Source organism: Aphelocoma coerulescens, chromosome 9 (assembly GCF_041296385.1).
Source record: "Aphelocoma coerulescens isolate FSJ_1873_10779 chromosome 9, UR_Acoe_1.0, whole genome shotgun sequence".
NCBI classification, from domain to species: Eukaryota; Metazoa; Chordata; class Aves; order Passeriformes; family Corvidae; genus Aphelocoma; species Aphelocoma coerulescens.
In genome coordinates, this window is record NC_091023.1 from 18,477,541 (window position 1) to 18,538,488 (window position 60,948).

At 40.9% G+C, this 60,948-nt stretch overlaps 3 protein-coding genes across 3 annotated transcripts; all 3 read left to right on the top strand.

Moving 5' to 3' along the window:
- Positions 1-23,133: 23,133 nt before the first annotated feature.
- Positions 23,134-29,795, top strand: AHSG (alpha 2-HS glycoprotein). The gene is made up of 7 exons (XM_069023895.1): positions 23,134-23,416; positions 24,726-24,836; positions 25,960-26,044; positions 26,873-27,036; positions 27,321-27,434; positions 28,213-28,293; positions 29,164-29,795. Exons 1-7 carry the CDS (start codon positions 23,213-23,215, stop codon positions 29,437-29,439), a joined length of 1,035 nt encoding a protein of 344 aa, XP_068879996.1. The 5' UTR covers positions 23,134-23,212; the 3' UTR covers positions 29,440-29,795.
- Positions 29,796-33,448: 3,653 nt separating this feature from the next.
- Positions 33,449-42,856, top strand: FETUB (fetuin B). Its single transcript, XM_069023894.1, has 7 exons — positions 33,449-33,775; positions 38,152-38,262; positions 39,642-39,729; positions 40,262-40,428; positions 40,759-40,872; positions 41,789-41,872; positions 42,341-42,856. Exons 1-7 carry the CDS (start codon positions 33,554-33,556, stop codon positions 42,743-42,745), a joined length of 1,191 nt encoding a protein of 396 aa, XP_068879995.1. The 5' UTR covers positions 33,449-33,553; the 3' UTR covers positions 42,746-42,856.
- A 7,604-nt stretch (positions 42,857-50,460) lies between these two features.
- Positions 50,461-59,904, top strand: HRG (histidine rich glycoprotein). The gene is made up of 7 exons (XM_069024282.1): positions 50,461-50,754; positions 52,508-52,615; positions 53,584-53,671; positions 54,180-54,346; positions 56,030-56,146; positions 57,644-57,730; positions 58,364-59,904. Exons 1-7 carry the CDS (start codon positions 50,557-50,559, stop codon positions 59,438-59,440), a joined length of 1,842 nt encoding a protein of 613 aa, XP_068880383.1. The 5' UTR covers positions 50,461-50,556; the 3' UTR covers positions 59,441-59,904.
- The last annotated feature ends 1,044 nt before the right edge of the window (positions 59,905-60,948 follow it).

Sequence of the window (60,948 nt, forward strand, 5' to 3'; positions counted from 1 at the left end):
TTGTGTGATTGCCTCTTTAACGTCTAAAAGTGTTTAACAAAAATGAGTTTCACTTTAGTCACAACTCTACCTACATCCAAAGCCTTAATGTAAAAGGGCTTACATACATTCTTTTATTCTTTGCTGAACCAGGGCTGATTTCAGCTCGTGAGATATAGTCTCCACTGAAATCAGTTCATTTCTTGCATTCTGCAACAGAGAAAATAATGAGGACAAAGAGAGGCTCTTCTACACATTTTTATGGAAATAATTTTATGAATTTATTTGTTTTCTTAAAAGTGAGTTCAATATATTAAAAAATCCAATATATTCTTTCTTTGAAGTTCCACTTCCTTTGGTAGAAAGGTCTGACTGAAAGATGCTCCTCAAGATTGAAATAAACAGCTCCACCAGACTCCCAAATCCTATGGGATGCGGAGTGTAAATCTCTGAGTGCTCAGTTGTGCTTCTTGCTGAGTTTACACCCTCTGTCAAGGCTCTCAGCTCGAGCCAGCAGTGCTGTGTTCCACCTATAAATGGCTTTAGAGCCAAAGCTCACATCTTGAACAGCACCTGGCAAGGAGCTGGGAGATAGTGCAGTCTACAGAGCCTCAGCACAATATCCCTGTGCAGGCAGCCCAGAAAACCAAGTGAACACCTCATTCTGCTTATGCTGACATTTCCACAGGCAGCATTACATACTTTCTTGAGATGACAGTTCCCAATGAGCATAACAACGTCCACATCCAAAAAGCACGGGTTAAGTGTGTCCAGGAGCACTGCAAGCTGCGCGTCTTCATCAGAACAGCAGAAATTACCTTGTTCTTTTCCTCATTTTGCAGCGATTTTCTGCATTAACAGAAAACTTTTTCTTTCTATTGATTTCCTTAGACTGTTCTTAAGGTTCCTTTAGACTTCAAAATTACTCGGGAAATTTGGTGTTGCTAGCATTACTCTGTAAGTTAGGAATCTGAGGGAGTTTATTCTTTGTGCTGGCAAGCCTTCAAACTATCTTGATTTTATCAGCTATAATTCATGTTTTGTTCACAGGACAAGCTTTTTCTTTTGTATTATTTTGAGTCATCTCTGGAAAAAATCACCTCGCACTAAGACGTAATAAAATATGAGAAGAGATTATGACTTATTAAATTAAGCCAAAGCATACACTGTACTTTGGTATAGCACCATCCCTGGAGGGAAAGCGCATACATTTTCAAATGAGTTCTGCTTCCAATTAGGCAGGAAAACAAGTACCTAAATTTTCAAAGGAAACCAACACACAAGGTGTGCAGTGAGCACAGGATACCAAAAATCCCAGCCCATAAGCAGCACAACAGAAACTGCTGGGTGCCGACAGTCTCAGCCAAGACTGGGGGCTGCACAAAGTTATTTGTAATTTTTTGCTCCAGTCCTTCCCCTAGAAACTCTGCTTGCTCTGCATGTATTTTGCTCCATGGGTGAATGTGGAAGAAATGGTAAAGCATTTTTCATAGGCATCTTAATTCACACCTATAAACAGCTAAAGAAGAAAATGACCTTCTGCCTGTTGGATGTGTGCTTCCCATCACTATGGGTCACTTAGTTCAATTATTTAAGTTTGCAACATTAAATCCTCTACCATTGGAACAAACAAGGACTTCAGTCATTGAATTTAACAGTAGGAGGATGAGGCAGGTATTTACTTTCTGGCTCACAGGAAAATGAAATAAGATAAAAACCCCTCTCCATTAAGCATGCGGTGCCCCAGAATTCATAACCTTTAAAAATTATGTCAAATACACGAGATGGGAGATGACTCAGCAGCTCCTAGATTTTCAGAGCAGATGGAACATTGATGTCCCCATATGAGAGATTTCTAAACACCTGCTTCTTGCTGAAGACACTGGTTCCAGTCATGGAAGCAAAGATTTTTACTGCAAAGCTGGCTTTGCTAATAATAAGTACGAAATAAGGATATTTTTCAAGGGGATTTTCTAAATTTAAAACGTATTCTACTTCTTAACACCTCCTATCCTATGGAGTGCTTTAGCCCACCACAGTCTAAATGCAGTAATTAAGTGTAAGTGTAATTGTTACAACTGTCTATGGCAGGACAAAAGTAATTGTCAGGGAGCTGTCACATCTCCAGACTGTCCTGCTTCCAGTCTATAAGTCACAGTTGTGGGACCAAATTATTCCTCCCAAATCCCCTCCAGTTCCACTCCAGTGTATTTAACTTGACTAGTGGTACCATGACAAATGTTTGTTACACTCCATCTGACTCCCAGTTCAAAAAATATGGCAGGAATATGCCATATTTCTCATTATACAACCACAACCATATCTCAACCAGCCCCAGTGATACTTAACTTCCTTGATCCTTTTAGTCGTCATATTGGTTGAGAGGAGGCACAGAGCAATGTCCTGAATGTGAAGTTGAATGTCTGGTTTCCTTACGGATTTTGCATCCTCTGTCCACTCATATCCAAAGCAATGGCCACTTCTACCCTAAGAATGAAACCCATAATTCAGATTCTTTGACACTACTTATGCTGATATGTTTTGGCTCTGTAACTTTATTTTCTGAATTTTTATATGGAGACAGCGACTATAGCATATAGCCAGGAATGGTTTTCAAGGAGTACCTAGTAGGGCTGGGAATAAATCACAGGACATTTGAGAAGTGCCACTAAGCTCTTCTCCTCTGCCATGAACACTGGCTCTGCAAGGCTGTTCTCTCACCACACTGCTGGTACTAGGGACCAGAGACAGGGTCAGAGTTTCTTTCCTGACCTGGCCAAAGTCGGCCCAGTGGCTGTTCCCTGTTCCCTGCCATGCCACAGGAGCTGGAAGAAGGACATAGCTTTTCCCGTTTGGCAAAAACACCTGTATGAAAGGGAGGAAGCAGGCTGGCCCATCTTGGTGCTCTCACAAGACTTTCTCTCCCCATGGGCACCTGGGGAAGCAGGGCTACAGGTAATACTGGCATTTTTGCCCTTCACCTTGTTTCAGGAATCTTGAAATGATCCTGCCTAATAAACCTCAGTGGTAAATCCAATCATCCGGCCTTATTTCATTAGTTTTGCTGCTCTGAGAATGGCAGGCTAGTTTTTCCTGTAACCCTTCTGAATTTCACACATTCCTTTTACTCTCAGAATTTATTTTCCCTCTGGAGTCTGAAGTAATATGAGAGAGCAACAAGCCGCTCCACCATTATAAGCCCCCGTTTCTCTATCAGTGTAGTCCAAATATGCTTCTTACTGTGCTTGCTTCTGTAATAGAGGTTTGTACAAGCTGCCAGGCAGAGACTGATGTGAGACAAGATAGGTATTTTCTGCCCAGAAAACAAGAAACATTATTAGGCAGTGCACAGTTAAGAGGAAAACTTGCTAGGATTTAACTAAACTTGGGCAGTTTCCCCATTTAAGGTGATCAGCAAAGACAAGAGATGCCATTGCTGCAGCACTTCACCATCACTGCAGAGGCAACCCAGGGTGAGATGAGATGAGATGAGATGAGATGAGATAGCATGCTAGTGTGGACAAAAAAATACTGGTCAAGGTTGATTTGGTACAAGTTCTTCCCTTATAAATGCACAGAAATGTCTAATGTTCACACAGATTAAATGGACATCGCTTTAAGTCACATTTGGAAACTCCCTGCCTACCAAATTGCCTGTCACTTGGGCATTAAAAGCAAAGTTCAAACACATTTTCTGTAAGTCCAGTGAAATATTATTTCAGAGCTTTGGTGCTTTACTCAACAAAAACAATTTTCTCATTTTTAAAGGCCATGCCAAGTATTCTAACAACTGTAGCTACAGATCATGTAACTGAAAACCTTCCTAATGTGAACTTGAGAATTTTTACTAGCTCTGAAAACAGCTGGTCAGGAACATACTAGTCAGAAAAGAATACAAAACAAAACTAGTAAAGAGAGTGTTGATTGCTAGCTCTCTCATGGGTATTTTTAACCATTTCTTAAATATGTTTTGCCTGTCTAGAAGTGAGAATATTCACATTATTTATTTCACATCTATCTGGGAAAAAAAATCCCCTAAATTCCTAATGAAGTGCATTTGTTTTTGACCAATACTTCAAAAGTGAAATCTGGTGTATGTACTTACACAAAAAGTTTATTAATTTTGACTGTTCTAGGATGAAGAAAAACTCCTTGAAGATGAGTCCTAACCTCAAAAATGTTTTTGAACAGGTTTCAGGGATCTGTCTTCTGCAGCTCTGTGCATGCACAGATGTGCTGTGGGTGTAAAGGTGAGGCTGTGTACGAGAGAAGAAAGACCCTGACTCTGTTCATCCACTAAACTTGATAAGCATCCTTGCACTGGTATCAGTGGTATTTGGTCAGACTATACCGACCTGTTCGCTCACACAACCTACAGAAACCCAGCTTTCACTGAATTGCTGAGTTCTGGATTGGTGGTTAGCTTTGATTTTAATAGCTAAAATTCTTAGTAACTGGTACCTGAATATAAGTATTGATTAGGAACTAACACTTAACAAGGGCGATACAAAAATATGATGAAAATGTCAGTTACCAGGCATTGGCAAACAGACTTTTATTATATCTTTGCCAATTATTGTGCACATAAGTCATGCACCTTTACCCTGTGCCAAGATGTGTAAGACTACAGTGGTAAACAGGTAAACAAAATACTCTTTCTGTTGCTATCACTACCACAATAAAGAGAGGTAGATTTTTAATTTCCCAGACATTTCAATGAATAGTGGAAGGTTACTACAAAATTCATAAATATGATAAAAGAATGAATCTCATATAAAGCCATTCCTGAAAGGCAGGGACAGTCTTAGTCAAACCATCCCTGGTCGAAACTAAACCTGCTCTTTAAGATCTTCATCTCTCTCTATTTATGCTGTACATGAGCTGCACAAGCTGGCAGCAATACTGCCTTCAAACCAAAACGTAGCTCACCTTATCACTAAAGAAGAAGAGTCCAGTGGTTCATAATGGTTCACAAGTATTTGATTGACCTTTCCGTGGTTGCTGAAAGGAATTGCCATATTGCAAATCTGATTGTCTCCCTGTAATCAGTCCTCATGGCAATTTCAGGGGGTATGTCTAAGAGGAGTCCCTGAATGCTTGAAATCCAATAAGGATATTGATTAGCACTAGTGACCTCTGCCAGAAAAGGTCAAAGGGAAAATTCTCTTTCAATTTCTCATCAGCTTTTAGCAAATGAGTGCCAGATCCCATGCTTCCAGCTTAGCGGCACCATGGAAACCGGTCCAGGTGAACTGCTTCCCATTACAAAAATCTGTGTTAATCACATGCATAAGAATGATAGAAACGCTCCCTGGGCTCCCCAGTGCAATGAAACAATGTGACTTAATGACATTTGCAGGATCCTATATAGAAAGGGAGGAAAGAATAGGATTTCCTTCAAAGATAATTAAGATAAGGAACAGAGATATCAGTAGGGTAAAAAAGAGGTTAAAAAAAGGAGTAAAAAATCTATGCTGCTGTATCTTAAGTTTTGAACCTTGGCCTTTCATATCTTTGCAATAATTTTCAGAGTGCCTCCTCAGTATAGGCCAGAGAGAATTTTTTATGAACTCCTGAAAATAGATTTAAAATTCACAAAGTCTTGTAACAACTGCTATGCTTCCTGCCACTCTCCTCTATGGTCGTTTTTCAGCTGAGCTCTCAGCAAAGCTCAACAGACTGACATACGGCCGTGACTGGGCTGCTAAACACCCTCTGATGTTGAGGAGCTGATATTCCCCAGCCTTTGGCTGGTGTGATTTTTAGCGGATTCGGATCTAAGCCCCTTTCGGCCTCGCCAATCCCTCGAGACGCTGCTGTTACGGAGATGCATTAGCACCCCCTGCCGTTCGCAGCCGCGCACTGCACCCTCCGCCACCGCCGCCTCCCCGCTTCTTGGGCTTCTGCTTATTCATCCTTCGAGATCCTTTATTTGTCTTGTAAGGCAAGATGAATAAAAACAGAGGCCACTTAGGCAGGGGTTGTGACATCAACACTCAGGAACTCACAGGTGGATACACATTGCTGCAGCCAAAACACAGTCTGGCGTTAGAGAGCAGGGGAGATGGAATAAATACATCCCCACGGCTTGGGAACAATTTTCTCACCTCCCCAGCAAGCACTCACACAATAGATATATTTCCAGCTCATGAAATGGGGAAAGATTTCTCTTTTATCAGTATGAAAAATCCAACTGGTTCTTTTACATAAGGAAATCGAGTGGCGAAGTCAGAACATTTTCTGGTAAAAATCAACATAGCTCCAGGGACCTCCACGTGGGTGGATCAGAGCCAATTAACTCTGCCTTGTGTACAGAGGTCTGATAAGTAAGCCTGTGCTGGGGATTAAGTCACCCAAAAGAGCACAGACAAGGCCAACTTTTATCTGCTGCTGTTTGTGAGCAAAGGTGAAAAGACAGTTGGTCAAGTGAACCGAACTGGGCTGGAAGCCAACTGGCAAAACCTCAGTGACTCCCCCAGAGTCACTCCAGGTCCAGGTCGGCATAATGGGCACTGCAACCCAGCTTCCCCCTCCAACCCCATGCCACTTGACTTAAATATGTGTCCTAACCGGCACTCCTAAGTAACACTGCCTTGCCAGAGAGTCTGCATCCACATTCACATGACTTCACATCCATTTGTTTTATGCACCTGTGATAGCAGAACTCAAACAAGCCTTTGCAGTAGATCTCAAGATTTAGCTATTTTATCAGCATCCTCCAAGTCTCGTTTTTAATGGCTATACTTAGACAAATGTCTAATACTTCTGCAGTCTGTGCACACCGACCTCCCACACAGGGGAGATGGAATCATCTCCACGTTACTGTTCCTCACCTCTGCAAATTCTCCTTTTTTTTTGAGATGGACCTGATTAGGCTGTCTTTGCTCTAAGGAGGGCCATTGCTGGGTCTGCAGGGACTGGCACGTGCCTGGGGCTTCCAGATCACTGCACAATGCAGTAAGTGGAAGTACAATTGCAAGTGGAAGCTTGGGTGAACCGCTCTGTTTCAGACAGACTGTTTAATCTGTCCAGGGTTTAGGGACTGATAATGACTGACTGTGCTGTTGAAAACAAAAAAGGCCTTCTTTGCTCTTACTTCCCCTTAGTCTTGAATTTCCAAGAATAAAAGACCCACTCTTCCCTAGTCTGCTCCTGTGTAAGGGACCCTGCTCACCTTAGAAACCTTTTCCTACACCCATCTCCACAGAAGCTTGTTCCTGAGCAGGGTGCCAGACAGGGGTATGGCACTGCAGATGTTCTACCAGTTCCCTGGGCAAAGGCATTCACACCTCCCTGTCCTGCTGCTCCTCACCATGAGACACTGAATTTCTTTTCCAGATGCTTCATTCTAACAGTCTGATCATCCAGAAATCAGGCTAAATGCCCACATTTTCCTGTCCTCTCTTTTATACTATTGGTGAGTTTACAGCACAATGCTCCCGGCTACATGGCTCTGCTTTTCTCTTCTTTCCTTTGTTACGTTTCATTCCACTTCTGTTAGTCCACTTCTCGAGGTCACCTGGCTCTTTGTGTAGCATATCCTGATCCTCCTTTACTAACGGTGTTCTCTAAATGCTACCAGCAATTTGCATAACAGTGTCCCTACCTGTGTGCTGAGGACATGAACCAATATATTAAAGCAGGATCCGTTTTAAGACTAACCTAAGATATCTGGGAAACATCACTATCAGTTTTCCTCCAAGCTGATACTTTTCCTATTTATAGTACATATTTTCGTGTCTCCTCTTTAGCCAGCAGAATTGTAACATGTAAGTAACATCCTTAGTAATTCCCCATATCAGATACTAAAGCCTAGGAGATCCACCACATTTTTCCTGACTATGAAAATTGATTATCATAAAAATAGTAGTGTGACACGACCCAACATTAGTAAAAGCTTGCTACATTTTATTCCAATTACCTCTCTCTGTCCCTCCTATCCTCCCTCTCATAATATTCTTCCCTTCAAAGTCTATTCATAAGTCTTACATGCTACTGTTACAAGTCAAGTAACCCCGTTGTTACTGCCTGGAAATACAGGGCATTTTTTATTTGCTCTTCTCCAATCACAAGCCTGAGGTTCTGCTTGCTCATTTCTTGTGCCCAGACTGAAAGGGTTCTAGGACAAAAAGTTCCTTGTCTCCCGTGACCACTTCCCTCCATAAAAGCGTACAGTTTTTGCTGTGCAAATACAGATTTTGCTGTGACATTTTCTCTCTTCCATCTCTGCCAAAGGCTTTTATATTTTTTAGGGAAGTGGTAAGCAGGCAGTTTGTTGCTAATTCCTGTTATGTTTGGAACAAGGCTACAGATCATCATAAAATTAAAAGATGCAAAAGGTTTATGTACCATTGACATCAGGCTTAAATGGACTGGGATTTTCTTTTGGATGAACCACAATCTCCTCATGCATGTCTGCAAAGATGTAGTTCTTTCCAAGACTCACTCCTCTATTTTACTCATACCCAGCCTTGGGTCTGCTCAGCTGCTGAAGCATCCTCACACCAGCCAGCAGTCTCCAGTACTGAACCCAAATAGTGTGGGCTTGTTTTGGGGAGATCCTGATTCCCAGAAGGGAAATCAAGCTCTGTTTTTTACCCAGTACTGGACTTGCAGGCAAGACCCCTGCCATGGGCTGAGGTCACAAACTTTTGGTATTTCTTACTCCTTCCACCCCTTTCTCTTGTCTTGCCAACCAGGCAGTAGGTTTTTTTTTAAAGAATCCCACAAGTACCTATTGCCAGGCACTTCCTTCCTTTAGGGACGATTCTAAGGCTTTCTCCACTCATTCTAATTTATTTATAATATTTTTATATAATTCTCCTTCGGACTTCTCCGGTGAGATCAGCCTCACCTTAAGGTATACATTTGCATTATTTATCCCTGCTTGCAGTTAACTCTTTCAAGGCCCGTGTAGAATTTCTGCATGAGGTCCTAAAAATATAATAAAGAGTGAGTTAAAAGAGACTGACCATGAACTTCTCCTTATTGCATCACAGTGTGATGGTCTGGGTATTTACTAGAGAAAGAAAGTGGTTTGGTGTTGACTTAAATGTTGTTCATTAACTTATTTTCCATTTCCCATGTTTCAAACTATGCTGAAACACAGTATTTGTTCCTTTGGAGAACATATTATGTAAACTTCTGATGAAAAGTAAATATTTTCTTTGAAGGACTGTTTATACCTGATCCAGTCTGAAAGATGGAAGCTACTATATAGGAGCAAAGACGGTCTCTCTATTCTGACATCATTCATTTTAGGTAAACAAATATGACAGCCAGTATCACATCAGGAATAGCTTCCAGACAGTTACTGGTTTTAAATCTACTGGGAAACAGATGAATATTTATTATATTTAGGGCTGTATCATCCCCACCTCAATGGCATACGCACCAATATGGTTGTATTTTTTTCTATAAGCTGTGCTAAGAAATCATAATATTTGAACAAATTCAGCGTTCTTGTGCCTAAACCATGAATCCATATCACAAGCCTTATACAAAGGCCAGGAAAAACAGAATTCTTATCTTGACTCCCAGCAGCTTTGAGTAGTCATGTACGTCCTTGAAGCTAAGGCAGCGCTTGTCACCTGTGGATCTCCAGATGCTTCACCAAACAGGTATTCAGCTTCCCCAGTGTGGTGTTATCCCTGTTTCACATGCAGAGAAACTGAAGCTCAAACAGCTGGTGCCTCTAACTACCGCTGTTATGCCAGTGGTCGTCTTGATTTGTGTCGGCAGTTTGCCCAAATGATCTCCAGAGATCCCTTCCAAACAAATTTTTATGATTCAGAGACTTGACTGGGTAGATTATCCAGGTTCCCTGCTGGCAGCTGTTGTTTCCCATGTGGCTGCACAGCCACTTGCAGGATCTGTGTTAATCCAACTCCTGGAGTTAATCTGCCAAAGAGCCAACCTCACCGTGATGAATGACTCTTCTTCTGATGGCAGAAGTCCCTCCATCATCTCACTGCATGGTTGGGTGAATGAAAGAGCAATGCCAGAGGAGGATGAGAGCCTGTGGCCAGGAGCAGGGAATGGGACCTCCCCTTTCCGGGGCAGTTAGCAGCTACATCAGCCGACCCGTAATGTCAACCCGTGCCTTCGGGACAGACATGGGAATTGAGCCTGCTCCATTCTCCACGCCTGCCCTGTTTCCTCAACCTGTCACAGTGCCACAGGTGTGGTTGAGTACCTCTGATGGACATCTGCCAGATTGCCCTGAGTTTGCTGCAGTTGGGAAGCATTAGGCATGGATCCTGGCATTTGGACTCCAGGCACGGAGCCGTGGCTGAAAACAGTTGGCAGGGGCAGTCCCTGAGCCCTGTGATTAAAACCTATTAGTAGCACCATCTCCTTAATTTTCTGCCAGCATGTTCACCATCTTGCTGAAGGTACAAACCCCTGCATCCAGAATATGCCTCTCTGGGACATGCCACTTGTGCACGTTCTCCACAGTTTTCTGAACACCAAAAATTTTAAGCATTAAGAGAGTTTGGCTGCAGGTAAAATGTTCTTAAGTCCGTGCACAGCACCTCCTCTAGTTCTGAGCTACTCTGAAGCATTTTTTGTTTGTAGGCTCGGGCTCTTCTGCCCTAATAGCTTATCTTCAAAAACATGCTCTTATTTCGGATTCAGTTTCTTTAACCTTTGTTACCCAGCAAACTTGAACTTCTGCTCTAAGAAAGCCTGCTCATCTTTGCCTCTCTTCTCCCATAAGCTTCCCGTAGACTCTGCAAGCCTGTTTAACACCATCTTGCTATCTCTTTTGCTCTTGGTTTATTTTTCATTCTGTAGTCCCTTCAAAGTTGGCTAAACTGGTTTCCCAGCTCAAGCTTTCCATTTGAATACCAATCACGAAAAAGCCTGAGCACAAACTTCAGTATTAAGTATCCCACATTGTCCCTAGTCTGAAGGGACAGGCTAATAATGGTTTTTAAAATATCTACAAAACTTTCCATGCTGGCTCTTCTAACCTGATTAGTTTCAGTGGAATTTAGTGGGCTTTCCTATTTTTCCCTCCCACAATTCTTTTCACAGGCTTTAGTTGCTGAGAGGTTTCAACTTGTGGCATCCAAGGTCATAAATATCCAAAGATCTCCACTCCACCTCCCTGCTCTAACCAAGATACCAAGCAGTCTGGCTCATTGCTCCAGTGCTTTTTCCATGGGCACTGTTGCACCTTCTCCAGTGTCTCTGGTAAATATAAACTGGATGGGGACAGAGTGGGAACTGGAGGTGGAAACAGCTATTTCAGAAATTACTCCTATCCCCAAAAAAGATGTTTTGTGTTCAGCTCCAACTGCAGAAAGGGCCTTTGTGCTGGAATAGGGGAATTTACTCCTGAATACAGCGCTAATCTGTTGGAGCCATGTGTTTCTTCTCACAGAGACATACCTCTTATGGAATTATTACTTTTTCTGGATTTATTAGGGGGCATCTTTGGGGTGAGTTGGTTTCAGAATGCAGAAGAAGCAAAGAGCACATATTCCTTACAGAGCAAACTGTCTTTTACTGACAAACACATATTGATCCTAGCAGTGGGACCCAATTGTGACCGAGATCTGTAATCCTTATTAGTTTATTACTTAGAGATGCAAGGAAAAAAGGTTTTCCTCCCTCATTACCGTCATAATACAGCAGAGAAATTGTTCATTTCTTCCTGAGTTAAATTTTCTTTTCCACAAAACTGAATAGAAATTATTTAATCATTCATCCTCTATTTACTTTTCATATCAAAGCAAAGTTAACATAGGCAGCTTCATGATGCATGTAAAACAAATCCCAACAGAGACCATTCCAGGATTTTAGGGGAAATTATTTGTATCATTATTATTCTACCGGGCTGCCTGCAATTTTCATCTCAAACCCAATACATTTTCCCCCCAGTATCTGCAATGACTTCCAAAATTACGCAGATGATTATTTTATTAGCATGTACCCAGATGGTAGACTGCCAGGCGCAGTTACTGTCATTGCATCTAGCTCTCTGTAATGCAAGAATTACTAAGAAAACAGTGCATTTGGCCACTGGTTATATAAATTAAGACCAAAGCAATAGTTACAAGCTCAATTCAAACAAAATCAATAAAAGGTATGTGAATCATCAGACTAGTAACATTAGACATAATGTTAGTGCTAATCTTTTCATGTCAGTCTAGCACAACACTGAGACGTGGGAAATGTCTGACTGGCTTCTGCCCCATAATGTCATTTCTCATGGACTTTATTTAAAGCCAGTTCTATTTAAAGCAGTTCATCATTACTCTTGTAATTTCCTCTATGGATATACCTTAGAGCACACCTGAAAGACAAGGACCTAAGAGCAGAGCAGACTACAGTAAACAGGGAAAAAACACACATTCACTTTGAAACATCATTTTTGTACCATGGCAATCAGATCCCTCTGTGACATTTGCCATACTAGAATGGCAGTGATGTTTATTCCAATACTGTATTTTGTATAAATGCAATGTTTGTCTCTTCCTACCTCCAAGGGATACAGTTTGTAAGATCATTTTGGATATGAAAACCACTGTGGGGATAAAGTATCCAGTGTACTGTAAGATGACCTAGTGAAAACAAAGCCCCAGATCTGTGTGCTCTGCTGTGGTGGTGGGTCAACTGCCTGGAATCAACAGTGGCTGATGAGCTGCCATGTGCAGCAGGAGCCAACACACCCCCGGGTATTTCAGCACCCATCCTCACCCTGAGGGCTTTCCAATTGCTGAATACACCCCTCCTCTTCTCCTTCCTTTGATTTCTTTCTCTGGTGTCCATCTCATCCCTGTGGTTCCTCTCAGTAGCTATGGACTCCTCTTTTCTGCACTGACACAGCAGTGACCAAGTAGCCCCAGATGTGTTTGCCCTTACTTAGCCCCCAGAATAAGAAGTATTTTATCTTTGCTGGGCACAAGGACCAAATTTGGACTGGAGATTCCTTCCCCCACTGAATTCTAGACCTCCCTCTCTTCTCTGCAGCACATTGTGCAGTGCATTCTTTCTTCCTCCACAGACAGATCACTGGGGGGATATGTGATGTCTGCAGAAGCCACCCGGCTTCCTCGATTGGACAGTGACAGGTAGGTAGAGAACTGTGGCAGTGTTTCCTGCTTGGAAAGCTTCTCCCCATCTTCTTCAGGAAGAGGCAGAAGGCTAGCAGCTTAAGCACGTGGGTTAAGGCATGCCCCAAAAGTGTGAAAGCATAATCCACAAGAGCAGGAGTTAGCATATCAAGGAGACAGCAATCTGAATACACCTTACACTGTTTCAGAAATCTGTTCTCTATCTGTTCAGGCACGGGTGGGAGGATTGTACTATTGGATCTGCATGAGCTAAAAGCCAAGTGTTATATTAAAATCTGTGTGCCACAGGAGGCCTGTGAACACAGGTCTTTTGTTGAAATATACTATATATACTATATCTGTAGATTGGGTTTAGCTTTACACCTTGATTCTTCTGGCACAGCTGTTCACATTAGGAAAGTCAAACATGATGACAGATCTGATAGCTGGCACTGTCTGATGCAAACATGGGAAGCAGGAAGCAAGAGAAATCAAAGAAGAAAAATGTGTCTCTCCTTTAATGCACAACAGCAAACGCTCCAGCCGTATTCTCGCTGAAAGGAATTTGATGTCTCGGTCAGTGCTTTGCCTAATGAGCTACCAACATCAATCTGTCATCATCTGTATTATTTGAAATGGCCTCTGCTGACACAAGGTATATTCATGTACTGGCCCTCCTGGGCACTTGAGAGTTCAAGTCCTGGGCAGTTTATACCACACTGAATGATAATGAAGGGTAACAGAATAATCATTGGCTTCCTCCTCTCAAGGGGAGGCAAGAATGTTGTTGCAGGGATCTCCCCCAGCCAAGAATGGCTTTTGATTACAGAGCTGGGAATATGAGTTATTTGTTTCTCTGTGCACAAACAGTCTCAGCAATCCTTTGCAACAGTGCTTTAGCTCTCCAAAGCACATGTAGCACATCTGTCCATCTGTCCTGGCATTTCCATGAGCCTGCCCCAAGTATCTGACTCTCAAAAACTTGCAGGGCTATATCAAAAGCCAAGAAAGAGATGAACACCAACAACAAGTGGGAATTTCAAGCAAAGAAATGCCCTTTTAGTGCTGTGTCTTTACCTGCTTCTATAATATACATATAACATTACACAATCATCTTTAACATCTTCAGCTGTACTCAGAAAAATTACTTTTTCTGGAAATATCTTCTGAGTGAGATTTTAGATTGCAAGGTTTCTAACCAACACCCAGCAGTTGTTTCAACCTGAATTTTTAACTCGTGTCATTAGATGTAAGCTTCACACAAATTAAGCAAATAAATTGTCAAGAAACTTAATACAAATGACAACTACTATATTTTTATTGGTCCAAAGATTGCAAAAGATCTTGTTTCCTTTCAGAAAGTATTGGGGAGTTGCAACACCATAATCCTAGCCAAACCTTACGCTCCTGTGTTAACACACACTTACAAGTGCAGGTGAGCTCCAGGTGCATTATATAACAAGACAAATAACAATTTTCGACACCAGTATTACCAACCTTTCTCTTAGGAACTCAAAGGTTTCAAAATGTATGAACTAGACCTCACTTCCTCTTCTATAGCAAGTAAATATTATATGTTCCCTTTTGTCAGTGAAAGGCTTTCATCCAGCTACCCCAAGGACAGTCTCATTTGTGAGACTTGGGTGTGAACTACAGGATGGTTTCTTTGCTCCTCACATATCCCAAAATGAAGGCAAGAGTTAGGAAGGGGCCAGATAAGTCTGTTTTCAAAGGAACGTTTCATACCAAACTGCTTTTGGTAAGCAAAGAAGATGAGACTGTCCCTAGAGTGGCATTGCCATGTGTGCTCTTAAAGGCAGATTAAGAAAATACCAGTCAAAACAGAAATGCAGCAGTTAAATTCACAATTTCTCGTGGTTTTCAAACATTTTGCCTAGTGAAGTCCTAAAAATTTTCCAGTGTAAGTGCAGCCACCCATATAACAAACACAGGTTTAAAAGTCATGTAACACTTTACTGCAGATAATGTGACAAGGGGCAGCTCTTCAGGCCCTGTGAGAACTCAGAGAGGTGATGGCCTCAAGGACAAGCTCAGAAGTGGGATTCTTTCTGAAGAGAGTGAAAGAGACATATCTGTCAGTGACAAGACTGAATGGCTCAAAGAGATGATGATGGCAGAAGGGACAAGGTGAGATCCAGGTGAAAGTTGAGCAAGAAAGTCTGGCCTTGCAGATGTAAGCAGAAAATTGAGCTTGATGTTCTTGTGAATGGGGAAGCACTTGGAGAAATGATGAAATAAAGCCCTGCTTAGGGAGTAGGACCAGTGGTAGAGGAGCTCATCATATGGAGATCATCATAATATGAACATACTGAGTTACAGTGACAGATAAAACAGGAATTTGAGATATATTTGAGAGGAAGAAAATTACGATGTAGACCCAGACTAGGTGTGTTAGACAAGAGGACTCAAAAACACCCAAGATCTCACTCAAGAGACAGAAGAATGGAAATAACTAATGGAAAACTAGAAACTCACTGAGACTAATGATGCTCAGCAGAACAGCAGAGGAGATATGCCAGGGGCAAAGGCTGAGATGCCCAATACAGAACCTTGTAGCCTTACCAAAGCAGTTCTGTGAGTTCTTTTTGCCTGTTTTATTCATAAATCATTGATTACAAAAGCAGTGTTCTGCGCTAGCCACTTACATGTAGAATTTCTAACTGGCAGCATTTAACATCAGAGTTTGGTTCAGAATTTCTGGGCTGAATGTAAACAAAGCTACAGCTCTCCTCTGGCATAATGAAACAAATTCACAAACATATCGGGGAAAAGTGTTGACATGCACCTCTTTATAGAAATGTGACACTGGATGTTGTTTTTAATCAGCCCATGATGCTCCCATTCACATCTCCTTTTCTCTGAGACGCTAAGGAGGAGGTCACCTGGGCACTGGTGTGTCTGTTCAGAGAGACTCCTGTTTATTGCTCTTGACAGCCTGGGGTCCCTGTCTGCTGTGAATCCGAGGCTGTGTAAATTAAGCAAGGAAAGCTGTAAGTGTAGCTACTTTGTTGTCATAAAAGTCATCTGTACTTTATGTCTAACATGCAAAATTTCAACTCCTTAAGCAGGAATGTCTATATAAATTCTTTCAAACTGCACTAACTTGGAAATACCCACTTTCCCTGTTGCAAATGTGTTATTAATATATCGCCTCCACACTATTAAATTAAAATGTCCCCCTCATGTTTCCGATCTTACTTCCAGATTTTTAGCCATGTGGCTGGAAGGCAGCAGAGAGTTGAATTAAATGGGTGATTTAGGGACATGTAGCAGTAAAAAATAAACCAAAAGACTTGATCATCTGCCTCACTAAAAATAAATAGCTTTAATTTTTTTAAAACTCTCTTGCTTGTCAGAATTATGTAAATCTCACTGGGATATTGACTGAGTTTGTCATGACCCTGGAGGAGTGCTCCAAGGTAAGAAAGGATATCAGTTTGCCATCCTCCCACCTGCCATTCCCTAGCCCTGCCTGGAATTGTGTGGACCCTCCTGTCACTCAAGCCAATGAGCCTCCACATGGAAACACATGCACTGTTTTCAAAAGCCCAGCATAAGTAGGGAATAATTTCATATTCTCAGACTGCCACAGCATAAGAATGAATGTGCAGTTTTTTCTACAAAACTCAGTGGAAAAAGCACTTACCTACAGTGCCAAGAGTGAACTTCGTTTCTCACATCAAAAATATGTCATTGCAGCTGAGCATGTGGGAATCCAGAGAGCACAGCAGGCTTCCCCTAACACTTGCTACTAAATTTCAGCATTTAACTCAGCAAGGGAAGATAACATGTGGAGTTATCATGTGGAGTTCCCCATCAAAGAGACTTAACAGCGTCACAGAACATGACAGCACCCAGACAAATTGTGCATTTACATCTTTAAATGTTCCTGTAAGTAGAAGGAATTAATGTGGCAGGTTTCAATTTGCATTTTTAAACTGGAGCCATGTGTCTGTGGGTACCCTGGTAATGCCAGGACAGTCACTGGCCCTCCCAGTGAGTGGAGCTGAAATTCTCTCGCTGTTCGTGGAGATGAGGAGAGGTCAGTGTGACTGCAGGGCGTCTGTTTACTCAGTGAGAAATATCCTGTTTCTGCTTCTGATCCACTGTTTGCTCCTGGGGTTCAGCCCTGCAGTCTCTTCCCAGGTATCCTGCTCTGGTTGTTCTAGGTTCTGGTATGAAGCAATGATCAGGGGAACACCCATATAAGCTGGAAGAACAAACTATAGCATAAGAACATAAAGCCAAAACTCCATAAAATCCTTCCATAGCTGCTAATCTCTGATTTCACAGTTGCCACCTTTCCATCTCCAACACAGCTTTCCCACACCCATCAAATTGCACAGGAATGATACTGAGAGAACCATGACATCCCTGCAGGGCTGAAGCAAAAATATCCCACTGTTTAGAGTTGCATGGCAACATAAATAACTTTGACCTCGATAAAAGGGTAAAAAAGTATAACAAATTTAGGAAGGGGGGGTCTCCCATACCAGGTCAGCATAACACAGGGTAAATCAATCAGGGGCTTGAAAACCCTCAACTCATAAAACTGCTCTTGTTACTGATTGCAACATCAAAACACAGAGCAGGGAAAATGCGGAAATGGGGAGGAAAATTTAAATCAATCAAAAACTTCACTAAGACAAAACATCTTATATAATCTTCCCACTGGGAAGAGAAGGAGAATAGATTTTCATGTAACAAATGCTAGTTTTGTCAGTTGATGTACTTCTGGAAGGCACTCAAGTATTTCAGTGGCATAGACAATAGAAGAGCAAAATAGAACGAGAGAGAACAGAACAGAAATAGACTTGGTTGACTTTGTCTGGGAGAGCTGGTCAAAAATTAAAATTTCCATTTCAGTAAAAATTTCAAAATTCTTGACAACTTTTTATGCTCTTTCAAAGGAAAAGAAAAATAACAGCAGTACAGTTCTTTAAAGAAACTCTAACCAGTGAAAAATATCTCTTAAATAATAAATACTAAATCTGGAAGACCAAATTTCAACCCTCTCAATCTTGCTACATTTCTGAGAAGTCCAGGAAATAATTTTATCTAAGGTTTTACTAACAGGCATCTGGTTTTCCTGACTCTTGGATTCCCCTAATGTTTTGAATACATCTTTCTACCCAGTGATACCAAATATTTTTACAAAATTCAGTGAGTTATTTCAGATCACAAAATTAAAAATGAAAATAGTTATTTTCATCCTACAGCTAAAAGAAAATAGAGATTAACAGATTGAGATCAGCAAAACTGACTGAAAAGGAATCTCTAGCTGGATATCCAGGACTAGAAGCTCCCAAATTAGATGCCATGTCCGCACACTTTATTTCTCACAGTAAGAAATTTCTCAACTGCAAATAGCACAGCAAACTAGGGCACATGGTCAGCCTTCCTTCTCCTAAAGATTCTCATATTTAATAAAAAGAAATTAATTTACATGTAATATTCTACTATTACAATCTGGTAAAACTGTTCAGACTTCACAGTTTTACTGCAGCCTGAAATTCCTGGTATAGGGACACTGGGGGACTTGGACTGAAGTGATTCTGAGCCAATTTACGTCTGCTGAAGATTTGCCCGTGTAGAGGAAAGGGGCCAATAAGACTATGCAAATCAATTAGTCTAATTTGTCTTGAGGTTTTTCTCAGACCTCTATGGGTTTTCACACACTTTAGTTTTAAATGCTGATTATACTGTCATTTAAGGGAGCAATATGCTGCCTTGACAAGACTGGTGACTTTAACTTTCTGACATTTTCCCTGCAGACAATTTCTTGGCTTTGCGTGCAGGTTTCTGAGTAGGTGATGGCTATATAGAAGACAGCCCCGATGTTCCAATATCTTGTGAACTCGATGATCCAAAAGTAATGTACTTAATCAAGTGTAAAGCAAAAGGTGATTAAGTTTTGCAGTACTGTACAATGCCTGACTGCTCAGAAATGCATCTTTTGATGTGGTGCAGAGAATTGGACCAGTTCTGTCTGCTTTACCAAAAAATGACATTTTAGTAATCTGAAAAGGGAGCCTCAGAAATCCCCACAAGTGTTTAACTTTGATCCGAAGCTTTAAAAAGATGATATTTATCTGTTTGCTTGGTTAATTTGCTTGAATTTTAAGCTCAGTAAGGTCTCAATTTGACATCTAGGGAAGTGGTTCTTTGCTTTTTTTCCAGATGAGGTTGAGCAGGGGCAGCAAGTTTCCAATCATCACTAGTTGTTCCAAGCATCCAACCAAAAAAAAAAAGAGAGAAAGCAAAAAAGAAAACCATCAACTCACCTTTCCATTGTGGTTTATATGAATTATTAAGGACTGAGATTCAGTGGAGCCTCAATTTTTGAGCATAGAATCAATACTATATTTTATATAACAAGGGCAGTAAACCCAGCTTGTTCTGCTTCCATCACAGTGAAGCCTTGTCAAGTCTCTCAGGCAACCTAACTCACCAGGGCCAAAGTCTCACACCACTGATGTGAAAGGTGGATTGAGGTGGATTGAAAACTGGTTGAACAGCTGAGCCTGGAGGCACTGATCAGTGGCACAAAGTCAAGATGGAGGCCAGTCAGTAGTGGTGCACCACAGGGGGCAATACTGGGGTCTAGTCCTGTTTAACATCATCAAGGATCTGGATGATGAGCAAAACTGGGAGAAATGACTGATATGCCAGAGGGTCATGCTGTCACTGAAAGGGACCATGACAGGCTGCAGAACTGGCCTGACAGGAACCCCAAGAAGTTCAGCAAGAAGTCTGAAATCCTGCCCCTGGAGGAGGACATGTAGGAAAATATACTGGGGTCCACATAGCTGGAAAGCAGCTTGGCAGAAAAGGACCTGCACTGGGCATAGTATTGCCAGTAGCTTTAGGGAGGTGATCCTTCCCCTGTATTCAGCACTGGTGAGGCCACACCTGGTTTTTGTGCTGAGTTCTGGGCTCAATACAGGAGAAACAGGGACATACTGGAGACAGGGCAGCAAAAGGCCACAAAGGTCACTAAAGTACTGGAGCATCTCCTGTGAGGAAAGGCTGAGGAGCTGGGACTACCTAGCACACAGAAGGCTTGGAAGGGCTTAATGGATATAAATACCAGAAGGGAGGGTGCAAAGGGGATGGAGCAAGTCTCATTTGAGTGGTGTTCTGTGACAGGGCCAGTGGCAATGAGCACAAACTGAAATAGAAGGTTCTGTCCGAACATCAGGAAACACACCTTACTGTGAGGGTGACTAAGCATGGGCACAGGCTGCCCAGAGAGGTTGTAGAGCCTCCTTTCTTGGAGATAATCAAAAGCCACCTGGACATGGTTCTGGACAACTGTTTCAAGGTGGCCCTCCCTACTTGTGCAGTGGGATTGGACAAGGTGACCCCCAGATGTCCTTTCCAAAGTCAGCCATTTCTGATACTGTGATTCTGTGAAAGTCTTGTTCACCTCAGTGGGGTTGAGATGTCACCTTCTGTGCAGGACCCCATGGAATTCAGCTCACTTTCTTGTTCTTTATAAGAACTATTTGCAGCCACTACTGAAAAATGTGTTACTATGTCTCAGGCATGAAAGAGAGAGAATAGATCTGCATGGAGTTCAGTGAGAAGTTATCTCTGCAACTGTTGCCTCATGAGTGAGGGTGCTGTAAAAGGGAGAGTCCTGATGGGCCACAGGCCTGCAGGGAACTGACATCAGCAATCCCACTTTCAGAGGGAATAATTAGGTAGATGCATGTCAGTCTGTACCCAAAAGGTGAAAGGCTCCTTTGTCATATTACCTGTAGCCAAACTACTTGATTGTGTTTTTAAACTCCTTTCCCAAACATAAAAACCAAATACAAATTTCCTCATACATATCACAAATCACCCAAAACCTGCTAACTGCAAACATTCTGCATTGCACTGAGCATTAATAATCATGTGGGCACATTCTTGATCCTCTGTATGCCCACAAAGGAAGTTCACACAGTCACCAAGAGGGAAGGGCTTGAGTAAGCCTATAGAGAAACTAAGGAGAGGTACAGCAGGCTTCAAAGTATTTCCTTTTTGTCCTGCTTGGTAAATGGAATATGGAATGTGAGTGACAATGAAGAGGGAAGAAAGAAGATAATAAATCCTGTTTGCTATTTGAGGTTTTAAGTTGTTCTTTGAAACTGGAACCTGAAATTGACTGAACTGGGTTATATATTATATTTAGGAATATGTAGAGCTTGACTGCAGGAATGTTATACATTCTACAGTATTTGCAATTCTGAAGTAGAAGGATGTAACCTAAGAAACTGAGTAATGACCACACAAAATTTATAAATAATATTCTGAATCATTCACTGGGATAATTATATGTCGCTCGGGTGAAAAACAATTTCAATCTGCACGTGGTAGAAGTTCACCTCAATGTCTTCTTACCAAAAAAAGGAAAAAGGGAATGAAAAGATATATAGGTTAGAAATTGAACTGTGCATTAACAGTAAAGAGTAAAATACTATCTTCCTAAATAAATTTGCTGTGATTCAAAAGATGCCCACAAGGAACACTTAGAGTGTGTTTTTGGGACACCAAACCTCCATTCTTTAATTGTTCCAGGCCAAAGTCAGGAAAACAAATGATCATCCACACAACAGAACAAATGCCAAATAACACCTGCTTTAAGTCATGGAGAAGAAACAGATCATGCCCAGACCAATTTTTTAATGTGAGAGAGAGAAAAAGCCTTTCTTTTCCCCACAAATATCTTCAATTTGCAAATCCTAGCATCCGAAACACACCTCATGCCACACAACTGAAGCAAATCACCCGATCTTTTTAGTCTCTTCCCTCTCTCCTTCTTCATCATGTAATCTGTCCAAGTGAACCATTTCTATTTACAGTGCTTTCTGTATTCACAGATTCTGGAAGAGAGAGGCATGACTCAAGACTTCTTCTACTCCCAAAACTTTTAGCCTCTCTCACAATATCGTGCAAGCTGACGAGAAATACTTACTATCTAAAGTAAAAAACCCCCACCTTCTAACTATGCCGAAGTCCTTCGATTCATCTCAAACCTGCAGCTAGATCCTCAGCTCTAAAAATGACAACAGAGATTCAGATATGTTAAAGCCAAAAGGGACCTTTACTGTTCTGCAGCCTGATCACTGCCATAACTTGGATGGTAGAAACATACTCTGAAACCCCTGCAGGAAAAACATTTCTATGGGTTGGGCCAGTCTGTCTAGCTAGAATCCTAGCCAAAGTCATCTCACCTTAAATTAAAGATTGTAAATGCTGGACACATCATAGATGCTATATTCTGCTGCATAGAATATTTGTTTAAATATATCTTTTAGTTACTCTTTTGTAAATATGTACACTGTGAATGTAAATATAAGATTGGATCCAGCATTCCTAAGCATTTAAGCAGCTAATTTTCCTCTACATTCTCCTTAAAACACTTTGTGCTCTTTAGGATCTTCTGCCAAATCCTCAAATCTGTACAACATATTCCAGAAACATTCCTACAAGATGCCTGCTTTGCAAAATAAAGCGCCAAGAACTATTGGACATATTCAGATTATTTAGAGAAAGAAAGAGCTGATGCAAAAGATTTAGGAACTATGCCTCATTTCCTATTCCAAATAAATTCAGTAGCAAAAGTTGCTATTCAATTACATTTACTGTTGAATGTGATCCTTAGAACTACTTAAAATTCCATTTTCTAAATTATCATGTTACTGATCTCACAATTTAAACTGGTGTCTGGTGAGATTTGGGCCCCAACAGAATGTGTCCTGTTTACAAGAAAGCTTAATTAGCACTAGCATCTCTACACATTTAACAGAAAGGATCATATTCCTCTTACATGGACAGTATTTGGTTGGTAGAAGTGTCTAAAAATTGTTACATTTTTGCTGATGCTTTTTTCTTAAGCCGCTTCAGCAGACTTCGCAATATCCTACCTGATAAAATTTACTTTGGCCAATATTAATCAGTCAGCTTGATGTCCTAACATTTACTTTTCTCTTTTGTTGTTTGCAATGGTTCTTGGAACTGGGACAAATATCAGGCGTGTGCTCATGTAAATCTGAGGTATGTACTATATAAATGAGGCCCCAGTTCTTGCTACCTAGCTACCATCTGAACTGTATTCTTAGATCTTTATTTCTGAAAGGGATCAGTTTTCCTCAGGTGCCATGAAGGCACTAGTAGCTTTAATATTGCTTGTTCAGCTTCCAATTCACAAAGCTGTACCAGCAGCTCCCCCTGCTCCCTTGGGCTGTGATGACCCAGAATCTGTAGCAGCGGCTGAAGCTGCTGTGAATTATATTAATGGCCACAGTCATCATGGATACAAGTTTGCCTTAAACAGAGTCAAGGAGATCCACGTGGTACCCCAGGTAAGTGAGGAGCTTGCAGGCAGAACACTGTGTTCACCTGGGGATGCTTGGAAATCACCAGTGCAAGGGCCTCCAAGGGCTGTATCCTCACATGGGGAAATCAGCATGGCTCTGTTGATTTAAATGGGGCAAGGACACCTGGCAGCAGTGGAGAATCCAGGTCACTGGAATTATCTCTCAAAGAGCAGAACAGAGGGGAGAGAGAAATGTTCAGACGTTTTTGTACAATGCAAGAAAGGGCTCAGTTTATAAACGCAGCACGTTTGCTAGGGCAGATCATTCCACGTGCTGATTCGTGAGCCCAGTAGCTAATCTGGAGAAAAACTGAGGATAATCTTTGAGAGGCAGGTAATTATTTATTGGCTAAATACATACCTATCATAACTCCATGCTATTAGTGAATTGTAGTAGGCATTAATTTTACCTAATGTCCCATTGAGCTGCCAAGGGTTCTAAATGGAAAAAACAGTGGCTTATTTTCCCTAAGATCTATTGCCATCATTGTAGGCATCTAGAAAGGCCATAAAAATGGTCATGAATACAATGTATGTGCCAATTCTGAACCTTTGATTCTCTTACAACATGGAAAATAGTCCCAAACAATGACATGAGTGAAACTCCATGGCTGTTTTCTAGTTGTTATGAAAGAGAAGATACCAAAGTCATTTAGAAAAGACTAAACAGACATAAATGAGATTAGAAGTGTGTCCAGAGTTACCTACACAAAAACACTGGTGACATTGCTTTGCTCATATTAATGCTTTTATACTAAAATGACTTAATGGGTTTAAATGGAATCACTCATGACTCAAACATCAGAATCAATCTTGGACCTGGGGAACTTAAGGAACTGGGTCTTATGTTACAGATGCAAAGGAACTGGTGCAGTTCAGTGTAATTCCAAAGGACTAAATGAGACATGTCACTGTTCACTAGTGTTTGTTTGGTATCTGCTTATGGAAACAATAAGTTTTTTCAGCAAAAACAAGCTGTTGATTTTTAAAACTACCCAACAAAATAAAATTAAGAGAACTGACTCACTACATACAAGCTGGACTTTCCAAAATTTATGAGCCTGTTCCTTATTAGCTGGAATAAAATCAATGTGATTATCTTGACTTACTCCAGATCTGCAGTCCTGGTTTTTACGAAGTTAAATAGTAAGGACCTTTTCAGTTACTCTGCTGTATACCTAGAGCTACCCATGACTGTCAGCAACAGAGACCCCAGCGCAGCCCCAGGGAAGAAATCTGGTGATGTTTTGTGAAGAAATTATGACAATTCCACTGGTTCCTTTTTTTTCTTTCAGGGGCCAAATAATGATATCATATTTCTTGAACTTGACTTACTGGAGACCGAGTGCCATATTCTCAGCCCTACACCTCTTGCAAATTGCACAGTGAGGAGCTTTGCAGAACATGTGAGTACCTGAACACTACCAGCTGGGTCCAAAGTTACATGTTCAATATGTTGGTGCCAGAGGCCAGGCAGACTCCCAAGCAAACATTATATCACTGTGACAGCCTATAACCACCCAATCACTTGTAACCTCCTTGCTGACTTCACTGCCTTCATGCCATGAAAGATTGCACTCCTGGATTTCTTTCATGTCCTGTTATCTGAACAGATCTCTGCCAACATAACATCCCATATACAGTCCATGAATGCCATGAGGCCTTCTTTCGGGGCTCCAGATGTCACTGCCTCATTGCAAACCACAGACAGGGCAGGTTGTGAATCTGTGCAAAAATACCCTTCCCTTGGCTACATGTGGGTTGTTACCTGGTGCAATTCCATGGAGCCATCTCTTCCTAGTTGAGTACAGATGAGCTATTCCCTTTAGATAGGGCTCTGCCTTTGAAGTGATGCTCAGCTGGAATTTACTGGCCTCAGATATTTTGTTCTTATGCAAGTGTGATCCAGCTGTGAGACGCTTTCCCTGACCAAAGCAGTGGAACTGTTGTCTGAGCCTGCTGTTTCTAGAATGGAGCCCAATTCACAGAGCTCACTAAATATGAATCATGATCTACCCCTGTATTCATCAGGGCTCAGATTCTATTTTCCATCTGGGGGGAGGTAACTCTAACTGTTCCCTCTTCCCAGTGACTCCAGCTTTGCCTTTGACATCTCCTCCCTGCTGGATCATGTTGCTCACACAAGGCAGCACACTCTGCTGTTACCATGGCCACTGACCAGCTGAGATTAGTGAGAATGTTATCAAACAGCTCTGTGGAAGGTCTTAATACATAAGTATTCATATTCTTTGCTCTATATGAGAGATGAACCTGTACTAAATGTCCATAATCTTGCTACCCTGGTACTTTTGATACTTTTGAGATCCAGATTTGGATCCAGATTTTGTAGCTCTGATCTGCCTTTTACAAAATAACAGACACCAGGACACGCTTAGCAGTGCCTTTGCCATCAGACCAACATTGCCAGGAATGGTCATCCAGGATCTGTTCTTTTGAATTTAGTGGCCCTTTATCAGAAAATTCAATTTATCTGAACAATGTAACCCTTTGATTTTTGTCTCTCTCTAGGCAGTTGAGGGTGACTGTGATGTCAAACTGCAGAAGGTGGATGGAACATTATCTGTACTCGCTAGCAAATGCCACTCACATGCAGGTAAAGGCTTTGTTCTGTAGGTTTGAATCTAAAGGCTGGAGTATTATTATAGCAGTGGTTACAATTCAGTAGCTTTTCTGATTCTAAACTGCTGGGTATAAATATGGCATAAAGGACAACAGATAATGGGTTTTCTAAACCCAGCCCCCCTTTCTGGTTTCATTGCTTTACAAACCCACTCTTTCTCTTTGCTCCTCTTTACTGTGACAAGATACTGTAAGACTAATGGGGGAGCAAGTCCCAGATTTGAGTCTTTTCATTCAGCAGCTCAACCTTAAGAATTTGATTCCCTGTTGGTCTGAGTTTACTTGCACTTGTTGGTCACCAGAGTCAGATGCAGCTTCTTTACTAAATCCAGCATTTTCAATACTGCCATGGGAAAGCAGATGTCTATTCTGTGTGCTCAGTGTGAGATCTCTTTGCTCTGTACAAGATGTCTTCAGTACTACTGTCAAAACTGATTACTTAAATAAAACACACAAACACAACTCCAGTAAGTTAAAATATCTTCATTTTTCTCCCATTCCTTGTGCGAGCTGAAGCACCTTTACGCTGGTGTCATAGAGAGGTTTCCAGAAATAAAATATACTAAAAACGGAGTAAGAACATACAAAATCTGCTATTGAAGTCCACAGCACTTTTCCTTGCAGAAAGATTTAAATGGCCAAGTTGTGTGACACACTGCCATCTATAGCCTGCACTGGAAAAATTCCTGCCACTGTAATTTGGGACAGCCTGTTAAACAGTGTTTTGTGTTACTGAATAAGTCTATAATGTCTTTCTAAAAAATTTACAATCTGATCAAAACATGATCTGTTCCTCCTGCAGACTCCAGTGAAGACATTCTCAAAGTCTGCCCTGACTGTCCACTGCTGGCAACTCTGAACAACACAGAGGTGTTAGGAACGGTGTCAGCTGCACTCAATGACTACAACAGCAAAACCACAGATTCTTACCTCAGACTCCTTGAGATCGGAAGAGCCAAAATACAGGTAATTTCTAGAACTGTGTCTAGCCTTTCATGTAAACAGAATATTTCATCTACAGTAATTGTGCATTGATACCTAGTTATGTTTGCAAACAGATGCAATTTGCTTGCTCCAATTCGCCCTCCTGATTTGCTCTTAATTTCCCAACAATTATGTGTCATTTTAGCCACAGGATTCCCTTTCACTCCAGTGGGAGATGAAGCCACAACATTTGCCTTTTATCTTTTCTTAGCAGCTCTGCAGTTGCCGAGTGCAAAGTCAGTTAAACAATTTTCCTGTTTTATCAGTATCACCCAGTGCACACTGTTGTTGCTGAGTTTGCTGTGGGTGCCACAAACTGCTCTGCAGGAGAAGCTAAAGCCAATGCAGGGGCTTGTCAGCTGCTGCCCGAGGACCAGTCTGTGAGTATGGCAGCACATCATCCCCAATCTCCCCAGCTCTGAGCTAGAAAAGCAGATGTGCTTGCACTGGAGCAGGAATAGACCCCTGTGGGGATCAAAGTGCAAGAGATGTGTACCACCATGATATGCTTTTCAATATATCATTCCTAAAGCTGTATCACACCTTTCTCTTCTCTCTGAGGTATCTGGACTGAATTCTAATGGATTTGAATATATTTGAAAAAGGCTTGAGGACCAGAGACAGAATATTTTTAATCAACAGAATATATATTACTGTTAACTCTTCTTAAAATGACTACCTGAGACAATCAGGCTCTTTGTACTGGGCAGTACACAGTCACATAAAAAAAAAAGCAGACTGTTTCCTCCTCCTACAATTCCAGTGCTCTCAGCGTGCTTTGTTCTGATATATAGGCTCTTGAGAATTATACTGTATACTTTACCATGTTAAAATTCTTCTGCTTCTGATGAAACTGAGTCCTAAGCAGTTTTAGGGGGTGGGAGCTTTTTACCTAGATTCTTCTATATTCTTTCCCTCCCTCATATCCAGACATACAAAGGATCTTACTCTAGAAGAATACAGGAGTTTCATTTATTTGCTGCTTATGCATTTAAAGAGCTTGGCTTTTGAGCCCAGAAGGCTAAAAAGCAAGCACTTTACTGCTCAGATAAAACATGAGAACAAGTAGCCATTTCTAAATGTGCTGAAATTAAAAATTGTAATGCAGTCCCCCTCTATTTTCTAACTATTTCTCTTGACTGTGTTCTGCTTTACCAGAATTTTGGTTTCTGCACAGCAGTGATGGTAAAACATCCCTCACAAGACCTTCAGGTGGACTGCCAGTTGTATGGACATCAGGTACCAGCTCCACATAGTCCCTTGCTTTCCTAGCAAGGGGTATCCTAGCCTCCTGGTATTGTTACAAGTCATCATCTTGAGTTTACTTCTTTCACTGTAGGCTGCATTAGCTATCTGTGATAACTTGAGTTTAACTTTGCATCCTAAAAGCCAAGGTAGGGTAGCTCCTGATTATCCTATGGATTTCTTTGCTGGGAATTATGTCACGTCTGCCATCCATGCTTGACTCAATTTGTCCTCCTGACTATCTGGGAGATTCACATGCGTAGCAGGGCAAAGGGAACAAAACTCTGCTCAGCTAGAGGGGTGGGGCAGATAAATGGAAAACAGAAATCAGCATTGTGAGGCTGGAGGCTTTTAGTCCTTCGACATGACTGAATTCAGGGACCTTGTCCTGCACCGCTGTAGCAAGGGGAGGGAAACATATGCACTTGACCTGAGTACTCCCCAGGTATTTTAGCCTACATTTGGTCTCTGAAGGACTAGGTGGTGGCTGAATACTTCCTATGGACAACAGCTCTTGGTAACTCAATTAGTTATTGAGTAATCAGTAATTAGCTGTCTTACAGGTATATGAAAGAGAAAATGAGACAGCTGGTCTTGAATATTTTGCCAGCTGTGCAGGTGGCCCTGAAAGTTCATATAGCACAGAATTTGGTCCTAATGATTCACTGGCTATAAAAAATGTGTTCCTGGTTCCTGTGCATGTGTTCAAATGCAAATCAGGCTTCTGTGATGGTCAGGAACATTTGAACTTGGGTTGAAGGCCGATAGCTAGTTAGGAACAGGGTACCTAGTAAGGTATCAATGACCTGTATGTCACAAGCCCCAAATCACTGAAAACCGACACAAACTGTTTTTCTTTTCCAGCCTGGAGTTACCTATGCTCATCCAGGTCAAGATACATCAGCAGGACTGGTGCCCAGTGCTGTAGGCTTCACAAACCATAATCTTAGGCTTTCCCACAATAACCCTGTTGCATCTGAATCCAGCTCTTCAGAAATTTTACGTTCCATGCTCTCAGCAAAATCAGTAACAAAGAGAGCAGTTGCAGACGCTGCTCAGCATGACAAAGTACCTCGCCCAGTTGGCTTTGTGCCTCCTCCTCCTCCCTGCCCTGGGAAGATTCACCATTTCGATATCTAGGCTGTGTTTCAGACATGCAATGCAGCCAAACTGAAGGATCAGTGCAGCAGCAGCAACTCACAGACCATAACATCGAGTACAAATAGGTGAGAACACTTGACTCTGAGCCCGAATGAGTTTTACCCTCCAGAAAGCAGAGCCGTGGTCAGGGTCTTGCAAAGGCCTGCTCCAAAATATTGATGATTACAACATATAGCAGTGGTTTACTTTACATACAAGGATTCTCTAGTTAAAATACAAGAAAATATTGTTTCAATGAAACTGTTGTAAGAGCTATACAACAGTTGTAGCTTTGTGATAGAAACACCACCCGAAAGGTTAGTTCACAATAAAATGTTCAGTGCTTTGCTACCTTCTATCTGTATCTATTTTCATTTAGTTGTCAAGTATCTCCTTCACAGCATTATGAGTCATATTCTAGGCTTGATTTCAAAACCACTAAGCTCCTGCACTTCTCATCAGCTTCACTGGGATGTGTGGGTGCTGAGCACTGCAGAAAATCAGGTCAGTCCTCTCTTTTGATCACACATCAATAACACTAAAGAAGTGGCAGGAAAAAATGTATTTTTCCCTTCCACCTGTAATGTTTTCTAGCATGTACCTACTTTTGATATCCACCAGAAATACCTCAAAACTTTTGGACATGGCATGAGAGCATCCATGTCTATGAAAAGAACAGAGAATCAGGACACACTCATTGCTGGCCAGCTGAAAGCATCAATCCCTGCAGCCAAATACGTGTGTATTGTCTGTCTTCCAGCAGACACACAGGTGCAGTACAATCATGGAGTCCTGCGTGGTCTGTGTGCATATGAGGAAATGCCAATTCAAGGGAATAAAAAATATATGACAGACATGTATCTCATAAAACAGGGCCCAGACAGTGATGGCAATTTACCATTGTCCTAGCAGTCAAATCTTCCCTGAATTTCTGGCACATGTTAGAGGCAGAATCTATTCTAGGTAGAGAATTAATAAGAGGCTGGGGCCAGAAGGATCTTTACTGCCAGCCAGACTGGAATTCTGCAGGCCCTGGGGAGCAGTCTCTAAGACAGTCATGAATCTTTAACCAGGAACAGCACTTGCTACAAGATAATTATCATGCAGGCAGCAAAAAATTGCAGAACACATGTAATTTCTGAACTGTTTCAAATAACCTGTCCTGTTCTCCTAGTTAAAACCCTCCAGTACTCAGTAAGCAACACAACTAACATTTGCTCTTGGTGATAGAGGAACAGCTCACAATGCGAAAAGGTTCTGCTCTGCTGTGTTGATGGGGAAGGGAAAAGCCATTGGCACTTGCACCAGTGCTTCAGCTGGGTGTGTAAAGTAAAGGCAAATCAGCCTAGACTCTATAAACCATGGTCTAATGTGATGGCAGCACACTGAGGGCAAGCTCTGCCCATGAAGGTATCTGCTCTCACATTTCCAGCAAGTGCTGAGTTTTGCAGGAAGCGTGTTGTGGGCAATTGCACCAGCCACAGACAGTCAGTGGCTCAGGGAGTTTTTGCTTCTCTGTAAAGCAAAGACTCCAGTATATCCTGCATGCAGCCATTCCTTCAAAAAGTTCTAGTACTAAGCTGTAGAAACCTGTTAATGCAGTAAGATACGTGATCTTCTCATCTCGCTGCACGAGACACAATACAGGATTTAATGAAATGGCAACTATTATGTTTTGCATCAGTGTAACACCAGATACGTGAGACTTTTCAAAACAAGGAATCACCATAACTAAGCCATAGAAATTGTCTTGTATATACTGAAATAGGAACTACATTATAGAAGAGAGGGTGTTTTCCAGGCTTAGAAAATTTCCTGATGGCAGAAACAGTATGTTTCTAGAAGGGATCCCTGCCCCTGGGGATCTCTGAAATCCAGAAATGCTGCATTTTCTTGTTGCCTTTTGCAACCACGCAAAGCAAAGATATGTAGCAGAAACATCTGCAGGCTTCATACTTCACAGATGTTCTCCTACACCTGGTGTAACCACTCCCTTGTTTTCTAAAACAGGAAGAAAAAAAATTTTCTGTGTGCATTCCACTTTGGTAGCTGTACATCATCTTCTTTCTCCTTAAGAGAGTTCCTTAAGAGTGCTCCTCTTAAGGACACATCGTGCCCCCTTACAGATCTGTTTTTCAAAGTGATTGCTTTGAAGCAGTCACTTTGTCTCCCACCAGTACAGCCCCATTTTCATGTGCCTGGGCCTTAGTAACAGATTCACTATTTAACAATCGATTCTCTGGGCAATGAGAGATATGAAATGGTGGTACGTAAAATACAAGTGCCTCCTCCCTTAAAATGCAGCATGAAGAGTTTTGCCAGGTCTGCATCACTGGCTGACAATGTTTTTCAGCTTTTTCAAACTCTGTTTTGCAAAAGCATATGTACTTTGCTGCTTTTGCTGGACATGCTCAGATTTCCCAGCTGTGTCCATGTTTTGAAGTCAGCTACTTCAACAGAGAAATTTTTCCTTTCCAGGCAGAGGAAGAGTACAAAGAACAGAGTCAGGGATATAACAATTCCCTATTATAAGAAGCACCGACACAGCCAGTACTAACTGGCACCCATCTCCATAGAAATGCCACGCACTGTAAGGATAAAGAAAATGAGTTATTATCCTTTAGCCGCAGGGGGAGCATCCCCAGGCACAAGGAACAATGTGAGAGTCTGCATTGCTGCTTCTGCAGTTCCTGTACTATGGCTACAGCAGTGTTTCTCAACATTCACCCCTCGTATCCCTTCCCTCCGGGATGCAGTCCGTGCATTATCCCTCACCCGACACATGAGCGGCTCATTCTAGCAGCCATGTGCCCCTTCTGTCCTGATATCGGAGTGTTGCACCTCTGCCACCAAACAAATTCTTCTTAGAAGAGTTTCAGCTGCAGTGCTGTTGCAGGTCTTCTGGCTGTATGTATAATGCCAGCTTTCTGTGGACATTCCCTGGGACACATTCTTCTGTCTCCTAGATGCTTTAAACACTTCTGGGCTAAGATTCTTTACACAGTCGATAAAAAAAATGACAATATAGAAATTTTTAGCTACCCCAAACATCACAGCAGCATTGAAGAGACAATTATGCCCTTCACTTGCACTTTTTCTTCCTCATTCAATATAACTTCCAAACCTAAAGGTACTTGGTGTCCACCAACAGAAAGCTGCAATCACAGAGTCCCATGACAAAAAATAAGAGCCAGGGAAATGGTAACCCAATTTCTGGTATCCTTCAAGATGAAATGCTGCAGAATTGCCCCTTAGTAGAAAACCAGTGACATTCACTGGGATTCTCCCCAAGTAATGGTCACTGTCACTTCTCCAGATCTTCAAAATAGGAGCTACTTGTAAAGTTATTCCCCCTTGTCTCCAGCATGGAGTTCCTGACAGGTTATTCACAAGGCACACCACTGTCATTTCAAACTAAAGTTTCTCCAGGCAGAATTTTCCATGACCCTTGAAAGGTCTCAGTGCCTCCAGAGCTAAGGGGTAGCATTCAACTGTAGGTATCAGATGGCTAGAAATACTCACAGAATGAATCCAAACTGAGTTCTCTATCACAACAAGACTGCATATAGTAGAGTTAATGTATTTGTTTACAACTGGCATTAACAAATATAAAGTGCAAAATCGATCAACCTTGAGACATTTGTCCATTTCCTGTTCAAATGAATGAGACCTTTATCATTGTTTTATTTGGAAGAAGAACTGGATCACTGACAGAACAGAACTGGAGCCAAACCTGTTCTGAATTTAGGTTTTATTCAAGCAAATCTGGTTTCTTAAGGAAGTAGCTTTGTGTGTGTATTCTTATCCCTTGCCATGAGGTCAAAATTGCATGATCTGCCCAGTGAAGTCCAAATTAGAGATGGAAAGCCAGGAGGAAAAAGTCCTCTCTGGTCTCAGAGGGAGCAACAACACTTCTGTAAAACCTTGTAATCATTGACTTAGTGTTTACAGTGTTGCAGCTGTAGGTTTTAAGGCGATGGTCAGTATGTAATAAAAAGGGGGAACAAGTTTATAAAGAGACACAGCTCCACTATAAAAGTCTGTGATTTCAGGTTTCAGCCCCTCCATCCTGACTGACCACCTTGGTCTGCAGCACTGGTCCGCACACAGAAAAATGGTTTGGTTTGTTTGGATGCTCTTTGGCATCCAGGTGCTTTGCTCCTGCACTGCTGCCCCTCCAGCCCAAGGAGCAGGGGCTGCACTGCTCTCCCCCCGCTGCGATGACGCTGCAGTGGAGGAGGCTGCAGACCTGGCTCTCCGCCAGATCAATGCTGACCGAGAAGAGGGCTATGTACTCAGCCTCTACAGAATTGTCAGCGCCCGAGAACAATCACAGGTAAGTCACCCTCTTGCTCAATATATGTTTCTCCCTGTGTCTATTTCTTAGAAATATCTATTTGAATGAAGAAATATCTCAAAAGGCAAAGGCAAAGTTCTATTCACAGGACTCCAGAGGCCATGTCAACTTTATGCACAGACTAGAAACAATTTCATCACATTGTAGGCAATTAGAGAGCAAATCTCAGTCATGACTCTCTGCTGCCTGCCCTTGGAATAGCTCCAGGCATCGGTTCAAATTTGATATGAAACACCACTACTCTTATTTAATTTCATTTTACACCTTCCTCCCACTGCCTTGAGCAGTTGGAGTGCAAAGGCTAGTAAGTCATCGTGTGTTTTGCACAAAAGATATGTGCACTAACAGGTGCAAACACATCCTGCTTGGGACCAAGGAATTCCTTTACAGACCTCTGAAAGATGACTCATTCTTGAGAAGAAATCTGAAACCAGTTCAAGGGCAAAAAATACACTGGAAATACCTACAGAATATCACTCACATTTCCTCAAGTATCGTATTTCTCTGTGTGTGCTTAATTTATGACTACTTTGTGTTACAATAACTAAATCTACTGGCACTAACTAGGGACAGCCTGAAATGAATTCACAAGGGCCCGCAGCAGATTAGGCACTATGGAAGCCTGCTGCTAACATTCCCTGCAATGCCTGCTCACTTCCCATAAGCTTACCTGAAAGGCTGAGTTCTGAACTCTAAAGAAAATTAGGCTCTTTGCCAGATGCTTAAAGATCTGTACTGGCAAGGATATGACACTTCTTCCTGCTGCTCTTAACAAGGACATGGCTCCTGCAGACACACTGTGGACTCCAGTAATCTGAGATCTCACAGCTAAAGATGCTCTGCTGTGCTTTGCACTATGTCCTCTATATTGCCTTGCTCAGGTGACAGAATGTGCCCACTAAGCAACTGCATCAGATCTCCCCAGAATTTTTCCACATGAGGTATGTGAGCTGGCCCAAAATCCGCATCATCAGTCATGGAGTTAGGTGCTCAGACCCCTTCCTGGGGCTATTTCATGGAGTTAGGTATTCAGACCCCCTTCCTTGGGATATTTCCTATTGATAATAATTAGAGCCTCCTATGACCACCCTAGAGTGCAGCATGGTGGGTGCAGACGTGCTGTAAACCACCTCAGTCATCTCCCTACCTAGTCTTCTCCCTTCACCTGTGCCAAAGATAAAAGATATCTCAGCACAGGAGACTTTTGGTCCTTGGTTGTGATTTGTCTGTCACTCAATTTCCTAAAGATGTAACTTACTGCTTTAGAGAAAGCATACTTTGTTCATCTGGGGGTTTAATTTACTTATGTACTTGTTTTGTTTTGGTTTGGTTTTTTGGTTTCTTTTTTTTTTTTTTTTTTTTGCATCTAATATTGCAATAACAAACTAGACATTCTAAGCCCTTTATCTCATTGCTGCTGCTGCTGGGACTGAGTACATAAGGAGCAGTCAGCAATGTCAAGGGGGTTCATGGACAGTTACAACCTTATGCCATCTCCCATTCCTCTCAAAAAAATCAGGAAGTTTTTTTTCCCCACACCAGTCAAAGTCCTTCCTCTCACTTTCTTAAGCAGTACTGAGGATAAAAACATTTTCAAAGTTACTTCAAATTCAAATCTGCCCTTAAGCAACCTGTGGTTCAGCTTTGCTCTAATTGAAACTAATGAGCCATCTGCTATTAACTTATATGCAAGTAGGACAGAGCTTGCTTTCGTACAAGATACTCATGATTAGCTTCACTGACAGGCACTTAACCAAAATTACAAAACATGCCAAAATATTTCATTTCTTTCTCTTGCAGCAGGTCACCCTGCTGCCACATCTCCTCTGGCTCCCAGGCTGCCCAGCACACATTGCAGCCTGGCACCAGCAGTGCTGAGGAAGGCATCTTTTTGGCAATGCAAGAAAGATATACAACCTTTTATCCAATACTAAGCAGATATCAAAAGGCCTTTGCATAATGGTCTTCTAATGAAAATTAAAATAAGGATGATTAAACCTTCAGTGATCTGCTGAGCTCCGAATAAGCCCCAAATTATCCGTTCCCCAGTGGAGGATGGTACACACAGAAGCAGGTAGACCAAAAGATGTGTAGATTTTATAATAACCTCATCTGCTTATTAGAGCTTGCATTATACAAGAGAGCTACAGGCAACAAGAAATACAGTTTAGTCTGCCCTGGTTGCATTTAGGGTTTCTAAGATCACCAAGCTTTATAATCAATATTCATGATTCAGCTGAGGAAACCCATCTAACACCAAACACATTTGATTATAAGAACATTTCTTTAATGAGGTATGTGTGTGCTTTTACCTCCAGAATACCTTAACAACCAGCTTGAAAGCTCAAGTCACCAATTCCAAATATGAGACTCCTTAAAGGTACACATTTTTCTTGGCTATTTCTTCTTCATGTGGATAGTCTAAGTGATGGCTTTTTTCTTACAGAAGTTATATTTAAAGTTACAAACTTGTACCAAACGCAGCACTACTCAAAAACACATTTTCAGCAAATAGCAATGACTCTTTGACAAGTCTCACTTTGTGTTTACTGATTTAAGCCATATTAGCTATCATACTAAAGAGACACATCATCATGGTATTTAGATATTCTGTATGTTAACAGAAAATTATGATTAGTTTCTTCCACAGAAGGATCTGTGCAGCCAGGTGTGGGGATACTGCCATGCCACTGCACAAACAGCACTGCTGCACCTCAGCATCACTCTGTCAAAATAGCTTTTGATTGTTTCACGGCTTTCAAAGTGACACTTTTAATTAAACCTCAGGATTAGTGTAAGCAAGCCCTGAGAGCTCAGTGCAAGGCATTACCAGATCACTTTATAGAACACTTAGGAAAAAGAAGACAACATGAAAACACAAAAAATCGTAGAAAGCATGAGAAGTTGTGCATGTAAGAATAGAACTAAGAGACAATGGTAACAAAACAATTTAATCATTCTTTATATTTATTTTCTATTAGTTTTGCCCTTTCATATTTAAAGGGTTTAGTATTACTAGCATATATGGCAGAGCTCACATAAAATCACCATCCCACAGATCTCTACAGGGTGTGATCAGAGTAGTTTGTATCACTCCATCTCCTCAGAACTCCAGAGCAGATATCACTTAGTGGTTTTCTGAGCAGTATAAAAACAAAAAAGGCAGGAGAACTCCAGCTTTATAAACCCTATTGACAGGTATTTAGTCACTGTTAAACCAAAACTAAAGCCAAAATGATACAGATACTGGCCCAGACTTCACAAGACTGCTGCCCCATTTAGTGTTTTCTCCACAAACCAATGAAATCAAGCAGGGATGAATGAATACTGCTCTCATTCAATTTTTGGTTTTTCTCCCCCTTCAGCAAAGACATAATCTCAGTCTAAACACGCAGCTAACGCTCACATCTAAGTTCTTGAGGATGTATAAATGACAGTTGCCCTCTTTCCAGCTTGCCACTAAAAATATAAATAAAACATGATCCAGCTAAGCTGTATCCTTGATAAATATGCTGGAAAGGTGCTTACCCATATCTACAGTGGAAGCAGAATGAAGATCTGCACCATGCAGCATCTCATCTTCCTGCACTAGGTGATGTAAGCACTAGATATGCAGAGCTGTACTTTTAGTGCTTCCTTGTACTTCTTGCCTGGAAAGATGTTTGCCCAAAAGTTGAGCCTGAACTGCTTTGTGCACCCTACACTGCAGTGAACTGAACAAAGGTTTCTTGACTTAAGCGCAGGTCAGAACTCAAGCACTGGACTGAAGCTTTAAGTGTGTCTGAGACATCCATGTGACTCTGCAAGGTGTCTCACAGCACTCCCTGATAGCTGAGAGAATATGTAAGCTTCTGCATCAATGCAGCCTTTGCCTCTTTACAGCAAGTGCAAAGCATCCACACTTGAAGAAGACACTGCCCTAAGAAATAGGATATTTCTAATGCCTACTGGGAATGTTCCATGTTAGCAGTTTTTTATTAGTTGTGGTATTTATCATCTCGTTCTTATTTCAGGCAAAATAACCAACCTTTCAAATCTGATAATGAAAGTTGACAATGAAAACATCAACATGTTTAGTCTTTATTCTTGAGTTCTGGTTGGTACCAGAATCAAAAGAATAGAACTGACCAAAGGACTGTTCTTTATGTAAAGCTGGGTAGCTGCATGACTAAGCTTGTTCTAACAGGGCCTAAATTTCTCCTGATTTGCCACTTTTGTCAGAGAGAGTGCTCAGGTTTCAGGGTATCTATGCATTCCACCTGGATGTTTTCCATTTCTCCATCTCTCCTTTTTATGTGTCCCTACCTTGTTTGATACAAAACTGGGATGTGACCTTTTTTGTTTCTTGTTTTCAGGAGATCACTGGTTCTGTCTTCTATCTCATCTTGGATGTAGTAGATACCAAATGCCATGTACTCAGCAGAAAGATGTGGAAGAGCTGTAACCCCAGACCTGCTCATTCAACTGTAAGGATTTTATTTTTCTTTTTAATCTCACATATGATGAGTTACTCAGGTACTACTGATGACAGAAAAATCCCTACACTTGTGTTTTTAGTGGGCAACAAAGCTTAGAAAAAAATCAAAGTCCATTTTATAATATCCAAAATTTTACCCTGTACCTTCTAATCAGTTTATAGACTGGTAAGATTTATTTTAAAAAGTGAAAATTAAAAGAAAGTTTTTGACCAGAGCTAATAAACAGACCAAACTAAATACCCATGCTAGGACACTATTTAGAATAATGGTTTACTTTTTATAGCAACCCTGTAAGAGTTTATTTTAAAGACAGCCTGTCAAGAAGGGAATAAAAGAAACACACTTTTATATAACATGTGATTTTTGGTTTAGTTTAATACCACTTTTATTCTGACAACTTTGCAAAAATTGCACTGAAATAGGAGAAAAAGGAAAGCTCAGCAAGATAAGCTGCAAAGACAGAAAGTGATCGAAGACTGTTGCTACAGGTGACTGAAACTATTCTGAGCAAGAGGAAAAAACCCTTAGAAAATGAATAATGACAAGAAACAAGTTTCACATGAAAAAAATAAAAAAAGGAAGTTACGATTAACTTGTCCTGGACTGCTTCTAAGGTCAATCAATTTTAACTTTTCAGTGAAAAAGTAGAAAAAAATAAAAAGAATTCTGCTCACTTATATTAGATTGTTTTCAGCAGAAAAAGGGCACAAAGCCTATATGGTTGATATGGCTTCAGTGAAGCCAAGAAATGCATGTCCAGAGGCCTTGATCACACATGTAGGAATATCTAAGAAGCTCTCAGAGAATATACTTTCAACTCTTAAATATAAAAGCACAATGGATATTAATACACCAGTATTTTTTTTCTGCCATAAAGTTGCAGTTTTTTGTGTGCAAGGGTGACCCTACTGTGCCACAAAACTGATTTATGTTCCTTCCTACATTCTCCCTATGATTATAGGGAAAAAGGGGAAGGTGGAAGACAGGTGACTGGATCCAGACACTCTGGAATGATCTCTGGGTTTAAACTCTCTGAGTTCCAGACATTGACCCAGCCTCTGGGGAAGGAGCACTCTGTGACACTTGGGCACTTCTCAGCTGCCAGAAGAGTGGCCCCGGGCAGGTCACCCCACAGTCAGGCACAGCATCTGTATAGCTCAGAATCACACCAGGGGATGAGCTGGCCTTTTATTTCGAAAGGATATGCTTAGAAATGTGCTTCATTGTCATTTGAGTATTAACAAAACTTTTGTCTTGAAAAGAACTCCATGATTGCAAGAAGAAAATTAACTACTCCTGTTTAGGTCCTAGATGATTAGTGTAAAGTGTGCAATATTAGTAGTTTTAAAATGTTTATATTGTTTTAGGTTTACGGTCAATGCAAAGCAATTATCTACATTAATCAGGCAAGAAATATTGCTCATCTGAACACTTATGAGTGCACTTTACAACCAGGTATGTCTTTAACACAGTCTTTATAAGAGAGCTGGAAAAACTCTTTGCCAAACAGCATTACTTTAAATTTTAAATGTAATTATGACACTGCAGTATCTCTATTAGCTTCAGCTGCCCTGATTTTCTCAATTCAGTGATCATAAGGCCAGGGAGGTCTTGCAGCTCAAAAGAGTTCAGTAATAACTGTTTTAACCTCTGGGACACTCAGCAGAGCCTGTGTATGGGCTTTTACCCTCTGAACCAAAAAAACATTTTTATGGGTTTGTGAAAGGCAAGGAAAAACAGCAAGCCCACTGTCAATGGGTTGAACTTTTTCCTTCAGTGTCTGCCTCCACTGCAACATTTTTATGGGTCTGCAAATACATAAAGATTCAAAATTATTGAGGGGTGCAAACCACATATTGTTACTCCAGGGCAGTGGAGGACAAATGGGCAGGGTTGGGGGCATAGATGCATTTACAGTGACCTGCATTATCAACATGCTTTTATGGTTATGCCTTGTCTAATGACATTGCTTTGTTTGAATAAAAAGTTCCACGCAGATACATTTGGTCAGTATGCCCTGACTGCCCGGCTGATGATTCTCCAACTAAGCCCAAATACTTGGAGACTGCTGTTCAAAGTCTTGCCAAGTTCAATGCAGAGAGTGAACAAACTCATTACTTCTCTGTTCTCAATGTCACAAGAGCTTCAATGCAGGTAAGCCAAGGTTCATCGGACTTGTTTCAGCCCTCAAGAAATATGGATCCTCCAGACTACAATTTGTTTTGTCTTAGAGGTTATTTTGATTTTGTATCTCATTTCAACTATGCCAGTCCATGAGTTACTAAGATTGTGCATACATAAGAAGTACAAAATGAAGCAGCACTGGCAAACAAACATTTGCTCTAACACAACAGTAATGCCCCAAGTATCACCTGTTTCTTCCAGACTCAGCAGGAGTTTTTCATCTATTTCAAGGTCAGTAAAATTCTTTATTCTTCCTGACACATGCACAAGTTCTAATTGCCACTGGCTTCTCATTTACAGTGGGTCGTTGGTCCTGCATTTTTTGTAGAGTTTTTAATTCAGGAGACATCTTGCTCCAAAAATGACACGGTTGCTGACATCTCCATGTGTGAGCCACTTCCACTGGAAGTAGCTGTAAGTACTTTTCCTTGTACAAGCACCAGTTTTCCAGATACTATGATTCCTCAGTGAATAGTTAGTATTTATCTCCTTGGCGCTTTGCAGACAAGAACCAAAACCCACAGTCATCTTTTTATAGATTGTAGCTATATACTCTCTTGCAAATCTACAGACTGCTTTAGAACAGAGAAACATTTCAGCAAAAGTTCTGAATTCTTACCAGAAGTCCATAAGCAAAGAAAACAAAAATAAAAACATCCAGAAAAAGGTGGAGTAGCCATCACCTTACAAAACTGAATGAGTCTTAAGGATTTCTTCCAAGGAAACAGACATAGACAATAAATCACAAGCAATGCATAAAGAGTATATTCATACTACAATCAGGTCAGCTAAGGAAAACATTTAGGAACTAAGGAAAAAATTGTAAGAGAAACTGGAAGGCCATATGGGCATGTTGTCAAGAGATAACATTTCAAGCCCCATCTTGAGTGACATCCAAGCCATGATACCTACAGCCCAGTACAAACACAATTACTAGAAACAGCATTTTTTCCACAGTTTCTTTCACTAGAATGGCGTGAAAATAGTTCTGTGTGGAAAATTATATTATGTTCCATACACAACTTGCCTGCATAGGGATATTCTGCTGCAAGAGAACTAAAGCAAGCTGTTGTAGTTTGGCCTTAAGTAGCCAGCTTATTTTTGCTATTGTGTTACCTAACCCTCCTTTGCAAACATAAGGCCTTTATCAAAACAGTGCCTGCCTTTGTAAGGTTGCCAAACCCAAAACAAAAGTTCGCCCAAGCTGTTTATCCCTACAAATACACTTAAAAGCTATAACTATTTAGCCTTTCATTATCACTTATTTTACAAGATAGGAGTTTAGTATCAGTGCTCCATGTGAAAAAATGCTTGTATTTTCTTCTTACAGAAAATCGGTTTCTGCAAAGGCTCTGTAGTAAACAGTCACATGGAACAGTTTGTCACAGTATCCTGTGAAATCTACAGTCAGCAGGTATTTCTTAATCTAATCTTAATATTGCAAGAGTAATATTCCTTTACAAAACAAGTATTGAACTTTTGAAAGCCTAGCCATTTTTAAGTTTTCTTATTCACAAAGACATGTCCTTCAAGAAAGTGATAAGGCCAGATCAGGAAGAAATCTCTCTTGTGAAAAAACAGACTGTTGTTGGGTGGATAAAAAGGCAATAGAGTGGGTATAGAAACAATCATGCAGAATGTGTTCAGAATGCTCTACAAAGAAATGGAATGCAAGGGGATATTACTGTAATCACCCAAGTTTCATGCAGCCATCTCCCCTGGCACAGGAAGTCATTACATCCATCTATCCTTTGAGCTTCTGTCTGGAGCTGGTCTTGGAGGACTAGAGATGCAGCAGATTCTTAGTGTGAAGGGTAATCTTCATATCCGAAGGAATTTGGAATTGCTTCAATTTAGATAATGCTTATTCCTTGTTATTTAGGATCCTGCCACTGAAGAGGAAAACCAGGAAGCTAATCCGACACCTGGAAAACCCAGGCAGGATCAACAGGCTTCCCCTTCAGATGCCAATCCTTTCTCTCCACACCTGGAAAAAACAGTGGGCTGGGTTAAAATTCTACCCCCTTCAAATGAGGACATCACTTTCCACAGCCTAGAAGAAAGTCAAAACAAACATAAAGATAGAAAGCCAGTTCCACCTAAGGCTCCATCTCTCGATGGAGAAAAGACTCAAGTAAACAAACCAGACCTGACCAAACCAGTCACTGGACCAGTTATTGTCCCTTTTCCTGAAGAACCTTCTCTATCAGATTCATGTCCAGGAGAAGCAAAGCAGATGGATGGCATCCTCCATCCTTTGATAACTAGAATGCCTACCACAGTCTAGCCAGCATCCACGCACCTCAGCTATCTGCAACAAAATAACAGCCAAAATGGCAACATGGTTTTCAATTTGTGTAACATCTTCAAATAAATAAATTGTTTATTACAGTCTTCATCTTTGGCATTCTCAGTTTTATGAAAGCACAAGAAGAGATTGGGAAAAGAAATTTAACTGGGGCATTTTCCAACAAAAGTATTTGGCTTTTAATTCTCAAATTCCTCCCATCAGGCAGAGCATGAAGGAAAAGTAACTGTGGAGGATAAAAGAACTTGCAGGGCTGGGACAACCCAAATACATCAGAAAAAAATATCCTCGGGAGCAAAATTCTGTCAGGGCCCAGTGCAGGATGCCTTCTCCCCAAGGGATAGTGAGATGGAGCCAAGTGTGACAACCAGGTCGGCAGGGCAGGGACCTGGCCCGTGATGCCTGAGGGGGTGAGCAGGGCACACCCAGGGATGGAAGTCGGGTTGTAGGAAGAAGCCAGTTCACCACGTAAGTTCAGGGGTGGTGAGGCAGGTCTGAGGTCAAGCCAGGAATGTGAGTTAGCAAGGCATGGTCAGGGGCTGGTGTGGTTATGGTAGCCAGAGTCAGGCACAGCCCAGCGGTCTCCGAGCAAGTCTGCAGTGAGCACAGAGGTGTGAGGGACACAAGGCTGCGGGTCTGAGCCTGCGTCTGCACCTGCAGCACCTGCGGCCAGGCACAGGCACAGCTGCGATGCAGCAGGAGCTGGAGCTCGGGCAGGGGCCCGCACGCCGCAGCCTCAGCTTAAAGCAGCTCCTGAGGGAAGCGGCGCGGGTCAGCCCTGGCCGGGAGCCCGTCCCCAAGGTCACCTGGGAACAGCCCCGGTGCGCTGAGCCTGGCACCTGGCACCAAAGCCTCGTGGAGCAGGGACGCTCTCGGGGCCTCAGAGAGCCGCGGCACTGTGACAGGGCATCAACAGGGAGCAGCACTTCAGCACCGGGTAGCATTAAAAGCTACTGAGCTTTTGCTATTTTGTGGGTAAACTTCTTAATTATAATGTGAGGATCTTAGCCTATTTTTTTATTTCCCGTAGAAGATCTCAAGAAAGATGATTATTTTTTTCTTAATGCTTCATAACTCACTTAAAGCATGTGGAAGAGCCTACACATGTGTGAAACCTCTGCACTTAATTCTGGCTGGTGGAGAATCAAGTCCAGGCTATTCAGATTCTTATGCTCTACTGATGCTGCTGTGCAGGAAAAACAGTGATTTAAAAAATCAGCCTAATACTTTCTTGAGATAGGTCATATTAACTGCTTTACAATAAAAGCCACAGGGACACTTGACAGCCTGCAGCTAAGAAGAACCGATTTCGCTGAAGTCAGACATAGTAATTGTACTGACAAAACCAAATATAAATAAATGAGAAGACAAGAAGAAAAAGAATGAACATAGGAAAGAAATGTCATCTGTGGCCAGGAGTACACTGATATTTGCAATAATTATGGGGTTTGTATGAGACTACAAAGCCTTTTTCTAGTTGCCACCAGATCTGTAAAACCATTTGTTCAAAACAAAATCAATAAAATATTATTGTTGCTGAAGCTTTTATGATACTGTATTATCCCTAGAGATCCTGGATGATTTCTACATTTAAAGACCCTTCCAACAAAAAATTATGGTTTTGTCAAAGTATCCCGGCATTATGCAAGATGATTAAAATCTATTATTTTATTATTATAAATAAAATATAAAGTATTATTTTATTTTGAGTGAGGCCAAAATAATATTGAAATATTGTGTGGAGTTATATTCACAGACACTATGTTTGCTTTTTCAGTCTGCAAAACTCTTACAAACATAAATTTGATATAAAGAAGTAATTTAATTGCTTCAAAGACTAAAATAAGCCAAACAGTGATGTGTGAAACATATCAACTGAGCCAAAAGTAATTCTATTTCAACCCCACATTATGAGAAATTTCAATATATTTTGGATTCATTCATTTCAGAGTAGAAAAACTTTCAAAATCAGGTCATTCTCAAAAAATCCTAAAATTCAAATTCTAACTAATTTTTATTGTGGTAGGAGCTCTAGGCTGTGTCAGCATTCCCTTTTTTATCAAGTCATTGAATTACAGCCTCTTGTTTTTCTCTCAGGAAGTTTCACCTTTGCCAGCTCAGGTTTCTCTAATACTCTCTCTAACCAGTGTGTTCTACTTCCCTGGACAGGAACCACTGTTCTGCCATATCCCAAAATGTGGGATACCAGGCACTGCTTTGCCTGTTCTGCCATATCCCAAAATGTGGGATACCAGGCACTGCTCCCTGCCCTCATGCAGAGCACTCATGACTGCCTTTAGTGAGTTGGGGAACAGAGCACTGGGGCAACAGCCTGTCACACTTCAGGGATTTTCAAAACGCTGGGTTTTCCCCTTTTCAGTTAATCACCACACTTACCACTTCTGCTGCACAGTCCTTTTTATTAACTGTTTGCATGTTGATGCTATTCTCACTGTGGCTCCATCAGTTTAATGACACTACTGAGACTTTTACCAACATACACAACCAGATTCTTCCCCCAAAGGAGCACTGGGGAAGAAACCAGCTTCATTTACTGCTAGTCACAGCCAAGAATACCCCATTTCACTCAGCTCTTTTTCTTGACTACGGCTCCTTACAACAGTAAATTGAACAGCCACAGTGAATGAATATAAATAGAGTTGGTGTGAACATAAGCAGGGGGAGTTATAGGGGACACTGGAAAATCTCGATCCACAGTTTTGAGCATTCCATTTGGACACTGTAGTAATCACATCTGAGTCAATGGTTTCCCTAACTTGGATCTGGGATTTGGGTTCAATGACTTCTCTGATTTAAAAATAAACAGCAGAAGGGGGGTTTATCTGAGCAGTAACTGCACCTCTAGTACAGATCAACAAAGCACCAGAGGTCAGCGCAGAGTCATGAGCATTTCCTTTATTTGCTGTGGCCACGCCAGCACAGAGTCCATACTCAGTTTCAGTGTCACCTGGGCCACCGCCAGTGTTTATCATAACAGAGTCCTGGTACTGATGTCCTAGATTAAATTCTTGAATTACAAGTAGGAGACTGAGGCTGTATTGTTTCTGTGTTTCCTTTGTCCCCAGGACACACCTGGATACTGCAGCAGTCCCATATGGCATTAATATTATTAACAGCTGGTAGCATTTAGTCATCAGGACTTCAAATCCTGCTGCTGATTCAGCACCTTTATGCCAATCTGTGAGTGGGCCAGCACTGCAGCATTCTCCCTCCAGCACACCCACATGGGCAGTCTGGTCTCCACACAGTGACTCTCTGAGACAGGACTGCAGCAAATCCTCTTAAACACATGCCCAGGTAGTGCTGAACCTCTCCACCTTCTGGCCTGGTCTCAGCTTCCAGCCAATGTGAGCAAAGCAGCTGGGCAGTAACACACCTTGTGTCCCTCTAGTCCTCCCAGGAGTCTGAACTGTTAAGTCCTGCTCCTCCTTATCTGGCAGAAAACAGGCCAGTGACATAAAGAAGCCTTCATCCAGTCACTAGAGATGAGAAGCAGATGGATATGGGCAGACAATTCCCAATTCACTTTTCAATTTTGTTTTACAGTTTTTCAACATTTATTGATCTTATGATATTACATAATCCATTAATAACTTGTTACCTGGGCAATGTCCTGCTAAAATTAGATCTGATGTTTATTTGAAAAAACCATTCCAATTTCACATGAACAATGTTTTTTATTCAGGCACAGATAAATGACAGTCAATGACCCCCAGGACTGTGACCTTTTTATCTGATATTTTCAAGCCTTTACCTCAGCATATAGGTGAGGCACCATGAATGCAAAAAAAGGGACAGTAACATTCAAAGGAAACAGAAGATTTTAAAAAGCAAGACCGATACATCAAAGTTTTTAAGATAGGTTTTAAAAACAAGGTTTTTACAAAAGAAACTAAATATAAATTCTATTTGTCTGATTTCAGAACCTACCTATTGCAGACACTTCAAAGTTAAGCATTTTCTTCTGCATCTCTGAGATGTAGAACTCCCTCTGACTCCATTCTCAACATCAAATTCTCAACCTCACCTTTTCCCCCAGCCTCTCAAGGCCCTCTGCAAAAAGGTCAGTCTTTCAACATATCCTTACAGTCATCTTTACAATTAGACTGTTTTTTTCTAAAAAGCAATTTGCAGCCAAAGACACTGAGGACAAGACAAGGAATACTGACACCCTTTTTATTCCATTTATTAGTCCTTGAGGCCTCCTAAGCAATGAGACTTCTGTAACTACATTGTCAACCTGCTCACTTGACAGTTTGCCTCCTCCAAATAGCTTTTGAACTTAAGGTCTCTTTGACTGAAATTTGATAGACAAGGTGATGAAACTTCTACAAGTTTGATAAAAAACTGGTGACTGGTAAAGAAAAATAAGCAGCAGGCAGAGGGAAAGCTACAGCTGCAGCTGCTGCTCTGAAAACCATAACCAAAGCAAATTTGTCTAACATTGCATTTGCATTGGGGGCATCCTGTTTATACCCAGCAGATAAAAATAAGACATGTCACATTTACATATTTTTCCATCCTACTTGGGGGAATTTCTGTTAAGTGCAGAGCCACCCCAAGAACTTCAAATCTTTTCTGGTTTTTGCATCAAGGCCACCAAGCTCTGAAACTCTAGGGAATTTCAGACTGAAAAAAAAGTAAAGAGAAGCCAGCTCAGAATTCAGCTCTAAGCAACTGGAGCTGCACACATATGTGTTAGCTGGGCTCTGGCTTGGGAGCAGGAACAAGAGCAGCTGCAGAGCAGCACAGTGTGAGATGGGAAAGGCCTTGCTGCCTGCACAGGTGACCAAGGTGTGTCATGGGGTGACACCAGCCTGGGCATGAAGCACTCCTACAGAAGGCAGAGAACAGTCTGCTCAAACCAGGGATATCTGTAAATAGTTATGGCTGTACTTTAGGGAAGGAGGAATTGGTTATTGTGTATCATCTCCTTTATGTGTCACCTCTCCTTTTCCTATCCCTCTAGTTTAAAGTTATATTTATTAAGCATTTCATACATTTTTCAAGTGGGGAAGATAAGCCTCTTTTTGATGTGTTCTCCCAGTGCTCTGGAGAGGTTTAGGATGGATGTTTATTACCATATCCTTAAAGTTTGAATGTGGATCACCTCTTATTGTTGCAAGTCAAGCCTTGGTAAAAGTCATAAATGAGGTTTTGATATGCTACACAAGAGAAATGCCATGTTTGGATAAATATTTCTATTCCTTCCAGTAATCTGTTGATAGAGATAGCTTCATTAAAGCAACACACAAAACTTACAAGTAACAAATACAAAAACAAAATAAGTTTTAAAAAAAATCTCAAACTGAAGAAGTGATAAAAATACATTATCCTAACTTAAGTACAACCAATATTTAATTAACTGCTCTTACTGTGCCTGGAGTTTTTGTCAATGCTGTACTTCTGTAATAGAGTCCAATCTTTCTTTTCTGAAGAAATCAAGGACAAAACTCTCTAGAGTGGGAACAGAATCTTACTTTACTTCTGCAGTCAATTTTGTGGGAGTTGCACATTTTCCGCTGTTTATTCATACTGTTTCAATTTCATACATAAAATATACATAAGCTACGGTCAAAAAAATGATGGGTGTCACAATGAACAACCCAGAACAGAAGAGGAAAAAAAGAACAATCTGCAAACAACAGACAGCTGAGGGAATTATGTTATAAATCACCTAATTCAATGCCTTTCTTCAGTATCACCGCCCATTTGAAAAAATTAACCAGTATTGTAATAAATGAATTGGGGTACAATTTGGAACACAGAAATGATTGGAATATTATTTTTAACTGATGAGATAGATTTCAAATGTCTTTGATTATTTACACAACATTTATTTCACTGTTTTTTTTCCATCTTCTGGAAGAGATTCTGAGTAATTATAATGAAATATTATAAAACCAAACCAAAAGAAACACCCTATTTCATCAGAACAGTGGTACATCCAGCCCAGTATCCACCTCTCCCAGTGGCAAAAGACAATTGTGGTTAGAAGAAGCTTTTGACCTGCCCCTCTCTGCAAACCATTCCCCTTGTACCTTTCCAGCACCCAGAATCATTGTACCAGGGACTTTAAAGAGTACTCTTCTGCTTAGTCCTTCTAGTATCCATGTAAGGACCCGCTGTCCATGGACTTTTCTAAGCAATTTATGCCCCCAGTGACAATGTGTGCATCCAGATCGTTCAGTGGCAACAAGTTCCACAAGCTCCTCAAGTGGCAGGACTATTTTTAACCATTTTAAGCTCACTCGTGATAGTTTTTAGTGCCCCTGGAATTGTAAGATGCTACATTTAGCTTATCTACTACCAGAGAACTGTTAAATGTGTTCTGAACTAACCATGAACAAAATCTACTGCTTCAGCTCAACGCATTGTAAAATATGATTTCGTAGACATCAGACATGCTAAGAGGTGGAATTTTTTAAAATAAAGATTAATGAAATGAGATAATTGTTAAGGATGATTATTCACTTTATTTCTGAAGGTTTCTCAAAAAAGTAAGTAAAAAACCCCAAACCCTTGAAGGTCAAACACATAAACCCAAGTCATAGAGTCATAGAATGGTTTGGGTTGGAAGGGACTTCAAAGATCATCTAGCTTCCAGCCCCCAAGTCAACTATACAGCCAGCACCTTTTTCTGTGAGAAGCTAATCCAATCTTCACATCAACCACGATTTGGAAAATTACTCATCTGAGTCTGACCTTCTCATTTTGGACTCACTATGCATTTTTGTATTTTCTTATTCAGTGTTTGAATTTTGTATTCCATCTTCAGCCACTCCCTGACAAGCAATTACTGCCTTTTAAGAATGCCTTAAATGATCCTGAATAAAAGATTTTGAATACAATGAGACATCTCAGCCTTTCTGGTTAGGAGAGGATATTGGCATATCCTTGAAAGGTATAAATCTTACTAGGTACTGCATTATTTTATGAAATACAAAAAGAAAATTCACCAGCAATTCTCTAAAAAAGTCTATGAGAGCTACCACAGCCAAAAAGCACACAGAACTGCTCAGGTTGAGAATGTAAAGGCAGCTTTATGTCACTTCTTGCCATACCTAGATTACATGGGTATTGGGTCAGTCAGTCCCTTTCTGAGTAGCAGTCTGAAATGAAGTAAAACTGATAGAAATCTGCTCTAAATTTTCTTGAGCTGGAGGAGTAGCAGGTACTCACATAGCAGCTGCAGACCACCAGCTTGCAGTGCCCCTTGAGCTCTATCCCTTTTCCACATCTAAGTGGATTCTTTGTTTCCTTTTCACTAGTTGCCTGCTGGTTAAGGATCTGTGAAAAGAGGGATATGGATATAGCCATAATTTGACCACAAATATTTAAGCATATTTTCAGTTCAACTGTTTTAATAGTAAACAGTAGACCAAGATTGTGTAACATCTGCACACATAAACTGGACCTTCTTACTGCCAGGCCCAGCCTTACGCTGTTAGAAGTAAGAACTTTCCATGGTAAAGCACCATTGCACAATGCTTGCTTAAAGAATCACAAACATACCCTTTGATGGATAGTCCAGAAGGTGTTATAAAGCCTACTTTCCTCAAAATCTGCTCAATCACTATATAATAATTTACTTGCTGTTTGCAAATGTTAATCCAGGGTCAAGGTAATGGCTGTTTGACATGACACTTTAATTTATATAAAACCATGCCCTTTTAGCATTCATTTATAACTTTGGCGGGCTGCTCTGATTTAACAGCAGGCTGGCTTTATCGGGGCATGAGCACAAGGGACCTAACACTGCAAACAAAATGCTGCTTCTAGCTTCAGCTTTTTTTCTGACACTACTGCAGTGCTCTAATGCCCAAAATGAAACAAGCATTACCCCTGCAGACTGTAACACCATTGAAACAGATGCAGGAGTGGCCCTGGATTTGGTCAACAGACATCGCAGAGATGGCTATGTTTTTGGTTTATTCCGTGTTGCTGATGCACATGAACTACATTTAGTAAGTATCAACTTGAAGGCTGATTTACACAAGACTGTGCTTTTTAAATAATGAGCCAGGTCATGAAGAGCTTACGTTCATTGCTTTCACTAGAACAATGTTGATGTATTCCAGTGAATCAGCTGTGATTTACACTGCCTCAGTATTCATTTGTGTATGATTTATTGCATGTATGCTTGATTTCAAACAATGCTGAATGGCCTCTCTTCTCTTGGTCGGCAGGACGTTTGCTTAAGAGATGCTCTGAACAGCTTTATACAACTCTGGAAATTAATCTGTCCTGTCTGCTGTCTGGTTTCAGATGTTATACTCAAAATTTATATTCAGAAGGTTTCTTTAATCCATGAATGTCTAAGATTAATTAGACCAGTGTATCCTGTAAGATTGGTATTTTGCTATTATCTTTATTTCGGAGATAGCTGAATAAACTGGTGGAAAGGAAAAAAGGCAGAGGAAGTCAAAGGAGTTGCTACTCTGCAAAACAGGGGAGAGACTGGATAGAGAATCCCCATCAGTCATTTCCTATTTCTTTCCTATTTCTGTTTCCTAGAGAGGATAGCCAATGACTCCCTAAATGCCAAAACAAATCAGTTGCAGAAAAAGCAATAGAATAAAAATGTCTTTAACTAGTACATGAAAGAGACCAAGGACAGGCAGATTTACTAAGCCCTATTTCAAAATTAGAGGCAATGCTAAGATATACAAATATTGCAAAATCAGTGTTTAACATGGCACTGGTGGACTCGCACTAATGAAAATATTACACTAATCTGCAGCAATTCTTTGACAAGGTCTCACCTATACAGAAACACTCTGAAAAAGGAACCTGAATAGATGGAGCTTCATAAAACCTGAGGACACTTATTCACAGTGAAGTGAAAGATTTGCATGACTTTATCTAAATGACAAAATAAAATACGTATGTGTTTATTCTGAATGTCTACACAAGGGCTGAATAAAGTTTAACTAATTCATTCTAGAACTGTTTCTGGGGGCCACAGAAAATTCTTAGCACCACATCCCATTACACTGGCATATAAATTCAAATTCTAATTTTCCTAATCCTATTTGCTCAGGAGACAGAATACACTAGAAGAGTTTCAGAGTTAAGGCTTCTGATTTTGTTGGGATTATTAGAGTTTTGTTGCATAACTCCCTAAATAAACTGAGCAGGAAGCAAAGTTCTGAACGAGTATCTGGTCACTAAGGTAAGATGAAATAGATGTAGATACATAATTGGCTGCCTAGACAACTGATGTCCTCATAGAACAGTATGTTCTATGGGAAAATCAGAAAGAGGGAATGACAATCTTTTAACACTGGTATTTTCTCTACTTGTTGAATATCAGATTAACAACAGACACTTCTCACAGGTTATAAACAAAAGGATAGGAGGCAAGAGTTGTATGCTGCAGGAAGGGAAATTCTGACTACATATAAGGCTAAAAAAATCATGGAGAAAGTGGTTAAGTACTAGAATGGCTCAGAGAGGTTGTGGAAAGTCTGTCTTGCTGATACACAGAATGCAGTTGAAACTTTGAAGTTCCAGCTTTGCCTTGAGCAAGTGGCTGGGCAAGATGACCTCCAAAGGTCCCTCCCAGCCTGAATCCTTGCTGTGCTTGTCAACTCTGAAAAATCTTACTAGAGAACTGGAGAAGCTTCATTAAAGATTAAACATATCAACCTCAAAAAAAGTTTCTTTCAGATCAAACTTCTTGTCTACAAACTATTTTTACTTGCACTTCTCTTCCAGGGAAATTCATCAGTCCTCTACCTAACTTTGGATGTGCTGGAAACAGAATGCTCTGTCCTATCCAGAAGACACTGGGAGTCTTGTGAATACAGTGACACCTATCCAATGGCAAGTAATGGCATCTGCACTGACTCATACACCAATAATTCATTAACTTGACCTTCATCTGAACTGCCCAGAAATTTGTGTCACAAAATCTCTCAGTGAAGACTGGGCTTTAATATGACACATTCTACAACCAAATCTATCTAATTCTAGAGCTGTTAAACATAAGCTAAAGGCTTGGGAAAGGGTTGACTCTTCAAGTAAGTGTAGCTTTATTTAACTAGTTGTCTCAAAGGGACTATACTCCACATTCTACTCCTTGTAGCAGAACTTATGTTTTAAGGGTAATTTGCTGACAACTGAAGGGCACTAGAAATTATTTTTTAAGCATGTTCCTAGTGTATGAGCCAGAAATACCAGTGGTATATTTTGTCAGTTTTCTGTCATAGCATTTGTAGTATGACAATGTGAAATATTGGTAGTGTCAGTACATGAATGATATACAGCAATACTTGTCCTTTCTTCTTGCACTCCAATGATGAGAACTCCCAGTCAAAAACTTTATTTAAATAGGAGAGTTGTGACACTATGACAAAGGACAAAGCAGGAAGACCAGGAGGAGAGACGAGAAAGAATTTATTGGGTTTTTCTTAAGGGAGAAAAGGAATGGATAAAAAGGCCCATCCACTTTTGATAAAGATTTGTGCAACCTGGCATTCTAACTTTCCCTGCCATCTAGTATTATCTTACTCTAAGTAAGTATCAGGATGACTAAGAAGGCTGGTTCAGTTTTCCATTGTCTACTCAATCGTGCAAACTGAGAATTAAAATAAAGACTCCTGTAGAGAGAGATCCCATTTTATCTGAAGACAAATTTTGAGTGGTACCTGATCAAACATTCCATTAATGACCACATCTGTTATTCTTAGAGGTACTGCACATTAAAAAGAGGTATAATTGCTATGATCGCCTACATCCAATTAAATCCAGGGAAAATAACATCATAATCATGTATTCTTTTTTCTTCTCAGGACTTTGGGCAATGTAAGATTATCACATATACAAACCATCTGCTGAAGAAACCTCAACTATATGGATTTAATTGTACATTAAGTCCAGGTAAAATAACCACTGTTGTAAGCCAACACATACCTCAAACCAGCCCTAGTACCAAAGTCTGTACACCACCAGTGTATGGTAACCGTAACAGATTCATTCATCTGCTTGCAATTCATATTTTAGACAATTCAAATGGAATGTTAAGAATGAGTAATAGAATTAAGGTTCCCCTACTCCACTAAACCAGACTTTATTGATGTCAGATGATATCACCATTTCAGTCCACCAAAATATGATAATGAATATCAGAACAAATGTAAACTCTGAAAGACTGCACATTTGGGGCGGTAAGATTCTAAGGGGATTTATAAGAATACTCATTTTCATGGGTTTGGGGGTTTTTCACAATACAGGACAAACCCATATTTGTGGAGTGAGGGACAGGTATTTCACTTCCAAGGAAATGCTGCAATTAAATTTCTCACTGTGAGTTCACATTAAAGCTATGGGCACACTCCCAAAAGTATTAATACCCACTGTAATATTAGTAAATTATTTGTTTTCACAGTTCCACCTGACTTAGTAGAGTGCAAAGATTGTCCTGTGAAACTTGAAGCTTTAGAAGTTACTGAGCAACATAAAGATATCGCTGCAAAGGCCCTGAAGAAATTCAACAGTGAAGGTAACCACACAAACAACTTTGCTGTGGATAAAGTTGAAAGAATTTTAAGGATGGTAAGTCACATTTTCTCCTATAATTACTTAGAAATGATATATTTTTGTGAGCAGCTCCAAAACTCAGTGCTCTGGTATAGAACTCAAACCCTTCTAGGATCAGATCTACCAGCATAAATCATCCGTTTAAAGTTGAAGGTCCTACTTTTGCAAAGACTTGTTACCAACTTCAATTTAGGTGTGTGAAAGCAAAAGGATTTCTCATTTGCTAAAAAACTGTGACAGTATGATGGCATTCAGAAGTCAAAGCCTTCTTTGTGTACATATTTTAATTTTGAATGCCTATTTACCTATCATGACATACATGAGTTTATTTAGTACTGAGCAGACTTTGAGATGGACACTTGTGTATTATCACAGTCACACATTTTGTCAGTTGAAGACAGACAATTTTTTACTCCAAGAATATTTAGCACATGGATACAACACACAGTGGGACATCCTCAGCATCATTTTGGCTCTTGCTGCAGAGCAAAGCAGCACTCTGAGGACAGGAGGTGAATTTGTACTGTAACTCTTGAAGAACTTTTGGGTCTGGTAAATAACTCCATATCTAAGTGATGTCAACATGAAGACCTATCCTTTGGGTGATTTGAAGTATATTTTAGAACAAAACTTCTTGTTGGTAGATACTGGAGACATTCACTTAAACAGCACAGGATCATTCTGCCAACACATCTGTCAGCTCAGGACACCTCTATAATGAGGTCCCATGGCTCCCACCATAATACATGTTGATCTTGGAAACTGCCTAAATGATAGCATGCCAAACCCACCTCCCTGCAGCTTTTAATATCACTCAGAAACCTGACAGTGTTCCATACTGCAGCCCTGTGCACGATGTATCCCTACTGCCATTTAGAAAGGGATTGTTTTCACATTGCCTGGGTTTGTGGGTTTCTCCCCAAACACTATTTTCACACTTCACCATCTTCAGCTACAGCAACACTTCAGATTGTACCACTGGATTTTAATGCTCAGAAACGATGAATTACAATAAAACACCAAACCATAAAGTATGTGCAGCACTTTCTACCAATTTAGTTAAACCAGTGAAACTCGTGTGCACACATGCTAAGGACACCTTCAACACAGACTTGAAATAAAAGTACTGCTATAGGTGGAAATTAAAATGAAACACCTCTTTATGGATTTTAATAGGATCACAAAGGTTTTCTCCCGTGTTCCTATGGAGTAAGGCCTTCTCCAAACTAATGCCCTTGACAACAGAGAAAGCAACATTCTCACAGTAACTGGCAGAATTTCACCTCAAATTAACATCAGCACTGGAACACTATGTACTCCCATCACTGGAATGGGGTGGTTGCCTTCCAATAGATCTCTCCACTTTCACAGGAGCAGCAGTTCAGTTTAGGGAGAAGACTCTAAGGACACTACTTCCTAAAAACGCAGGCTGTAAAAGTAACAGATTTTATAACACACACATACTAAACAAAGAATTAAAGCAAGTATTCATGGAACCTGTAAGGGTGTGAAGCAAGTAAGGTATAAATTATCTAACCTGCTTTCCTTGCTGAATGTGCATGAACATTTGAACAGGACAGGTAAGGAAAGCACAAGGTGGATGGGATTTTGACAATAAGATGAAGAATGGTTGCTTTGAAAATTACAGGACTTTAAATACACCTAGTTACCACTTCTTGTTTGACCTCTTGGTTTCAGACTGCCTCCCGTGAAGGTTACATTTTAGGATTCTCTATAAAAGAGACCAACTGTTCCAAATCTATGCAGCAAGCAGATCAAGCATCGGAATGTGATTTTCTGCATGACTGGCACGCTGTAAGTAAAGTCTTAGAATGAGAACTGATACAATGGGTGGTACCAGGAAGATTCTACCAATATATTTCCAAGTGTTTCTCATAAGCATGCACCCAAACTCAAAACTAAAAATCTAGCATGTCCAAGCATAGAACCTAATTTTATAGCTGCTCCTTTGTCTTTTATAAGGAGACAGTCTGAACTCTCAAATCTTGAAGTAACTGGATTCTGGCATATTAAAGGCCTAGAGCTTTTCAGGTTGTATCTGGCTTTTGCATTCAAACTGTGGCCAATCCCTATCAAATCATTCATGCTATGTCCATAAAAACTTTTACACTAATATGAGTCATAGATCCTGGAAAAAAATATATGTCTTATGTCATCCCAGTGAGCTCAGGGTCACTTTTTTCTCCTCTGTAGCAGAGGAATGGAGAGTGGAATAATTTAACTCGTCTGCAGAAAACTATCCAAATATTCTCCTCACCCCACTTTTCCATTACTATAATAGCCTACACCAAAGAAACAAGGTGTTTTAGCTAGGCAAGATCTCATAATTTCAGAATAAATTATTCCCCAGAAATATTTAAATAAATAAATAATGAAATAAAACTATGGAAAAAATCAAATGTAAAATTTTTGGTTTATGTACATCCATCACCTTCTCTAGCTTTTTATACTTCAGAAGACTGTAAAAGGTTGTGAGCCACGAGTTCACTAGAATGAAGCACAAGGCAGATGGCTATGAGGGTTTGAATTCTGTTCTCAGTGCTGCCACTGATGCTGTTTGTGTGTAAAATGCCATTAACATTTGTAGTCACTGATCATAATGGGCTACTAATGGTCTGAACAAATATCCAGATAAAGCACCCAGTACAGAGAGCATACAAAGAACCCATCACCTGAGTTCTGTGCTCTTTCACATGAGCAATTCCACATACGACTGGATAGCAGGAGAAAGTCACAGCAAACAGGGTGCTAAAGGAAGCGATGCAAAAAATTACAACAAATTACTTTTTAAAAAATAAATGGAAGAAAGCTCTGCCTTGAGCTTTGTCTGAAGCAGCATAGCTACACAGTGCCAGGTTTTGAGAGCTTCGAGCAGAATTACAGAATAGTCCAATGCAAACAGATGTTTGACAAGCAAAGACAGGAAAAAACCAAGGAATAAAAATCAGGCACCCACGGGTACTTGTTCTGGAGGCATCAGTAGCAGGCCAATCTCTTAGCCATCAAACGGGAAGTAAGATGGGGAGTAGTAGCCCTCTAAATGCACATGGAGAAGTGCATCTAGAGTACATTACAGTCAAGAACCCTCAAAAACTGCACATATTTTAACCATTATTAATCACTGGCAAGCACTGGTCGGAAGGCTCAGGATCTGGCTAAGTTATGTGAACACACTTAGGTATCAAAGGAGTAGCCTAACTTGTAAAACTTTGAACATTCAGTAGTTCATATTAACTCCATCACAAGAACTCAGATGTGCATTGTTGGTTTTTTCCCCTTTCTTTTGCTTAGCACACCGGATTCTGCAAAGCAAGAATTATCAGTGATGCAGATGAAGCTGACGGAACAGATATAAGCTGTGAAATCTACCATCCCTGGGTAAGCACTCACCAATGGGCACATCTCTGGCTATATTCTCATGCAGGTTACAGCAACCTTGCTTAGTCCAGACTGGCAGATGATCGTAACATTTATGCCAATTTTCTATTGCCTGGGTGTGATGCAGCATGTCAGGACAGACTGACCTTAAAGTCCTAGGTCAATCAAAGGATGAAACAGAATTGAGCTGTCCCTACAACTCCTTCCAAGTGTGTCTTCTCTCAGTTCAATCACTTGACTAGGTGTAAGTGAGTAGGGATTGGCAAACAAGTTCAGAGAAATTTTAGAAAGCAAGAGGAGGGGAGATGATCTTTATCATATCATATTGGTATTCCAGTTTATATTACAGCAGCTACTCCAGTCCAGATTTATTTTGTTTTGATCTATCACAAATATTTCTCAGCTGGTTAAATAATTTCATTTTGACATAGTGTAGTGTTTCCAGCAGATTTTCAGTAACTTGGCATTTTATTATCTACTCCTTCTCTTCTATCATGAAAAAATGCAGATTTTTTCCTCAAAGATCATGAGAGCTATGAATGCAAACTTACTAACTCCCACCTCTCTCTCACCAATTTCTTCTGCCCTATCAACACCTGATTAATACCTCCTCCCCAATGTTTTCATAAACAGCACCATGGCTGTGGGCGAAGAGGCAAACATTCAGGTCCCGGACATCCACACAGACATCCCCATGGTCATCATCATTTTGGTCACAGACATCAACATAAGCATCACCACAGACATGAATGTCCCCCCTCTTCTCAGTCCAGACCTGAAGACCCTGAGCATAACCCCAAATCCAGCAAGGAAGATCAAGACAGCAATGAAGGACCTGCTATTTCTTCTCCCCCTCCTCCCCATGATGAACCAGATCACCACCATCCTACTCCCCCTTCTCATGGACCAGATCATGAACATCCTCCTCACCACCACGGACCACCCTGTCCTCCTCATGGACCAGATCACCACCACCCTCCCCACCACCACGGGCCACCCTGTCCTCCTCCTCATGGATCAGATCACCACCACCCTCCCCACCCCCACGGACCACCCTGTCCTCCTCATGGATCAGATCACCACCACCCTCCCCACCCCCACGGACCACCCTGTCCTCCTCCTCATGGATCAGATCACCACCACCCTCCCCACCATCACAGACCACCCTGTCCTCCTCCTCATGGATCAGATCACCACCACCCTCCCCCTCACCACGGACCACGCTGTCCTCCTCCTCATGGACCAGATCACCACCACCCTCCCCACCACCATGGACCACGCTGTCCTCCTCCTCATGGACCAGATCACCACCACCCTCCCCACCACCATGGACCACGCTGTCCCCCTCCTCCAGGACACCCTCCTCATCACTATCACAGATATCATCACAACAAGACAAGCATATCAGGAAAGTATTTTCCATGCCACATAACAGGAGCTGTCTATCGCATCCCAGTTCTAAATCAGCAGGATTCTCTCACACCTCCCACTGCAAACTTTCCTGAGCTATCCCAATGCAACCTTTACTTCTCCAGCACTGGTGAAGGTATTCTCTTCACTGGCTCAAGAATAAAGGAGGCAGCAGAAGCTCCAGGCTTTCCAGATCACCCTACACAATCAAAATCATGCCCCGGAGAACCCAAACTTGACCTTCCAAAAATTTTGCCTTTATTTCCACATAGCTTTGTAACAGAAAATTCTCCTCTGTGACCTCAGAGAAAGATGTTCCTGGTTCAAGAGTTTCAGGGGTAATCACAGTCCTACAATTAAGGAAAACAGCACATGGAGAAGGGGGAAAAGCATTCTGTATCTAGGGAGGAGAATCACTGAAAAAAATCATTAAGAATTTCAACCTGCTCCTTCATCCTGCCTATCTCAGGCTCCACGGTAACAAAGGCTCAAAACTCTTGAGTCCCTCAGGTAATGTGAATGGGTAAAAATCTCCCCAGAAAACAATGCTGCTTCAGTTCTAGCAAAAAGGAAAATTCCCTAATAGTGAAAATTACCATCTAAAATCTTTCACTTTTTCATCATTCATAATTGTAACATACTTCTCCAAGGAATCTGACCTAGAGGAAATTTGGCTGCTTTCCATAAAAAGTAATCCATGACACTACATTCATGCTTTATACAGATTTAAAGAAAATAAAAACATGCAAGCATTACTTTCTTGAGACAGTTGCCTGTTTTGTCTTTTGTTTTCTTTACTATACATAATTAGCTATTAGATATTGAACTAGAAATTATATTAAACTATTAAGCTATTTAGGTATTAAACATCCATGAGGCAAACTCTTGCATAAATTGACTAATGGTGTTTGGGTTACCACTGTTATCTAGAAGAGGTCTGAAAACAGCTAATGATTTGCAGTCTCACTGCAGGGTGGCCTGCACAGGTGCTTCCATTGCTACAGCTGCTGGTGGTGATACACAGAAATATTGCAGTCAAGGACAGCTCTTCTCAAATAGTGCATAATTGCTCTCAGGGGAAGAGAAAAGCAGATGCATGTAATAACTCTTTCATATAAATGTTTTCTTTATTGCTGAACCTTCCTCACTGGAAACGGGGTGGGGAGGAGCAGGAAAAAAGCACAGTGGTGCTGCTTTATACTCAAGACCCCATCAAGGTTGAGTCCATTCAGACTGTACAGGGGACAACAAGCTGTTTCAGAACTGCTATGTCATAAGCAAGAACATGGATTAATCTCAAAATAAAATTAGTAAATTGGTCCTCCAAATAGCTTTTTAATGGCATAAAGTGAAATACAATGCAAGGGCTACATTGAAGAAAAAGAAACAAAATGAGGACTCAGTGTGACTGAGTGAGGGTTGAGTAATTTTTAAAAGTCTGTTATCATGTATGAACAGACTTATTTCTGGTGTAGTTTATTCACAGTCTCTAAAGTGCATTTTCTTTAATCAAAACTTGTAGCAAGCGTAGTGAGTTGGCCCTGGGTGGGTGCCAGGCACCCACTAAAGCTGCTCTGTCACTGCCCTCCTCAGCCAGACAGGGGAGAGAAAATACAGCAGAAGGGTCATGGGTCAAGGTAAGGACAGAGAGAGATCACTCACCAAATATTGTGACAGGTGAAATAGACTGGACTTGGGGAAATTGGTTTAATTTATTACTAATCAAACCAGAGTAAGAGAATGAGAAATAAAGTCAAATCTTTAAAACACCTTCTCCACCCCTCCCTTCTTCCCAAGGTTAAATTTAC

What these genes read in the sequence shown, in the direction of transcription:
- FETUB (XM_069023894.1), top strand. Translation starts at nt 33,554, where the DNA reads ATGGTTTGGTTTGTTTGGATGCTCTTTGGCATCCAGGTGCTTTGCTCC. An exon ending in CCAGACCTGCTCATTCAACT is followed by an intron (nt 38,263 to 39,641) that starts GTAAGGATTTTA and finishes ATATTGTTTTAG; the next exon opens with GTTTACGGTCAATGCAAAGC. An exon ending in CACTTCCACTGGAAGTAGCT is followed by an intron (nt 40,873 to 41,788) that starts GTAAGTACTTTT and finishes TTCTTCTTACAG; the next exon opens with AAAATCGGTTTCTGCAAAGG.
- AHSG (XM_069023895.1), top strand. Translation starts at nt 23,213, where the DNA reads ATGAAGGCACTAGTAGCTTTAATATTGCTTGTTCAGCTTCCAATTCAC. An exon ending in AGATCCACGTGGTACCCCAG is followed by an intron (nt 23,417 to 24,725) that starts GTAAGTGAGGAG and finishes TTTTTCTTTCAG; the next exon opens with GGGCCAAATAATGATATCAT. An exon ending in GCCAGTTGTATGGACATCAG is followed by an intron (nt 28,294 to 29,163) that starts GTACCAGCTCCA and finishes TTTCTTTTCCAG; the next exon opens with CCTGGAGTTACCTATGCTCA.
- HRG (XM_069024282.1), top strand. Translation starts at nt 50,557, where the DNA reads ATGCTGCTTCTAGCTTCAGCTTTTTTTCTGACACTACTGCAGTGCTCT. An exon ending in ATGCACATGAACTACATTTA is followed by an intron (nt 50,755 to 52,507) that starts GTAAGTATCAAC and finishes CTTCTCTTCCAG; the next exon opens with GGAAATTCATCAGTCCTCTA. An exon ending in ACAGTGACACCTATCCAATG is followed by an intron (nt 52,616 to 53,583) that starts GCAAGTAATGGC and finishes TTTTCTTCTCAG; the next exon opens with GACTTTGGGCAATGTAAGAT.